Below are 72089 nucleotides of genomic sequence, written 5' to 3'. Positions count from 1 at the left end.
CCCTTTAAAAGACCCGTCACACTCGTCTTCTTATCGTAAAAATATTTGACGGGTTTGGCGGATTTTATCTGGACTTAATATAATTATTTTAGCCACACTTTCTCCCAAGGATCCCAAATACTTGCGGCGTTTTCAAAATGTGGCCTAACTAAAGAAAAATAACACCTCTCTATTGCTTTCTCATTACATTTCCCCATCGCCAGTTTAATGAAGCCGAGTTTCTTTAAAGCGGATCCGCATATTGACCTGACATGTGGTCCCCATGAAACGCGAGGTGTCATAACTTTCCCTAAGTATTTAACTTTATCGGCCGCAGTCAGCACTGAACCCTCTCTTTCATAATTAATGTCCTGCTCATCACTTTCTTAGTTGCATATTTTCAAAACTCCACATTTGTCTTTGTTAAGTACAAATCCCCATTCATTGCACCCATCCAATATTGTGTCCGATAATTTATCGTGCGGCATTTTATCAGAATTTCTTGAATTCCAGAAGTATTGCATCAACTTCTGTGATATATAATCTCCCGATCTAAGTAAATCGTGAATAAATAGGCCCAATTGTGTTTCGCAATATACGATCTTCCTAAATCAATGCTGGTTGTGGCTTAGTATCTTCGTAGTATCGAGAAATCTGAAAATGTTACTGACAATAATGTGTTCTAATATTTTACATGAGATTGATATTAAAGATAAAGGTCGGTAATTGCTGGGATTCTCATATTCGCCGCCTTTATAGATGGGCGTTATATGGGCTAGCTTCCAGTCGTGAGGTACTGAGCCTTCTTCCGTCGATTTTAGAAAAACACTTTCTAAAAACGGGGCAATATCTTCAGCTAATTTCTTTAATATTTTAGCAGGTATTCTTTCCGAACCTGGTGCTTTGTTGGCTTTGATACTATGGAGCTGATGTTTTATTCCTCTCTTCGTTAGCGTAGCGTCACTCATGTGTTCCCAGGGTGGTTGTGGAAGCTCGTTTGGTGCGTTTGTATCTTAATTGTAGACGCTCTGGAAACACTTGTTCAAAAAACTTACCTTTTTCACACTTTCTGTAAACAGTTCATCATCTGAAAACTAACTTTCGTGTCTATTTCACTAATATTTTCAGTGCTTTAATAGTTGCATTTCATGACGCATTTCAATTATCCTAAAAATTAACAGGATCGCCAGTATATTTTACCCTAGTGTAAATAGCCCCAGTAAGCATGCCCACCTATTTCAAACTTGAAACATTGACAGATAATAATTTTAATCGGACATAAAAAGCATTCACCCTACTTTCGAGAGGAGAGTAAGAAGCAATTCACCTTACGCTTTTTAACCACGCGCCAAAAATTCGGAGGCATGAATCCGTCGCACTCCTGCCAAGGCAGTACGTATGAGCAGGCGAGGAAGGACTACTTCCCATCTCCAACTCATCTCGCGCCCAAAAAATGCTCCCATGTCAAGTAGAAATATGGCACCAGCTTTGATCCTGGGAGATAACCCCTCGCGGAGTTGACAAAACTTCTGACACGTCACCCAAGAGGCAGGCCTAGGTGGCCTTGGAAGAAGAAACCGCAGGTGAAATTAAAATAAGGCGCTATCGGAATACAGCGAGTGAGCTCACGTGCTAAGGCAAAAATTGTGTATGAAAATTCGGAAACTTAATTTGGCACCAGATAAGTCTTTTAAAAAAATAGCGTATTCAAGAGAGATTATGTGATACAAGGTATCCTACAATCGGAGGAATGGAACGAAAAAGAGATGCGATTTTCTTGGGTTTTAAAAAGGTCTTTAATAAAGTCCCACTTGCCAAATTGGCATGCAAGTTGCGAGGGTACAAAATTAGCGATAATTTACGTACAAAATGGGTTTAGAACTTCCTTATAAACCGCAAGCAAAAAGTAGTTATAGATGGATCAAGTTCGAATTAAAAGTATATACTTGTATATACGAGTACAAGTGACGTCCGGCGTCCCTCAGAGTAGCGCCATAAACCTTTTGCTCTTTCTTATTTACATTAATGATATCACCTCAAAAGACTGTTTGCCGACGACACTTTAATCTGGAGGAAAATAGAAAGAGACACAGATAATCAAATGCTAAACATTGACTTGAACAACATTGAAAAATGGTATACAGAATGGGGAATAAACGTTATAAACCACGCAAAATACTCGATTGTCACCATCGCATCGGATCTCATATTGGGAAAGCACATACGCGCTATTTGCGGAGACGCCTTAAATAAGCTGGCATTCGTCAAACACATAGTTGGAAAATATGGCGATGGGAAAGTGAATGAAGCAAGCTATTTTCCTCTTGTAAGATCCCACATATAGAATACGGCGAGTTAATGGCATCAATTTAATTCCAGATTCTTGAAACATTCGTACGAAAGAACACAAAAACTCAAATATTTGCTACAAGATCCGAGATGGGAACCTTTAGAAATAAGAAAACTCAAGAGCAATTTTAAATTTATTGCAAAGATGACCAACCTGTGGGTTTTTTATCCCATATAAAAAATATAATTCAGCCCCCCGACTACATCGGTAGGACATATCAATTGTCACAAAATGGGAGAGTTAGACTACTGGACGGATAATTAATAATTGGCGACTACGTTACATGAGCCTTTACTTATTGTTGTTTTAAAATATCGAATACCGCAAACGAAACAATATGAGCTGCAAAAAGACAAAGGACAAGAGTGATTGAGGACGAGATGATTAAAAAGATAGACTAGAGAAGAATATTGAAGAATGCAAAAACAGAGTTTGATGGAAAGAAGGAAACTGAGTTAAATTATAAACCGGAGAAGGAAACTAATTGAGCGAAAAAATCCTGGTGAAAGATGCAGTGCGAGGTTGAAGAAAGTTTACAAATAAGGATGAAATTGGTCCAAGTGGGACATTGGCATACGGGAAGGTGCAAGGATTTTTCAGGAGGTAAGAAGAGTAAATTGGTGCAAAAAAATCAAAGATAACCAAAGGAAATAAATTATAATACCAGAGATGATTCAAAATTGATGGGAGGATTATAAGGAGTAAACTATATGCTGAAGATATTAGGCCCGCAAACCTAGATATAGAAAGAGAATGTGACTTAAATGAAGAGAGCTTAGATTCAGACGTACCCGACGATGAGATAGAAAGGGTATTAAGGGAATTGAAATCAAATAAGGCCATCAGGGTAGACAACATCACAGCGGAACTACTTGTCGTAAAGATTCGGGAAAATTTGGGAGGAAGAGTTTTATGGACTGATGGGTAGCATCTATGAGGAAGGAATCTGGCTGTAAGACTTTGTAAGACAATTGTTAGTCCCCATTCCGAGAAAGGTAAAGGCTGCATCATGTGAGGACTACAGAACAATAAGTTTGATTTCACATGAAGCTAAAGTGGTTCTCAGGATCATTAGCAAAAGAATGGAGAACGGGGCAAATAATTACTTAGGAGATGATCAGTTTAGATTTAGGAAGGGGAGAGGAGTGCTAGATGCCATGGAAGTAATGAGCTCACTAGCAGAGAGGAACATACAATACAAACAGGATGTATGTCGAAAATTTTGATTAGGAAGAGTTCATTAGAGCGGATGGTGAAGCATTAATGAATGTTCTGAAGAAAATAGGAGTAGATTGGAGTGATGGGAAACATCCACAACCTGTTAACGTCTCAGGCGCGAGTTGCGGATGGAGAGTCGAAATTAGCACTGTTCTATATCTACATAATACCCCGCAAGAGCGTGTGGCGGGGGTGTTAGGTCACTAGCCATATATATACAATCATCAAATCTACATCTTCACAGATATTTGTTCGACCATGCAAACGAAATGAAAACCGCAGGGAAATTCAGTCTAGAAAACACCAATGATAGAGGAGAACGGCTGCTTTAATTCTGCGTTCAACACAACATGGTCATCACGAAACCACTATTTGAACTAGCGTCGAGAATAAGGAACCCTTGGGAACCACTGGGAAAAATTGTAAAGTATCAGAATGATTATATCATCATTGAAAAACGGCTCAGGAATGAAATAAATTCCAGCCACAGTTACCCAGGTCCAGGTGCTGACAGTGATAATAAATTAGTCATTGTAAAGTGCAACCTAAAGGTCAGGAAAATTAGAAGAGTTGTTAAGAATAAATAGCCACTGGAAAAACTGAAGGAGGAAGTTTGGATGGAAGCAAAATGAAATATCTGGGAAATGGGAAGGAAAAGTTAAGTGGACTGAAAAGAAATAGGGAATAGTAGAATTGGCGGCAAAAGCCGTGGGTGGGATGAAATTTGAAGCTCGGAAACCTCGGATGACAGAGAACATTTAAAAACTAATTGAGAAGAGAAATAGGCTAAGAGCAAAGAGGAAAATGGAGGAATACAGGAGATTAAAGAATTATATAACAGACAAATGTAAAGAATAATAGGAAAGGTGGACAAAACTATGGGTGAAGGAAATAGAAGAGCATATCCAACCAGGAAAACAAGATCTAGACTATTGGAAAATCAAAGCTCTACTTCATCAACCAAGAAAAAGGTCAAAAGTGATAAATAACAAAGAAGGAAGGTTTTTAGTAGATCATGAATTCATGCAGGATATATGCCATGGCGAAGATATAGCTACATGTAAGAGGAAATAGTATTGAAAGTTGAGGACAAGGAGGAACAGAAATTAGACCCCCGACCACGAAGAGGGAAAATCAAGCATGCCCTTCAATACCCAAATACTGGAAAAGCGACGGGTGTGGACAATGTACTGGTTGAGGTATTAAAAAACCTTGGAAATAAAATGAAAGGAAGACTCTTTATAATAGTACATGAATGTTATAAAAATGGGGATATACATGAAGACTTGGTGGAAAACAAAGCTACTATGATGCTAAAATGCAATTTAATGCATGAATTACAGAACAATTGCTATTCTGTTACATGCTCCCATGGTTTTTTTACATGTAGTAGGGAACAGAATTAAAAATAAAGTGGAGAAAAATGTTGAATAAGATCAATTTGGCTTCAGGGAAAGTTAAGGAAGGAGAGACGCTATACTGGCACTCCGCCTAGAGAGAGGGCTAGAAATGAACAGGAAAGTTTTCCTTACCTTCATTGATTTGGAAGTAGCCGTCGATACTGTAGATTGGAAGCTTATATTTGAAACAATTAGGAGAAAAGGAATAGACTACAAAGGCAAGGTAGTGTATATTTCAGCTTTTCTAGAACCGAAGCACTTTTTTAGAAGTTTGGGGATGCGAGATAGAAACTAAGATTAGAAAAGGAGTAAGACAAGAACTTCCACTTTCGCCATATCTATTTAATTTATATATTGAATAGGATATGGAAACGATGAAGGGGAAGGCAAATGGTATAAAGATAAATGGAAGAAAGATACGCTGCATTAGGTTTGCAGATGATATTGTGGCCCAAACAGAACCAGCCAAAGATTTGAATAGATTGCTCAAAACCCTGTCCACGGCGTTAAAAAAATGGAAACTGAAAATTAATGCGAATAAAACTAAAGCTATGATAATTTCTAGAAACAGAACAGGATTATAAATTTAATGATAGGGGAATCAATGATAAGCCAAGTAGAAGAGCTCTGATACCTTGGGAGTGTAATTACTAGAGACAACGGATGGACTTCTGCAGTGAAAAACAAAGCCTTGGCGAAGAAGGCATATGGAAATAAAAAGGATCGTTTAGGAAACAAACACATGGAAATAGAAATTAGAAACCCCTTTGCAAAATATTTTAATTGGAGTATATTATTATATGGATGTGAAACTTGGGCATTGGGAAAGAGGGGAAAGGCTCGGTTGGTAACTATGTAAACGTGGATTTGGAGAAGGATAATAAAGACAAGATGGACTGAAAAGAAAAGCAACATAGAAGTATTTAGAGAAATTAAAGAGGATAGGAATCGATTAAAAGGGATGGAGAAAAGGAAAATCAAATTTGTTGGAAATGTTCTCAGACATATAAACCCCCTGGAAAATATGATGGAGGGGAAAATAATAGGAAAAAATGGATGAGAAAAAAATGATAGATGATATAAAAAGTATGATGGGAGTGCTAACGAACAAGGAACTGAAATTAATGGCAATGGAGAGAGACTAATGGCTGCAACGACAAGGCTCCACCTTAAGAAGATGATGACATACAAAGTTAGGACGTACACCTCGAAAGACAACACTTACTTGCAAAAATATGCAGAAGCAGGACAATATTCCAATCATGCGGGAACAATATTCTATAACGGGTCTATTTAAAATGAATGCAGGATATCGACAAAATACATACACTATCAATACTAGTTATCCCTTTCACACCTGCGATCATATTTATTTTGATCTCTAATCGCACGAGGTTAAAATAACTTTTTCAATTTTTCCGATCTACTATCGTAGTCGTAGTAGTAGCAGTTATCAGGGGAGGCGACCGACAGCTGAAGTCATTTGCACCGTTAGGAATTAATTGGGAAGGAGGAAGGGTGGATGAAAACCCGGCGTCGACATTAGCCCACTCTTAACGAAAGGCGCCAAGGGGTCCACAGTTTAATGTCCCTTCCGACGGACTGCGTACTCACTCAAAGTGCTCTCCACCAAGCATCTCAAGTAGGGATTAGTTTACAACTGAAAACGTTACCGTCCCCAGGATTCGAAATGTCTCTAACATTCTTGGCTAAGTGACCTGCCTTAAATTTACGCATTTAATTTAAGGTGTATTTAAGCCTACGGTCAGCTAGTGACCCCCTTCGTAATCCTTCCAATAGTTTCGTGACACTGCTATCTTGTTCATAACAACTTTTCACCAACCTAGCTGCTCCAAGTAGCACTCGATCTAGTTCCAAAATTAAGTTTACCTCGTGAGGATCCCATTCACTCGCAGCATATTCTAGGTGGCGTCTAACTAACGTGAACATAGCTCCTTGACCCTTTCATTACAATTACCAGGTATTTTCCTTATAAATCCTAACTTTTTATCTACTATTTCGCGATTGTTTTGCCCCAAGGTATGTCCTTAGTTGTCGTGACTCCAAATTATTTTACCGATTCTACGTTGTTTATTTTGGTTCCCTGCATAGTGTGTTTTCGGGTGGAATACCTTCCTCCAAATATTCATCGAATCACGTTTTTCATAGAAGATTTCATCAGAGTCTGGGGATTATTTATAACTGGCATCTTTAGGTTAGCATTTCGCTCCAAGAGAAGAATTAACAAAACTCGGTGTAGTCTTTTGGATGCGATCGGGTAGCGACTCCAATGATTTTGGCGAGCAATAATTCCAAACGCTATGATAGCAAGAGGAAGAAGGGTAAGGCAGTGTTGTCCATTATCACCTACGCTGTATATTTAGAGGAAATGATCAAAGAGACATGGGAGTCACTGGAGATAGGAATGAAAGTTGGCGGGGAATTGATAAAATCAGTTAGGTTGGCTGCAATTCAAGCTTTAGTTTGCCAGTCAGCCAAGGGCTGTAAGTATTGGTGAGTGAATTGAAAATCCATTGCAATAGATATTGGATGAGAATTGATATAAATAAAACAAAGGTTATGCGATTTTCCATAGAGAGAAACACCAAGTAAAAAGTTAAAATAGGAAGGCAAAAACTAGAGCAGGTGGAACAGTTTACGCATCTCAGAAGTGTTTTGGGCCAAAGTGGTAAAAGTAGTAGGGATGTAAGGGGAAGAATTGCGTTAGGCAAACAGGTTTTCACCAGGAAGAGGGAGTGCATGACAGAGACGTTGAGTAAGGATGTTAAGAAAAGACTCGTTAGAACGTTGATATGGAGCGTGGTTATGCACGGAGCGGAAACATGGTTGCTGAAGGAGGATGGACGTAGTAAGGAGGCTTTTGAAATGTGTGTGTGTGTAGAAGGATAGAGAAGGTGAAGTGGTCAGAAGAAAAACAAATGAGGAAGTGCTAGGTATGGAGGGGAAGCAGAGGGGATTGCTAGGAGAAATCATAGGGGGACAGGAAAAATGGATGAAAAGCTTAATGATCGGCAGTGGGATGTTGACGTTTGTGATAGAGGGGATAATGTTAGGCAAACGAGGGAGGAGCAGGAATAGGAGAGGATATGTTGGAAGCAATGGAGGGAGGAAGGAAATACACAGAGATGAAAAGGTACTCTTTCTAGAGTAAGATGTTGGGTTGTGTATTGTTAGGAAGTATTTATTTGTGAGGAATGTCCATCCAAAGCCTACCTTAACCGGTAGATTACCAAATAAATAAATATGATGTGTGTGTGTGTGTGTATATATATATATATATATATATATATATATATATATATATATATATATATATATATATATATATATATATGTGTGTGTGTCCCTCCCCGGACTACAACCTTGACGTGGTGGAAGGGCTTGTGCGTTCCGATGACCCCTAGAGCTGTGCTGGCGGGAGTAATAATTATTGCTCCTGGTAGGGTCACCCATGCCAGATAGGTCGAAGGTTAGGAGCCAGATGAAAGGTAGTCCACGCAACGTCTGTTCCTCAGTGAGGCGGCTGCAATGGCGTCTGACCCCAGTGGGGCGGCCAGTAAGTGATGGTGTCACGTTAAAAACACTATTGAGGAAGGCAACGGGAAACCACCTCAATTATCATTCCCTAGAAAAATATGATGGACAATAGAGATATTTTGAGTCCTGGCAACCACGAGGCTCGGCCCAATCGGCCGTGTGTCGTGCCCGGCAGCGGGGGAGGCAAGGCTTCCGCGGTCGTCATCCCACGAAACCCTTGCAAGGGAAAACCAGCAGCAGCAGGACAGAAGACGCAGGAGAAGAAGACAAAATTAGTTAGAATAGGAACGTGAAATGTTAGGACAATGATGAGGACAGGGAATTGGAGAATGTTAAGCGAGAGATGGGAAGGGGAAATATAGATATTTTAGGTCTATGCGAGGTGAGATGGAAAGATAGCGGGGATTACTGGAGTGATAAGTATAGAATAATATACAGCGGCGGGGACGAGAGCCAACGAGGGGTTGCCATTGTATTAAATGAAGAGGTAGGGAGAAGCGTAGTCAACATAGAGCAGGTAACGGATAGAATACTACTAGTGGAGATAAAAGCAGAACCGACGAACTTAGTTATTATTCAGGTATACATGCCACCGAGCAACCATAAGGAAGAAGAGGTCGATAGGGTATACGATCAGTTAGGGGACATGATCGCGTGTGTTCCTCCAGGGAAACATTTGATAGTGATGGGGGATTGGAATGCGACGGTAGGCGAAGGAAGAGATGGTGATGAGGTGGGGGACTACGGTTTAGGCACGAGGAATGACCGCGGGGAGAAAGCAGTTGAGTTCTGCAGAAGACAGGGGTTAGTCATCACCAACACTTGGTTTAGACACCACAAAAGACGCAGGTATACATGGAAAATGCCAGGTGACTCAGGAAGATATCAGCTAGATTATATCCTGGTTAGACACAGGTTTAGGAATAGTGTGATAAATTCCCACAGCTTCCCGGGAGCGGATGCGGACTCAGACCACAATTTAGTTGTTATGAAATGTAGCGTACGTTTCAAAAAGATAAGGCAGGGGCGGCGAGTTAGAAAATGGAATGTAGAAGCGTTAAATGGGTTGAAAAGGAAGGAATATAAACAGGCGGTAGAGAAAATCATGGAGGATGGTAAAGGGCTTAGTACTATCGAAGAAAAATGGGAAATGATCAAGAAGGGGTTATCTAAAGCCGCAAAAGACACTATTGGAACCGTTATAGCTAAAAGGACTAGGAAACCATGGATCACGGATGAGATGATTACAAAGATGGATGAGCGGAGAAAATGGAAGAATATGAATACAGAATTAGGCAAAATGAAGTACAAAGAATTGAACAATAAATTGAGGCGGGCAACAAATAAAGCAAAAGAAGCATGGTGGAAGACGCAGTGCGAGGATATGGAAAGTCTGCAGAGGAAGGGTGAAATCGGTGCGCTGTACAGCAAAGTTAAATCGTTATCGGGAAGTAAGAAAGGAAGAGCTATGCTAACAGTTAGAGATAAGGCGGGTAAGGTAATAGTTGACGCAGGAAAGATCCAAGAGAGATGGAAGGAGTATATAGAAGAACTGTATGGTAAAGAACTCAGACCAACAAAGTTAGACATTGAAAAAGAAAATGACGTAGAGGAGGACAGCTTAGGTCCAAGCATACTAGACCATGAGATAGAAAGGGCATTAAGGGAGATGAAACTAAATAAGGCCGTGGGGGTAGATAACATTCCCGTGGAACTTTTAAAATGCTTAGGAAAATGTGGGAGGAAGAGGCTATATGGGCTGATCCGTAGTATTTATGAGGAGGGAATCTGGCCGGAAGACTTTGTGAGATCAGTTTTAGTTCCTATTCCGAAAAAGGTAAAGGCTACGTCATGTGAGGACTCTAGGACAACAAGTTTAATATCCCACGCAGCTGAAGTTGTTCTCAGGATCATAAACAAAAGGATAGAGAGTAAGGCAAATGATTACTTAGGGGATGATCAGTTTGGGTTTAGGAAGGGGAGAGGTACGCGTGATGCCATTGCAGTAATGAGATTATTAATCGAGAGGAATATAGAACACAACCAGGAGGTATTTGCCTGTTTCGTAGATTTCGAAAAAGCGTTTGATAGGGTGAATTGGGAAAAACTAATGAGTATATTGCAGAAAATAGGAATAGATTGGAGGGACAGGAGGCTATTCCGCAACCTGTACATGTCTCAGACTGCTCAGGTGCGGGTGGGAAACGGGGAGTCAGGATGGGCAGTGTTAGGAAGGGGTGTAAGGCAGGGTTGCCCATTATCACCGTTGCTGTTCAACCTGTATGCAGAGGAAATGATCAAAGAGGCATGGGAAGAACTCGAGGTAGGAATGAAAGTGGGCGGGGAATTCGTAAAATCAGTTAGGTTTGTTGATGACCAAGCTTTAGTTTGTCAGTCAGCCAAGGGGCTGCAAGCATTGCTGAGTGAATTGGAAATTCAGTGCGACAGGTATGGGATGAGAATCAATATTAATAAAACAAAGGTTATGCGATTTTCTAGAAAGAAAAAGGCTAAGCTTAACATTAAAGTAGGAGGGCAAAAACTAGAGCAGGTAGAACAGTTTACGTATCTCGGTAGTGTTTTGGACCAACACGGTCAAAGTAGTAGGGACGTAAGGAGAAGAATTGCGCTAGGCAAAGAGGCTTTCACAAGGAGGAGGGAGTTGATGACAGGGACTTTGAGTAAGGATGTTAAGAAAAGACTCGTAAAAACTTTGATATGGAGCGTAGCTATGTACGGTGCGGAAACGTGGTCATTGAAGCAGGAGGATAGACGTAGACTGGAGGCTTTTGAAATGTGGGTGTGGAGAAGAATGGAGAAGGTGAAATGGACAGAGAAGAAAACAAATGAGGAAGTACTTGGTATGGTGGGCGAAGAGAGGGGTTTGTTGGGAGCAGTCCTATGGAGGCAGGAAAAGTGGATGAAGGGGGTGTTGACCGGCAGTGGGATGTTGAAGACTGTGATAGAGGGTAGAATGTTGGGCAAAAGAGGAAAGGGAAGGAACAGGATAGGGATGTTGGACGGGATGAAGGGAGGAAGAAGGTACGCAGAGATGAAGAGGGGCCTGATGTAGAGTAGGATGATGGATTTTGTGTTTTGTAGGAGTAATAAAATATTTGTTTAGTAGTTCTGTCCATCCAAAAACCTACCTTAACCGGTAGATTACCTTAAAAAAAAATATATATATAATGAGTCACTTTATTTGTGTCAATATGTACATATACGACGTATGTGTGTGTATATACATGTATATATCATAGAATGTTTTAAAACGCATTTCTGATTGGCTACAGGAAAACAGGTGATGACACAAATAAGTCGAAAACGATAGAGAAGTAAATGTGCGCGGCAAAAGGAGGATGCATCCGGGATCCGAACCCAGGAACTTTCACCTTGGACCTTTTCCACGATCTCTCATTTTACCCTGTACCAAATGCGTTTTCTAGTCCCTAAGTGGTTCTCAGTATTATTTGAATACATGTCGCGCGTCGCCATGCTTCTTCACATTCCCTTGTTAACAAAGTACTACAACCACCACAAAAAACTCATCATTCTAGAGACAAGGCAAAAATGATGTTTTCTCCGCATTTACGTAGATTGCCTTAATTTTGAGATTCAACTACCTTTAACTCGATTCTCCAATTTATTTATAGTCACCTTTGCGATATCCAGAATATTGCCGGTATGATTTTGTTTGCCATTGTATGAAGTTTCTAGTTACTAATAATTCATCATTTCAAGAGAAATCCCTGGAGGCCTTAGTGTGAAATCTTGAGACGCGATAGGAAGTAAGTGGCGAGGCAAGGACTGACAGGCGTCACGCCCCCGCCTTCACGCGGTGCCCGTTTTCCTCCCCCCCCCCTTGTCCCACCGGCGGCAACGCGATAGCGCCAACCGCCCCCGATACTGCCCGCTTGCCCCCTCTGTGTTTGCGCTTCGGATTGTTTGCCCGCGGAGAGATAGGCAAGGGCCTTCAAAGGAACCCTTTCTTCTCCTTCGCCGGCCCTGTCCACTACCACCCACTGGGCGAGGGCCGCACCCGCTGATTCCATGGTTGTGTGCTCGGAGATCCTCACATTTTCTCGCAGCCATCACTTCCATTCGTTTCTCGAAGCTGAATTTATGTCCATTCCCGCACATATTTGAAGGAGCACATTGGTGGGTATTGGTGATCGCTCAGAAGTCATCGAGGGCTTCGAGGTGAAGCGCGAAGTAATGGTCGAATTGACTGACTCCGGAAGACCAATGTCGAATTCGGTTTTTCACGTTAATAAGGAGCTACTAAGGAAAATTAATCTTCTCAAAAACGGTAGTAAATAAATGAATCATTTGAAACTGCATAAGCATGTAGAAAACAAATTTTCGACTACGAGCCACGCATCCCGGCAGCATCCAAGAAGATGAGCTGGGGAAATGGGTGCTGCAGCAGACTGTTGAAGAAATGGATGTGCAGAATGGAAAAACAAAAGTACCTCGGATGAAGAACGGATGAATATGAGAGTCGGTGAATAGATTGGAGGGAAGAGAGGGAATGCCAAGATATGCGATGACCTAGTAGATAGATGCTGGATTTTAGTCGACCAATAGGGGTGAATTGCAGTGCAGCGAGAAGCGGGCAGGAGCGACGTGAGAACGAGGAGTTCAAGTGTTTCCGTTTGCACTCAACTGTTTCATTCCAGATGACTTTATGATTTTAGATGCAAAGTCTCTTCCTCGAGAGAGGTGGCTTGACCGCCGAAAATTCGAAAACGTGTGAGTTTCTTTTTTGTGTGTTTCTATGTTTTTGTTTTTGTTCGCTTGTTTTAACTTGATATACATAATTATTCACATCCATGAGACTTTCACATAACACGTATCCCTTACCCTGTGCTGGTTATGGTTTACCAGGAAGATCTGTTAACCGAAAAATCACATAGCTTGGGTAGGGCTGAAGGTGCTCAGAGCCTTTCCCCGGGAATCGAACCTAGGCCCTCCAGTCAGTAGTCCAACGTTCTGCCCCATGGAGACTATCCCGACCCACATTATATATATATATATATATATGTATGTATTTCATGAGATTACATATAAACTATGAGATTAGAAAATTCCTATGATCGTTATGTTGTCGTTAGTGAAAAGTTCGTGGGCTCTGGGTAAGTTCTCGTAAAGCCTGCCCCCGGAGGGATCAGGGCTTGATCCCCGTCAGGCGAACTCAACTCTCGGGTCAGCGTCCCAAGGCCTCTCGTCCTGGACGAGAGACGATCCCCGGGGCACGGCGGGTTGGGGCCGGGTGTAGGTGGAGGCCCCTTTATCGCACCATCCCCGGGGCAAACAAGGAGCATCGGGAGAGAAGACATTGCGACAACACAGCTGTCTCCACACGAAGCCGCACTAACATTTCGAGTGAAATGGGGACAGGTGTTTGGACGCTCCGGTTCACCTGAGCATCGTATATGTTCCCATCGATTGATCCAAAATTTTCAAAGTTTATCGGCAATAGGGCGTGGTAGTCGAGTAGTTGCGTGGCGCTGTGATACTGACTCTTTGGGGGAGCGCCATCGGCCATGTGATTTTGTTTCGGGTGACATCATCTTCCCGGAAAGCGGAAGGACACAGGGCGATGGAGTTCGCCCCGTGTCGTTCCGCTCCGCATCCCCCGCCCCACCGCATCGTTTCGCATTATTAGCTTACATTTGTATATATATATATATATATATATATATATATATATATATATATATATATATATATATATACACACACACACACACACAACACCCCGCGAGCTGCAGCAAGGTTGAGAGTGTGGCATGAGTTGTCATGCCACATCCAAAGCATGCAGGATTATTATTTTATTATTAAACTTCATCATATGGTATCTCATATACATAAAAACTCGTGTGCATATCTGTCTGTAGACATCATGCAATAATCGTTGTGCTTAACTAATTTATTAAATATAATTATTTATGTTTTTACAACACAGCGATAGTTGGTCTAAATCGTCAGGGAGTAGCAGTAAGTTAGCTTCTCTGCAAATCGCTCTGTCGTCAGAAAATAATCTCAGATTGCTGCTTAAACTTCTGGTAGCATGCGGGGGAGGCAGACCATCTGGTTCGCGCATCCGCATGGTGGACGGAGGGGCGATGAGAACGCCCTTTTTCTCTTCGCAGTGGACACACTCCCCTCGCCCGCATCCTCCTTCCCAAAAGAAAAGCGTTTGCCATTGGACTGCATTGTCATTGTCTGCGAAACTCAAACGGACCACTGAACTCGATTATTTGAACGAAAAAGAGGAAATTCTGACTGAAGCGACAGAATGTTACTTGCGTCTTACACCTCGATGGGAAAAGGCTGAGAAGTGACACGCTCTTGATCGAAAGATTTCAGGCGTTCGATATGCTTGTTTCTGCCGTCGAGTGGTGACCAGTATCGTAGCAATCGTGACTTTAGGCTGAATTTCGTTTTTCTGGAAGCAAGTAAGTTTCAGCCAATCATATACTCCGGCATTGCCATCGGTCTCCAAGCTTGGTACTAGATTTTATTAGAAATCGCGTCAACGAAGAAATAACTTATGTGTTAAAGAGCTCAGTATTAACGCAATTCAAATGTACGAAGAATGCTGTAAATGTAGGCATGATGTGGAACTCGACTGCTAATGGGGGAACCGGGATCGGATCCCGGACCTGAGTGCTTTGAAGGCGAAACTGCTTCCGAAAAGTCATGCGGTGACGAACTGTTTGATATACAGGGCGACATCATCGAGGGACACGAGGGGGGCTACTAGGGAGGAGGGGCTGCTACTACCTCACCCCCACCCTCTGCCATTGACCAACGCATCCACCGGGCGTGGAATCCCGCGGCGCGATCGGTGAGAGCGGAGGTCAAACTGATGTCGTGGTCACAACCTGCAGACGACTGCATGTTGGCAGTCGTCATGGAAACAAAGCGACTGCACTAATAGCATCCCTAATGCAACAACTGCGTCACGATAGGTTATCATTTTCACATGCAATAACAAGACTCGATTTTCTTTTAAAGATTGAAAATATGAAATTGTTAGGATTGCCACGAGGGAATTCCAAAGTCGATATTGGCGACGGAGACGTCGCCTTCCAATTTTCATCTGATCATAAGAAATGTATTTCCAAGTTGAAGTAATGAGGCTAGAGTGTTCGGCATAAAAAAGTTATAATATAGTAATATAGATCAGAAAATTTGTTCTGCGCACATTTTCTAAGGTATATTATAACGGATAAAATAGTTAATACTTTATTAAATTCCATATACTAGTATGTTGCCTGTTTTGATAACTGCGAGCGCTTGCCGGAAATGACTCGACAAATTCAGAATTGATAATGATACTAATGGTCATTTTTAGTGTCTCTGCCTACACTTCGGTGGTAATAACGTCTCCGGGGATTCGGGGCACCTGCCCCATTCGGAGGGTAGAGGCGCCGGCGCTTGACGCCGGGTGAGGGAGATACTTGATACCGAGGCCCGAATACATTTTTCAGGGAGGCATACCCCCTGGTATTCGGAAGGAGGATGGGGGTGCTTCCTTCCTCGGCGTTCGTCCCGCCCCACGCCTCCTCTCCTCGCATTGCTACACCATCGTCTGGTGCGTGCACCCCAAATGCCCTTCACTTCCAACCATGCCTCTCACCCCTCCAGCTAGGCGCTTCCAAGGGTCACGATGAGAGCAGTGAAAAATACCTTTTTTGCTGGCCGTGAAGATTTTCGCGTGAACGATGGGAATGAGTCGGCACGTACAGTACGCGATATTCATTAAACTTCAACATTGTGCATTAACCGAATTAGAATAAGTGCTATTCATGTATCAATCAAGTAATTACCCGGAAAAATTAGAACTGTGATGAAATGTGATGCGAGCCGTTTCACCAGAGAAAGCTTCATCTCAAGTGGTTTGGAAAACATGAAAACCAAAGAGAAAATCGTAAATCCACAAGTTTGGCAGCCTTGGCTCGTACATTATCAGTGACCGTCGAAAATGACATTAACATGGGATACTGATCGCCTACCCACCCATGCCAATGACTTAGGAAATAAAAGTTCACCTTTCATTAATGCCGTATTTTGTTGGCGGGCAATGATGGCCGAGTGCAATTGTCAGGAGTGACATCGGATCTATCGTGGGGTTAATACGTTGAGAACCTCTTGGCAGCTGATGGATGAATGAATTAGCGGCGGTCGAGTGGGTAGAATTTCGAGAGAACGATGGGAATGAAGTACGTATTACTTGGCGTTGCTGTTGTCTTTCGGTCAGTCGGGTGTTTGGAATCCTTTGAGAAAAGGACCGATGAGAAATACGTACTCTGTGTTACTCATGAGGCGCACGAGGGCGCTTCCAAAGGGTCGGCGGGAGCGGTCACCGAATCCGCCGCCGGCCCTGGCGTCGCCCTTCGCTGCGATCCCCCTTCCACCCGCCATCTCAATCCTTATCCTCGCAGACGCGCGGCGATAAGCGCCGGAGACAGCCGACCGACCCGCACGCCTCGCCAACCGCCCCCTCCACCCTCCGAAATAAGGCCCCCCTCCCAGTGAGCACCACGACGAACTAGGAAAGCCTCAATTGGTTGTCGTTTCTCAGCCCCTAAACCAATGAAAAAGAACTGGGGAAAAATACCTTCCCTTGCCACCGTTTTGGAAGAATAACTTTCAGGAAGCTGTGTAGTACGTACGTATTATCCACACCTACATCCGCAGACATATGTACTTAGGGTGAGCACACATTTTCTAGATTCCAAATCCCAACTTTTCCTTGAGTCTCCGGACTAAAATGGCGTGACAACTTCCCGATTGTTCCCCCAAGTATTATGTGACACTTGGTTTGACCCATAATCCCTCACGGCGGTGCTGGTGACAACACCTGACTACCCTATAGTCGCAAAGTATAATCGACTGATTCCAACCTATTATCAAAGAGTGACATCCCCCGACCTTAAGATGCTTGGGTTAATTGTCAATGGCTGTGTTCTAGTTAACCAAACTAGGGTTTCTTAATCAATTATGCACATTTGAAAGATTTGTTTTACTAGGAAGGTTTTTTAAGGTTTCTACTTAAACCTTAAGGATATACTGTTAAATATCTATGTATTTGATAAATAACAGTTTTGGCTTTCTGGGTATTGAAATAGATAATAAATTATCTTCGGGTATTCTTATTGTCAAGTTACGTTATGAATTAATCGCCATTTGCTTTCTCGTCAGAGCAATCAGGCTTACTGCTAGTAATGATATCCTAACAGCTGTGTATGCTGATTATTTCTATGCAAATGTGATGTACGTACGGTGTCATTTTCAGGGGTTTCTCACCAAAAGCCAGTACGATATTGTATGTCGGGGCCGGGGTGGGTATTTTATAGGTGGATAGGATTAATTTGAAGATTTCTGATAGGTTAGCGGGGTGTTTAAATGGAACGGAGGAGCGTTTGGGAAAAAGGTTACAGGGTTCGTCCGGAAAATAAGTGTACTGAGCTCAGGAAAAAACATTTATTACACTTTTACATATATTAAGCTAATATTCCTCAAAATAGGACCCTTGTGAGTCGATACACTTGTTCCAGCGGCGTTCCCATTCCTGGAACGCTCCCGCGAAGGCATCATCGGGAACCTCTCGAAGACTCGTCGTCGACCTCTTCTCTGCCCTCCACGAACATCTTGTGCCACCGAAAGATCATGTTTCTGGACATGGCTGACTCCCCGTAAGCCTGGTTAATCATACCGACAGTTTCGGTAGACGATTTCCCAAGCTTCACCGCAAATTTGATGGAATAACGCTGCTCCAAAAACTTCGGCATCGCGTTCCGTGACGTGGGTCGAGCGTGGAGGTTCGCGTTAACAGAGCTCCTCACTACACCACAGCTCAGAGCCGACTGCCTTTTTCAGCGTCGCTTGCCAACATACCCCCCTCCAATCGCAGCCCGTCAGAGCGGTGCTGGGCGCGCCTGGAGCGGCGCGCCCAGCCCAGGAGTCAGTACACTTATTTTCCGGACGAACCCTGTAGTTGTGGAATTGTAGCTCTTGAGGAAGGGGAGGAGGTATTTTAGAATGGATCTCAGAGACTCCATGCCATGGAAGTGTGAGGTACACACTGACGGGGGTGTGCGTATGTGGTGAGGAAGGTTTGGGAGTATACGCATGTTTGTGGAATCTTTCTTTAGGTGGTGTTTGGGATATCCTCGTTCGAAGAGGGTATACGTAGTGTAGGTTTGAGAGGGATTTAGGAAAGGAGCCGGAATGATTGTAGATTCTGTGTCTGCGTATGAAAAGGGAGTAAGGGGTGGAGCTTTTGGTATGAAAAGGGTGACAGCTATTAAAGTGGAAGTATTGTTTTCTGTGGGTTGGTTTTATATGTATAAAGTGTGGAATTACATGTCTATTAGTGATATGTTGGCATCTAGGAAGTTGAATAGAATAGTTTGAGGCGTCACTTTGTGGAAACGATTCATATCGGTAAAGAAAATACTTTGTTCTTCTACATATATTTTATTATTCATGACGTAGGTTTCGACTTATAAAGTCATCATCAGGTGAAGTACAGAGGACACACAGCTTCATATACTAGACAGAGAAGAAGAGGGGGGAGGTGTTGGTGAAGTGGGAGGAGGAGGAAGAGAAGGGAAACTGTTGTGTGTGTATGCGGGGGGGAGGAGAGGGCCGTTGGGTATGGCCTCAGGGTGGGAGAGGGGGAGAGGGCGGTTGGGTCCAACCGCAATCTCCCCCTCTTCACCTGATGATGACTTTGTAAGTCGAAATCTAGGTCGTGAATAATAAAATATGCGTGGAAGAACAAAGTATTTTCTTTTCCAACCTAGGAAGTTGTTGTGGGAGAAGGAAATCGTAGAGATAAAGGAAACAGAGGATGAAACATTGAGGTCGGAGATGAGTGTTTTCAGGCGTTCACTACCATGTGGTCAGAGAAGGAAAATGCTACCAATATAAATATGTATCTCAGCCACAACAGGGGTTTCAGGTTATGTTTGACGAGGAATTATTTTTCTGCGAGACCAAACTAGAGGTTTGGATAGCAAGGGCTGAACCTACTTGGCATTGCACCACCCTTAATTTGTATGTAGAAAATACTGTAAAAGGAATTACGGGTGAGGATGAATTAGAAAGGCTAAGGAGAAATTCAGTGCTGGGTACGTGTGGCTTATGGCGTTGGTAGTAACGGAGGGATCTTCTGAGTCGAGAATGGAGGTATTGAGGGTAGTGGCATCAATGGTTGCCGTGTAAATATCGGCATGTGGAGAGAGGGAGGGGTCGTGTTTGGGATTTAGGGACTTGAGTAAGTAGGATTGAATATTTTGGAAATGACAAGGTTAATAAAAATGTCTGCTGGATGTTACCACGGTAGGGGATTTGGGCTCCTGGGATGAGACCGGCAAAAATCTTCGTAGGGGATTGTGAATGGGTTTGCATGCGTGAGAAAGGGTTGGGAAAACCAAAATATTTTCCACCGAAGATTCTGGCCGAAATGTAGTGCATCCGCAATGATCGTCACGCGACGGTAAAAAAGTTCTTGAATATTAAATGTTAAAAGACCTTCGACCGGAGGATCGTTTCTCGAGGTGAAGGGAAGGTCAATCTGCGGCGGGGTTTGGAAGCTGCGGAGGCAGATCCCACCCCGTTCCAAAACTTAGCAGGTGCTATCGGGTGACAGCAACATCGTATGCAAAGCCCCCAAAACCAAGGGCGCTGCCAAGGAAAATCCGAATGGGAAGGGATGGAATCATAGATGCATATTGTTCTAATGTAAAGCAGCTGTAAAGGCGTCTGACCCCAGGGATGAGTTTGCGTGACGGTGTCACGTTAAAAACACTATTGAGGAAGGCAACTGGAGATCACCTTATTTATTATACCATAAACCGATGATGGGCGTATGGAGGGAATAAAATTATTACAGTCGATTAATCCATAGTTATCCTACATACGGTAGCGTTCACTTGGGTATTCTCTCAAAGATTGATGCCAACCACAGATGAGGCTGCAACCCATCGGCAGCACGAAAGATCGGTAATTTTTATTTCCATAGTATCCATTTTCCGATTATTAAATCATTGAAACAAATAGTTTCTTCGCAGCCACATTAGTTGGAAAAGAGCTCATCCGAGCATCTCCTGTTTCATGGCATGTTCGACGGATGCATTTTCCTTTAAAATATAAAATGTTCGTTACCATTTCTGATTCTTTGTTTCAACAATTGTCACTTTTGTTTGTTGCTTTTTTCAATCTTGTGCCTTGGGGATTTGAAATAGTGAGCAATCATGGCTTAAGGGCGGATTCCGTGGCGTCTATTTACAGAATGCAGTTTCTGTAATTTCAGTCGAAACTTTGTGAAGTAAAAATCTATTACCATTAACTGTTTGCTGTTACCAAATGTTTGCATTATACTCATACTTTCAGGTTAGGTGGGAGAAGAAGGATGAGAGAGGGAGTTCCATTATCACTAGTACTTTATGGCGTAAATATGAAGGGAATTATTAAAGAGACGTTGAAAGAACTGAGATGGGAAGGAAAATCGGTGAACAATAAATGTCATTAGGTTTGTGGATGAACAAGCTCTCGTTAGTCAGCCAGCCAAGAGGTAGCAAGCATTGATGAGTGAATTGGAAATTCAGTGAAATAGATATGGGATGAAAATAAACGTAAATAAAGTAAGGTTATACGATTTTGCGATAAGAGAAAGACTACGTTAAACTTTAAAATAAGAGGGCAAAAACAGAGCAGGTGTAATAGTTAACCCATCTCGGAAGTGCTTCGGACCAAAGTGGTCAAAGTAGTAGGGACCTAAGGAGAAGAATTGCGCTAGGCAAAGAAGCTTTCAAAAGAAGGAAGGGGTTGATGACAGTTACACTGAGTCAGAATGTTAAGAAAAGAATCATTAAAACATTGATATGGAGCTTAGTTATGCACGGAGTGGAAACATGGTCATTGGAGCAGGATGACAGACGTGGATTGAAGACTTTTGAAATATGTGTGTGGAGAAGTATGGAGAAGGTGAAGTGGCAGAAAGGAAAACAATTGAGGAAGTGCTAGGTATGGTGGAGGAGGAGAGGGGATTGCTGGGAGAAACCGCAAGGGGACAGGAAAGATAGATGAAAAGTATTTTGGTCGGCAGTGGGATGTTGAAGACTGTGATAGAATGGAGAATGGTGGGCAAATGAGGAAGGGGCAGGTATAACTTCCCGTTGATGTCTTGTTGCCGTGGCAAATTTATGTACTTATTACTCATTTCATCGTTACGAGATCCAAGCAAAATATTTTACTCCGAACTCTCTCCCTCTCTACTTGTATGCTTCTTGTAATTGAGCAGAATTCTTGCGGGAATTCCTTGCGCGCAAAATGGCGAAACTCCGTGGTAGTGCTTTCAAAGCTATTTGGGACACGTGACGCTCGACTACTGCCTCCCAAACCCCTGTGTCACTGTTACTTAAAGGATAAACTGGCTTATTTAAATATGTATCTTCCTTTGTAGCTGATTTTCATGACTCATGTAATTAGTGCATATTATTGGTACTTAAATACCCACGTGGATACATTCTACTTCTTGTCTTAAATGCCAAAAGAGCTACAGGATCGATAAGGTCTTACTTTCTTAAAATATTACTATGGCTTCCGCTTAGCTGAGTTGAAAAAGTATTAAGGAATGACCATCAAACTTATTGCCCATCTTTGCTTTAATCCCTGACCTCATTGAAGCTCTTGAATTTCATATTGTGACCTATTCGACAAGTTCAAATTATCATGAGAAAGTATCACATGATTGAACTTAATTCGGTCCAAGCGCCCGCAACGGTGAGTTGGGTAAAATATTTTCTGCTGACAGCTCGTGCGACGCCTTTGTTTGACGTGAAGCGTCGTCGGAGACCGTTGGTGGGATATGTGCCCGCCAATCGGGAGGGGGGGAGACCCCTCTCGTGGCGTGTGCTCCTGCTGCAGCTGCTGCATCTCCTCCGCCCCCCCGGACCCCCCACCTGCGACCGGTGCAGGGCCGCCATCACCTTGCCCCAACACCCCCTTACCATTCCATCGGCAGCCATTCAATCCACACTCAACCATCTCCTGTTAGACTCGTCGTCATCACTTTGGGTCTCTCATTTAATCCAATTTCAATTTAATGGCTATATTTATTGTTGTTATTTATTAATAAGAATCATAGTTTACTCGTAGAGGAAGATATTTGATGGCCATAAGAACTATGTATTATCAACCTTTTAGCCCTCCTATTACGATAATACGCACCCTAAACCTTCTATACAACCATAAGCCATTCTTCAATTCTCTCCTCACACTTCCTGCCTATTTCCATTCCGTCCAACATGCCTGAGCTCTTTGCCTCCCCTGTCACCTAAAAGACCAAATGATAGCACTAATCCGGTAGCTAAATCTTCAAAGTATCGACTAGGTTCATACGTATTTGCTGCATCACCAGCTGAATATGATGTACGCGTAGATAGGTGAAAGGATAGGAGTCAGAAGAAAAGTAGTCCACGCAGTGTCTGTTCCCCAGTGGGACGGCCATTGAGTGATGTTGTCACGTTAAAAAACACTACTGAGGAAGGCACCGGGAAATCACGTCAATTATTATTCCCATGATTTTTAGGAGGGATATTATAGAGAAAATGAGTCCTGGTAACTACGGGACTTGGCCCAATCGGCCGTGTATCGTGCCCGGCATGTGAGAGGCAGGTCGTTACCTAAAGAAATCCAAGCAAAGTGAAAGGAACATAGCAGCATAGAAGCACTGAATTAATTATAATGGGACGTGGAATCTAAGGACAATGTTGAGGGCAGGTGAATTAGAGAATATAAAGCGAGATGTGAAAAGAGGAAGTATAGAAATTTTAGGTCTATGCGAGGTGAGGTGGAAGGATAGCAAGGATTACTGGAGTGATAGTTATAAAGTAATATACAGCGGAGGGGACGAGAACCATCGAGGGTTTGCCATAATATTGAATGAAAAGATAGGCAGAAGTGTAGTCAACATAGAATAAGCAACTGATAGAATATTACTGGTAGAGGTAAAAGCAGAATCGTCGAACCTGGCCATTTTCCAGACGCCCATTATACACGCCACCAAGCAATTATGAGGAGGTAGAAATCGATAGGATATACGATGGATTAGAGGATATAATAGGATATATTCCTGCAGGGGAGCATTTGATGGTGATGAGAGATTGGGATGCAACGGTAGGTGAGGGAAGAGATGGTGGTGAGGTGGGGATATGCGGTTTAGGAACAAGGAATGACCGTGGGGTGAAAGCAATCGAGCATTGCAGTGCAGGGGCGTTAATCAATACCATCACTTGTTTTAGATACTAGAAAAAGCGTAGGGATGCCCGCGGATTCAGGAAGATATCAGGTGGACTAAATTATGGTTAGGCACATATTTGGTAGCGCTATTGATTCGAAGAATTAACAGGAACGGTATCTACGATCGTATGAATATTATAGGAAAGATCAACCGCAGCCTTACTCTTAATTCTAAGAGTTTCCTGAGAGTTGTAGTGTACACAGACCCTGATTTAGTAATAATGAATAAAATAAAATGCGTCCGACTCAAAAAGATAGAACAGGAATGATGGTTTAGGAAATGGAATACGGAAGCATTGAAAAAAACAACAAGGAGTATCAGTAGCCTTTAAATAATATTATTAGTGAGAGTAAGGAGCTAGGTATTATAGAGGAAAAACGAGAACATAACGAAAACCACAAAATAAACTATAGGAATAGTAAACAGGAAACGAACAAGGAAACAATGGATTACGGATGAGATGATTAGGAAGTTAGAAAAGAGAAGGAAATGGAAGAATTCAAATACAGAGTTAGAAAAAATGAAGTATAAATGGTTAAATGGTGATCTTAGGCGGGAAACAAATAGGACCGAAGAATAGTGGCGGAAGACGCCGTGCAATGATATGGAAATTTTACAAAGGAAGGGTAAAATCGGTGTGCTCTACAGGAAGGTGAAAGCATTCTCAGGAAAATCCGTGCAAACAATCAAAGGCAACTAAAAATCATTAATATAACAGGGAAGATTCAAGAGATATGGCAGGGATATGCACAAGAAATGCACAGTAAAGAAATTATGTCAGGAAATTATGAGAATAGTTAAAGCCTGTGCTTGCTTACTCAATGGCGAAATAGAAAGAACATTAAGGGAATGGAAATCCAATATTTCCCATGCAATTGGATAGCATTTCGGAGGAATTACTTAGAGTTTAAGAAAAATATGTCGGAGGTCAAGTTTTTATGGGATTATGCATTTATGAGGGACGAATCTGTCCGGAAGCCTTGTTCATATCAGTGTTAGTTCCTGGTCCAAAACATTGAAACGTATTATAGGACTGCAGAACAATAAATCTGATTTCTCACGCGGCTAAAAAGGTTCTCAGGATCATAAACAAAAGGATGGAGAGCAGAGCAAATGATTACTTAGTAAATGATAAGTTTGGGTTTAGGAAGGGAAGACGCTTGCGTAACGCCATTGTAGTGATGAAATCACTAATCGAGAGGAAAATGAGTATTTTCCTGTTTCGTAGATTTCGAAAAGGCTTTTGATAGAGTGAATTGGGAAAAACTTATGAATATATCGCAGAAAATTGGATTATTTTCAAGGGAAAGGAAACTGATCCCTGATCTGACATGTCTTAGACTACTCAGGTGCGGCTGAGGGACGGAGATTCCGGATGGGCAGTGTTTGGAAGAGGAGTAAGACAAGGTTATCCATTATCACCTGCTCTATTCAATTCATATGTGAAGAAAACAGTAAAGGAGGCATAGGGAATTACTGGAAGAGGGTTATTAAACTATTTTAGGTATCCGGATGATCAATATGTATGGGTTCATAATAAATGCAACCAAAACAAAGGTTATGCGGTTTTTGAGAAAGAGATAGGTTAAGTAAAATATTAGAATAGGGGTTTATAAATTAGAGCAGGTAGAACACTTTCTTATCTCTGAAGTGTTTTGGGTCAAGCTGGTCAGATTAATAGAGACATTATATGAAGAATTTCGTTTGGCAAAGAAGCGTTCACAAGGATGAGGGAATTTATGACAGGGAAGTTGAGTAAGGATATTAAGAAAAGGCTTGTTGGAACTTTGATTTGGAGTGATCTTTTTAATGGGCTGGAAACATGGATACTGAAGCAAGGTCGTAGATTTGAGGATTTTAAAATGTGGGTTTGGAGAAGGATGGACAAGGTAAAATGGATCGAAAGGAAAACAAACGAAGTTCTGGGCATGATGGGGGAGAAAAGAAGATTGCTGGGAGAAATCGTAAAAAGGCTGGAAAAGCATATTGATCAGCTGTGAGATATTGACGACTGCGATAGAGGAGCAAATGTTGGGTAAACGAGGAAAGGGAAGGAACAGAATAGGAATGTTGAAACTTAAAGAAGTTAGCAATAAAAAATAAAAGAAGATCATATTTTTCGAGAGTAAAAGTGGGAGGGAGGATTAAACTAGCAGGCAAAGCTGTATTGTCACCAACAAGTCCGTAAAAAATGTCATGCTCATATGAATGTTAAACCAGTCGCTGCCAATATAAGTGGTACTTTTCTCAATAAAAAAATCTGCATAATGAAAACGATCATGGTTGTAATATTCTCGCACACCTTGGCGCTGGTATTTAGGGTAGGGACTTAGAAATTAGCGGATAAGTTATAATTTTTGTTGTAGTTCTCTCAGAAAATTCGATTAAAAATATCGGCAACTTATAAAGAAAATCTCAGAATAAATATTCAATTATGTGACTTATTAAAAAACCGATTTTTGGAATGTATCGCTGGAAAATAACAAATACTACGATATGTCGCTACACATTACCAATACCTACTCTAAGACCAGGATCAGTGCCCAGGAACGCGTCGTGGTGTCTCGCTACTCGTACTGCACCTGATTTGGAGGCGGGGAATACTCCTCACCAAGTGGAGACTTCAACGGGTGTCCGCACCACATACAATACATGTATATGCGCCAGAACCACTCCTCCTAAGATGGGTGGAATTCGCATGGCGAGAGGGAAGGCAGGCGGGAGGGGAGGATCCGTCGCCACTCCCTCCCTATCTTCGAGGCGGGCTCCTCTGAAGCAGGCGGGCTCCTCTCGACTCGCACCACGCCCCACCCACCTGCTCCATCACTTCAAAACATCAATGGGCGTTAGGGTTAAAATACGCAATAGCTATTAAAAGAAAAACCAGCAATACTGATACATTTTTAATTAAATGATTAACAAAACCAAAGTCCATTGTTATTTATGTACAGTGTCTTTCGCATTCAGCGGTTTCACTTTCCATCTGAATGCATTTCAACGCAGGAAGTGTGCGTCGCTCGCGTTGATCCCTGAATTTCATTTCTACCAACCAACGCCCATACTGGCAGTAGCACTCAGCTGGAGATGTATTGATACATCATGTGTTTTGCACTTAAGCGAGATGTATCAGACCTTTCATCTAGCCGCAAGGTTGGGTTTTAATAGGGAAAAATAAAAAAGAATAAAAGAGAAGATGGTATTTAAAGGAAATACGTAGGTCTGTACACAAGAGTGTTCGGCTACGTATCGTGCCCAGGGAATCATCCTTGCGGAAGTAAACCACCATTTTCAGTTGACATGAGAAGGGGCCGATTGAAAAAGGACATATGCCGTCGTTTAGCCAATGCTACATCTTCTAGTAACAAAAATGGATCATTGGAAGCACTGGCGGGAAGAAAAACACCGTCCCGGTGGGTGAATCCCACCTTTACCGGTCGTTTCTCAAGATAATTACAATGGCACATAGAGAAAAACATAGCAAAAGTTTGCGTGTTGTTTATAAGAAATAGAACTTAAAATTTAGGTTGTGAAATACATGGATTCACCTATATCTAGCAAGATATATGAAGCCGACAGGCAACGGCCAAGTTAAAAATTAATTTAAAACTATACGGAAAAATGTAAAATTGGATGAGTATACTGAAAGTAAAATGACGTAGGGTTAACACAAAAAGGGATGCAAAGATGAAGGAGAAATATATAATTGGAGGAAGGTATATAGAGAGGGGGTCCGTTAATCACTCGATGCAACAGGGCGAGTGTGAAGACGGACGGTGCCCGTGTAATCGTCCGACATGTGGACGGGGGCGAGACATACAGGATGGATGTAGAAGACGATTACTTCCGCATATCAAAGCAATAAACCAATATGAGAAAACGTTGTCCCTTATATAGAAATTGAAAGTAAGACGTGCCCAATATGACAAATGTTGAAAATAAATGGACCAATTAAATGACCAGAAAGGTTTCCACGCCACACAATCACACTGGCTCTTTGTTGAAAATAGCTCTTTAAGGGATGCAACTTGTGACCTAACGTAGGAGTCGTGTGGGTTGTTGATACCGTCGGGGGTGATGGAGCTTCATGACTGAATAGGAAGGAACAGTTCATTCATTCAAGGTATTTTGTCCATACTAAAAATAGACGTTCTACGGTCCACTACGGATGCCTTCAAGCTATCTGAAAAACCTAATCTCCATTCGTTCCGCTTGTCCGTTTATCCAGCGTTTTACCCATTATCCTGACGTCTAACACCCCTGTACTTCTCAACATATCCCCCCATCGACTGTGTCTACCCTTTACGTATTTATCCCAGAAACCTCCTCTCCCTTCGCCCATCCCGCTCTCTTCAAAACCTTGGCGTTAGTCTTCTCCTCCCAACTCGTGTTCTCCATTCTTCTCCGCCAAACCCTCACGTCTGAAAAGATCCCTTAATCTACGCTCCTTCTCTTACTGCCTCAAAGACCAGGTCTCACATTCATAAAGTGCCATTCTCCATATTAAAGTCTTTACCAATCTTTTCTTCATATCTTTTCTCAGTAATCAATTCTCTTCTTTCCCGTCAATGCTGCTTTTGCTCTCACAATGGCCCTCCTAATGACCCTACTATCACCATGACCACTTTCCTCTAGAATACTGAACAAACACATGAACTGTTGCACCTGCTCGAGTTCATCCCCCCCGATGGCATTGCTTATTATAGCATTTTTACTTATCGGACATTTAATTATTTTAATTTTCATCAAGTTGAGCTTCATACAATCCATGCCTCTCGCATTGCTCTTGTAAAGCAGTCAACGATGACTACAATCCCAATGGCTGTCTGATCTACTATTGCTCGGCCATCTGAAAATCAGACTGACTTAATAATGTCGTCTCCCACTGTAAAAGCCACACAATCCCGTCCCACGAAGCCCTTAGCATTTGCTCAGCATTTATATTGAAAAATCTGACGATAACAGGCAACCCTGTCACTCTCCGCTCTATCTCTCACTCCCGTTTGCCATTTCCCATTTGGTTCATGTATTTCTTTCGAATAAATCAGCCATCCCTCAGGTCTTCTCCCTAAGTTCGCAGTATTCTCAATTGTCTTTGTTCTCACTACTCAGGCAAACGCCTTCTCAAAAACCACGAAGCACGCGGAGACATCCTGATGAGTTCATACTTTTTTTTGCATCAATGTTCTCCTCACTGCGATAACATCACATACACATTCTACTCCTCTTTATGAATCCAAACTGATCTTCGCCAAGCTTTTTGCTCTTTTATAGCTTTCTATTGATGATTTTTAGAATTCAATTTGCTGCATGTGAATTTAACATTAACGCCTTTTCATCCTCACACACAGCTGATTTACAATGTTTTGGGATCGGAATTAACGATTTAATGGCGATTTCACTTCAGGCAGTCAAGTAATTCCCGACCGCCGGGCAGAATCCCCTAGGTCAAGGGGTCGAACTCGTTGCGCATATGCCCTCTTGGGAAATCTCGATTGGGAAATACCGAAGCGCGCTCCACCATGTATACATACTATATCCTTACGCGAGGAGACAGCCCTGGACCCCCTTAATAGTGCTCTTTAGCTCTTCTTGTCGGGCCACGTGTTCATACTTAAGGCATCGGGACGCTCGTGTCATGCAACGTTCGGAAAACTCAAATAAACACTTGCCTAGCGATAAATCTGCCAGGCGATAAACGTCGAATGTATTCTGCAACAGAATTATACTCGTAAATATTATGACGGATGTTGAAAGTAACTTCGTGCACAACCACAATTCTGCATCTTACAGTTCCCTCCCATTGTTTACTGTGACCGTTTTAGAAGTAATTGTGTTAATTGGAATATTGGGTTTGAATTCAAAATAATGTGTAACAATTAGTCTTTATCATACCTTTATCAAAATAAGATTTAGCTTAAAAATAACCTTTGAAGATAACATAGTTTCGGCGAACTTCTAGTGCTTTACTTTGTCAGGAAGACGTCAAAATAATTATGTACATACTTTTAAACGCATTATGTAAAATTTTCAAAAGTTTCATCTGAATAATTCTTGAATATGTCATAATTCAGAATTTAAACATGGTAACTCGAGGATCTGCTCGATTGCGCCGCCAAAGCTCCGTCGAGTTCACATTGCCATTTGATGAAAAATGCTTGAAATTGAGAAAAATGCATAAACATGAAAATTCCAGCATTAACGCAATAAAAAGAAATACCAAGGGCGTAGGGAGAGGTGCGCTTGGCGAGCGGAGGATATTTTTTTACAAAGAAAAGGTCGATGAGCTACGTGTAGCATGGGTGACTCTCTTAGGAAAAAGAGTAATTACATAGATCTAGGGAGTCATCAGAACGCACAAACCTTTCCACCACGTTAAGGATGTACTCGTAGTCCATGGGGATGGTACGTGTGTGTGTATATACTATATGTATATATATATATATATACACACACGAGAATATATTCATATATATGTGTTTGTGTTATTCACATCCATGAGACTTTCACTCAAGTTTTAAATATAAATATATAAATAAATACATATATGTATATAAAATAAACAAGTAGATATATATTTGTGTATGCATGCATTCTTCTCCTGTTCACTCTATAAACAATCACCCCTAGTACACGCTGCTTTATTCATCCTAACCACCTCCCCAATGTTTAGTTATAATTTTTTTACACCTAAGTGTATCTGTATATGCGTGTGATTTTGGCATATACATTACATATATCTGTGTGTGTGTGCGTGCGTGTGGACCGCGGTACTCCGGGGGTAGAGCGTTGGACTACTGACTGGAGGGCCAGGGTTTGATTGCCGGGCAAGCCTCTTTCGGAACCCTCAGCTCCACCTAAGCTGTGTGATTTTTTGGGTACCAGATCCTCCTGGGAAATCGTAACCGGCGCAGGGAAAGGAACTGGCACCCCTGATTGCAATGATGTGTGAATTTCCCACGCCGTATACTCGTAGGGCATAGTACTAGGGAACTCCACCATCACCTACCAAGCCGATCTTTGGGTTGATTACTATGTTTATGGGTTTATATGTATATATATATATATATATATATATATATATACACACATTTTTTCATGGAATATATTCACAAAAGTGAATATAAGGCTAGTCACAAGCGTTGCGATGGCATATAAAACTTAGGAGTGCAAAATAAAAAACAGTTTTGGTTATTGAATAACTCAGTGGAACATCTGCCTTTTTACTTTGAACTAATAACAAAGTTTGACCATAGTTTTCTTTTTCAGCCTTACTGTCTTAGCATTAGGTATTAGTTTAAAGACCAAATTAGACTACAATAAGTCTAGCCCAACCCCCGAATGTAAACGAAAATGGCGAGAGAAATCACATTGGTGTAATGGTCAAACTAGCTTCTAAAACGAAATTAGTATATGAGATTTTAATTAAAAATTGAAATTACTTTAATAAATTTCTAAGCTATTTTAAATATATGAATTTCATATTAAATACGAGTATATGGGTCTAATTTTCATTCGTATATGTCAATAGTCACTTGTATTGCCCATGAGCCTTCCTTTGGCGAGTGAGTGTTCATATTGCAGTAGCTAATTGATATTACGAAACCAATGAATATGGCAATGCTTTCATAATTGTGGCTGTAAAATATATTACCGTAAATTATCGCCAGGATTGTTCAATCACTGGTATTGGTAATTCCTTAACATTTTCAAGGATTGCTTTGCAAACTTATGTGGAATGTTAAGGGTTCCTAACAGAATACACATTAAGGTTCTACAGAATATATTTCACCCTTACGTACAATACCGTTCGCCTCTGTTAAACGGGAGTTAATCGTATGAAAGTAGTTGATGTTTCGCTAGAATACTTTGTACTCCTGACATTCTACAACACAGTCTGTGCGGAATGTTGGTAGCTGGGACAACAAGCCGATGTATCCAGCGCAACACATTCTCCATACTCGTTACAGAAAAGCTCCAATGAAGGGCGATGGGGTGTCGGACCCCCACACTGCAGCCTCTACGGCCGGTGCCGCGCCTTGGCAGTATCTAACGCTTGCACCAGCGAGAGTGGTGGGGAAGGTGTCCTCCCGCCGCCTCGCCCCCACCCTACTTCCGAAGGGTACTCCTCTCTCAACCGGGGGGTGGACACCCCTCTAACCCCTGGTAACTCCCTGAGATTCACAATGGACCGGCCCACCTGCTGCCCCCTCCATCATCCATCCCCGCGCGCCTCAAAGGGGGGCGGCCACCCCCAGCTCACATAATGACACCTCGGAACCTCGTCCTCCCCCCGCACCCGGTGTGCGCGTGCCGGGGTGATCGGCGATCCAGGTGCACCTGGCGGGGCCGCATCCCACCCCCCGTAAACACACACACCCTGGAGGGGGCAAACCGTCGACAGCAGCCCCCCCCATGGGAGGGTGGGTGGTCGAACGCTCAGATTTGAAAGGAGATGAGGCAGTGCCCCACTCTCTTCATTGGCCCCCTCCCCTCCCTCCGTCACTCGGCATATCGAGAAACCGCCATTGCATTCGCTTTTCCCGCCTTCCGCCTCCCAGCGACTCTCTCTCTCTCCCCCTCCATTCTCTTCTTTTGTCTTCCTCTCTTCCCAATTCACTTTTTCCAATAATCATCCCCTACATCTTACACAGCAAGTCGCCGCGAGAGTGTCTGACAGGCGGCGTCGGTCACCAGAGTCGTTGGCAATTAATGGCATTCGGGAATAACGATTAGTGCGAGGGGAAAATGATTCCTCCTGTACTCTGGCTATTTTCCTCATTACTACTTCTTTTCATTCCGTACTGTCACTTATTCATACTAATGCAACGCAGTGGCAGGATTACTCCACCTTCTCTCATCTATATACATTTACGTTATACCCCAAGGGGGTGTGGCAGGGGGTGTTTGGTCACCAACCGTAAGGCAGAATAAAACCACATGCAAAGCCAGCAAATGTATGCCAATCTACACCTACAGGGGAGTATATATACCTGCAAAGTACATTTTAACTTACACACATGCAAATACATATACAAGCAACTAACATACATTTGCAGCTACGAATATAACATGTCTATGCAGCGTTTAAATTATTGAAAGGGAACTACATGTGAACAAAGAGTGAACGGTTTCCCTCGAGACGACCGGGGAGCGATATGCCGGGGGCGAGTTTTTGGAGGCGAGGAGTCGGGGGCTGGCGTGTGCCTCTTCTGACGGTGCGTGATGGAGGGGGGGGGGGAGGTTGGCCCGCGCTCCGGGGTTTCAATTTGCACTGTCTCATGCTGCTGCTCCACGCACGAAGTCCACGTGCCGCAGGCATCCTTTAAATATGGCTTTATCCTCTTTTCCCACGTCCATAGATAGTATTCGCCACTGCCCAGGAACCACCCCTTTTGCAACCACTCCTATTCCGATGACTGCGCGGTAGTTGAATACATACGTGAAGGAAGGTCACGGTGGCGTGTACCCCCCACTCTTCCGCTCTACCCCTCCACCCTTTTCCCCCTCAATACAAAGACGTAATTCCTAGTAAAGCGTGAACAATGTACAAATTCCAAGAAACTGCTGGAGATGCTGCGACAGTAACTTTTTACGGAGTCATCCGCTAAATGTGCATTACAATTCAACATTATCAGAGTGTAAAAATCATTCGCTTTGACCGGGATTCGAACCCGGATCCCTCGATGTCCGGCCAAGTGATTTAGCCTTTAAAGCTACCGAGGTGTCCTATTACACTCCAAAGTTTTGGAGGCTTTAAAGGAACGAGATTTTGTGACGAAATACCGTACATACAGTGTCACAGGCAATTATAGTCGTGCGCGAAGGGCCGCAGTACAGGAGGTTAAAGCCAACTTTAAACTATGGGGATCCGGGTTTGAATCCCGGTCAAAGCGAATGATTTTGACACTCTGAAATTGCTGCATTGTAATGTACAAGTTGGTCGAAAGTGAGGAAAATGGACTAAGTTTCAAGGTGTTCGATTGGCAGGGGTGTGAACTTTTCTTTTCTGTTCCACTGAAGCTTTTTCTCCGAAAATAATTCGAAATCCGAGTGTCATCTTTGACGAATGTGGCGCGTGCACTGGGGGCGGTGATGAGGGGTGTCCGATGGGGAATGGGTCCCCCCCCCCGCGAGATGAGGGAACGGGTCGGCATGGGCGGCCTCGGAGGAAATTCAGCCGGCCTTGACGTGGTGCTCCCAAGCCCGGAGGGCCTCCCATTGGGTGCTTCATACGCTTGCAAACTCGGCCATTTTGTAGTTTCTTAGAAAGTTGTGCATGTTTCCCGACTAGAAGCGTTTATGTTAAAGTGACGATTTGCAAATTAATGTTTTCCATTTTCGGAGGCAATCCTGCAGCGGCAAACACTGCTTACCAATTTTTCTCATTTCATATTACTCCCAAGTGTCTTTCTGAAAGGCCCGAAGAAACGACCATTCGCTATTCTCCCTCCCACATTTCAAGTGCCGCCGGCAATCCCTTTCCCTTAGCTTTTAGATTACGTTTCTAAAAGCCAAAACTGTGCACTGATCAAGATTCTTCACCGAACTTTTATTGGGGTGAGCCTGAAACAGTCGTAACATACTAATTTTCTTCGAAATAATCAGAACACGTGTATATTGAATTATTACAAATTTCGGGACCTATAACGCAAACATGGAATTTGCGATGAGAGCCCAATTCCTTTGAGCGGTTGGAAAGGGGTCGATTTCCGCAGAGCTATCAAAATCAGTTTTCAAGTCCCGCCGTGAATTTCAGGAAGTGGGAGAGGGGGGACAAAGGGTAAATGTAAATGTGATGAAAAAATGAAGGCATTCATAGACAAAGATGAATAAAATAAGTCTATTACAGATAAATTTGAGGAGGAACTTAATTTATGTGTCTAGGGAACACAGATTCTAGAGATTTTTGAGATACGGGTGTAGAGAGGAAAATTGAGCCTCCAGAAGGCGAGTTGAATGAGGGAAATCATGATTCATCAGATTAAATTTGGCAAATTATTTGAGAAAATAGGTTTATGAGGGGGATTATTTTATGTTGTTTAGGCCTTACGTTGAAAACAAGTGGAGTGATTGGGAACCTTTGAACGGTTGACCTAATTTCAGTATAGACCAGCTCCTAAATAGGTATAGGCTACGTATTTAGTGATAACTCGTATTGATCAAACAAAATGCTTCGCATTATTCTTAAAAATTAAATTTGGACTCGGATACAATGAATGTGCCCATAATAGAAAATATAAATCAACCGAATTAACGGCATATAGATGAAGCTAGCAAAACATTAGGATTTATTGGAAGTGTATTGGGTAGATATGAGATATGAGGAAAAATATAGCAGGCCTTTTAGAGGAATTAGGCTGGGAGCCTCTTGAGATGCGAAGAGACAAGCGAGATTTAGATGTTTAGCAATCTTCAGAACGCACGAGTATAAGTGTGGCACAAGTGGAATTACTACGGCAACACACTATTTGAGTAGGTTAAACCACAAAGATAAGATGAAGGGGATTCTACCAGATGGACTGCAGTACACATAGATACAAATAGTCCTTCTCTCCCCGGACAATGACAAATCATAATAGCAAGAAATCAAATCCATAATATAAATAGTAAAGATATTCGAAATTAAAGCGAGAACAAGATTAAGATGCGGGTCATTGACATAGATTCGGCGAAAGAGTTGCCGTCGTCTGGGAATCGGTGGCGCCCATGCGCGATATTTCTCGCGCATTCCGCGCAGAGCGTGGAGCAGTCGCCGCTACAACAGCTGGTGCACGCGGAATTTCGTCGGGCTAATTCAAAAGGGGGGGGGGGGTGGCACCCACGGGGGACACCATTGCGAGACGTCGCCAGGACCGCCTCTTTCTCTCTCCTTTGCTTTGCTTGGAGGGGTGGCGCGTGCCGTCTTCGGGGGCAGATGCCCCTCCGAAGACGGCACCTGGTCCCAGGCTCCCCTAGGGGGACCCTGGACGAGCACGAGTGCACGTGTGGGGGGCGTCAGGAGTCCCTCTCGACCCGGGGTGCGCGCCCCCTTTCTCGGAACGGATTTTGAGGGGTCGATGAGCGCCCCCGGTCGGCGGACATTCGAGATTTGCAGCAAGTGAGGCCTGGAGCGTGTGCGGGGGAGGGAGGTGGGGGCTAGAGGGGGGGCGGGATTCCCCCCTATTCTGTGTCCATCGTCCACTCGGATATGCCGCTGGCCATTGGCGTCCACGAAAGCTTCAAGTTATGGGGTGTTTGGTGGAATTTCATACTCTCCTGCATTTCAGTTGTTACCTCTTTATTATTTTATTATTAGAAGAAAAATTAAATCAAACACTAATAGTGTGTGAGCGTCATCATCAGGGGAAGTTGAGAAACATGGAAACCCTATAAGCTACGATAGCAGTGATATAATACTGCCAATGACATACAAAATCCCAAACAAACTTCCGCGGCGATTTGGCTGAGATTTTTAAGGGTTTATGGACCCTACGAGAAACCCTAAAAAATGCGGCTCATTCTTAAATATCATGGTTTCCGAGCTAAAATCGTTCAAACTTACCAACAATTGTTGCCGCTTGATTAAGATTGAAGGAACTTTTGAGAGATCTCGCCTCGGCCGCGTGGAATGATTTCCTCGATGTCGTCACCTTCGTTCGCCCCACGGCCACAAATTGCACATCGTCCGTTTCTTTCGATTAACGCGGGCATGGCAGAGTGACACTCGTCGAAGAGGTTTTGACTCTTCTGAAGAATACGTAAGTTCCTTCAATGATGTGGAAGGGCTTCGTGATGACCAACGCAATCATTTACAACGGCGGCAAGGGAAAGGCGCATGGCTAAGAGGAAGCCGGAACCCTCCCGGACCCCGGCCAAGGGGGACGAGAGACCCCCCTCCTAATCCCCCCCCCCGGAGGCAGCGGATTGCCAACAATATAACCGAGGGCCGCGACCCAGGGGAGAGGGGCAGGTGTGCCGGGCGATCGCTATGCTTCTGCAATGCCGACGCGGCGGAGATTGACTGAGGGTGCGTGCGAGGGTCGGAAGAGCCCCCCCCGTCTGGCCCCCACCCGAGGAGGGATCCCCGCGAAGAAGCATGGAGATATTACCCCACCCGTCGGGCCCGTGGCCCAACCACCCTTTCCTCGGCCAAAGGATGCAAGGGCCCACTCGGAGTTTAATGGCATTGCGGTGGTTGTCGACCTGTATCCTCACGGGTTAATTCAATCCAAGGGTTACTTTGCAGTACCTCTCCGACCCTCATCCGATCTCCCTTTCATTCGCTTCTTGCACCCATGTGCGCCGCGGCCCCTCTGCATCTAGTAGAAGACAAGTTTTGGTGACGGTACAACGATGGAAATAAGAACCACTTCGTCAGGTGCTGTTTTCACTTCTTAAAAATATATATTTTGGCAAAGGGGAGGAAAACAAATACTCCTAACGTGAAAGATACAATACTATACAACAATGCTATACAATGTCAAAAAGTGAAAAGTGTTATACAACGCTGGTGCGGCACATTGCAATTAGAATTAAACTTAAAAAAGTGCGTAGTCATAATTTTTTGGAAAAATAGCAATTCCCTCCCGAGCGCCAACCACATCGGGAACGCCAAACTAGAAAGTGTAGGCTCGATTAAATACCTAGGCGTTGCTCACACTCACGACCTCTCCTTGGTGAAACACCCACAGGGCATAGGTGCAGAAGCTTACAGAAAATTAGAATTTATCAGAAGATAATTGGGTAAATGGAATGAAAAGGTTAAATGTTGTCACTCGCTGGTTAGACCTCATTTAGAATACGCTGCTAGTATATTGGATTCTCATAAAGTTGGATTGATTGCCGAATTGGACCGCAAGCAGCGTAGATCAGATATATTTGTGAAAAGCTGTTATGATAAATTGAGTGGCGTATTGAAGTTATTAAAGGAGCTAGGCTGGGAATCACTCACGGAGCGAACGTTAAATGACAGATTAAATCTCTTGAAATAATTGGAATCATGTCTCTTTACCAATGATATTGAAAATGTAATAGCCACATCGTACTACGGTAGTCAAGATCATTTCAATAAAATTAGAGAGATTAAGTGTAGAACAGATAGATTTAAGATTTCATTTTTCCCGCGAACGATAAGGGATCAGAATAGGAGCATACATAGGAATAAAATCTACAAAAGTAAATTTATTATGATTTTACTCTCTTTTCCCTGATATTATATTCTAAATTATTTCCGGGGATCGAGATGGTGCGGGGGCTAACGTACTGGCTTCCCACCCTGAGGGCGCGGGTTCAAATCCCGGCGGTGTTGAATATTTTTCAGAGGTATCCCGATCCCTACTTGAGGTGCCTTGTGGAGGGCACATTGAGTGAGTACGCCGTCCGTCGGATGGGACGTTAAACGGCGGACCCCTTGGCGCCTTTCGTAAAGTTTAGGCTGATGCCGACGCCGGGTTTCTCTCCACGGTTCACCCTTTCCTATCCATCCCCTATGGCGCAAATGACCTGAGCTGTCGGTCGCCTCCCCTAAAAACTACTACTACTATAGGATAGTGCGACCTCGGCAGGGGTAAAAATATTCGGGTCAAAATTAGTCTGGTGTGCATGCACCCCCTGCCGCACAACATAGCGGTGGCTTGCAGTATACTACAAAATACAAAAATTAAAATACCGATACCACAAACAGTTTCAAAATTTAAAGTGTTAACCAAAGTTTTTCCATTAAAATGTAACAGGACATATTTGACTCAAATTTTCTCACAGAAACAATTGTGATAGCAATATATGTTTTAGCATAAAGTATAATTGTTTTAAAAATGTGGCTTTATAGAAAAAGGACAAAAATAATTTATGATGATGATTAAAAACCCATAAATAGTGTGATAAATACGCATTTTCGTTTCCTTACTTAAGGCAGCCGTCATTTGTTAAATTCCTTTTGTAATATTCCATTCTTTATTCTCAGAAACCAAAGTTTAATAGTTTATAAATGAGATCATAATCACATTAGTAGTTCATTTGGAACTGGTGCTATTAAAAATACTTACTGGAAATTACGAAATCGGCGTTGTTGTCATATAAAATGAGTAGAGTTCAGAATGGCTAGGAGGGGGTTGGGGAATAAAAGTTTAAATTAAAAACCGCGGTCTTTCTTCCACGCTTACTAAATTTAAAAATCGTGCAATTTATCCTCCGTTCATGTGAGAAGCCTATCCGTGAATATATTTTTACCTCTTATATACAGTAATTTGAACATTTGTAGGTCAAACGTGGAGGCTTGCATATCTTGCCTAACATTATAGCATGTCTCTCATGGTTTGTAATCATCATGGTGATTGCCGTATTGCCTGTTCCAAGTTCACTGGTAATTCAAAATGAAAAACCTGAATTAAAAATTTGCTTCTAAAAATCAATGATCTCGCCATATAACAGATTTGCAAAGGGTTTACAACACGTCACTTTTGAACGGATTCGATCAGCATTCGATTTGGGAAATAATTCAGGGATCTCCGATGGCATTTGATCTTGAACTGAGCCCGGCTCAGCCCCTGTTCCGCCTCTTTCCCTTTACAATTGACACCTCGAAAATAAAAGATGGTATACTAAGATGGCAACAAACATGTTGGAAATAATTCTCAACAAAAATGGAAATTAATTCACTGTTTCTGAAGCAAAATCAAACTTTAACCCCAGAATAAATAACTGAAGAATAAAATTTAATGATAATTTCAAACTCGTTAATTATTGCCATCTATACGCGGAGGTACAGATGGACCTGGAAATAAAAATCTACATTATGTATAATGTGCTAATTTCTGCAGGGTATTTGTAAACCATTTAGTTTGCAGATGATCAGGCTTTAGTTGAACAGTCATATAAGGGGTTGTATTAATGATCTGCCCATTTAGAAAATCAGTGTTATAAGTACGGCATGAAGGTAAATGTAAACAAAACAAAACTAATGAGGTTTTCGAGAAGGAGGAAGGCTAATTAAACGTCAATAACTGAACCTCTCATCTTGGGTAGGCCCAAAAGTCTTTCAGTTTCCCAGGTAAGGGAGACCGTTGTTGGGAGAGGTTCGAAGGAGGAAGGGAAGGTGTATAGAATATTGTGATTGGCAATTGGCTGAAGACTGCGATTCACCAGGTTTTGTCGGGCAAGTGAGGAAGGTGTAGGAGTAGGATAGTCATATTTTCTACAGAATCATGAGTTCAAGGCCGTATGAGGATTTGAAGAAGGGTTAACTGTATTGACGTTTGTCAGGGTATGTTTTGTTTGGAGAGACAAAGGAATTTATTGTTTTTTTGTCTGTGTCCGACCAAAACCTACCTTAAATGGTAAAATACCTATATTTTTCTGTATAGTACGGTACATTTCATCAGCAGACCTCTTCTCTGTATACAAATAAGGATCTTTATATACTTGTAAGTATAGTATAGTATACTTGTAAATATCTTTACTTGACGAATTTCTTTTTTTAGTACTGATATTGCTTTATCAATCTTGGTGTAATAGGTGTTTGTTGTCTAGTCCATCAAAGCTGACCTCAGCCCGGTAGATGACTATTTGTATCTTTAAATGCCAAATTCCGAATAATTTGGCCTGGAGCTACAGGGTCGTCCGCTATCAATTATAAAAACTCACCACCCTTAATATTCATTAACTATCCGAACGGGCAAGTATATACCGTCCAGGTTAGTGAAGTCTCACCTTTATCGGTAATTGTACATAAGAAACGCATGGCATTAAAAGAAAGAAACACGGCTGAAGTGTGGTTTGCGAGAAGGAGAAACTTAAAACTGGGAATATAAAACTGCGTGCTTATGACGAAAAACTAGCTCTGAAAACAGGATGCGGTGTAATGAATGTTCTTGTGCACGGTGCCGTGATTTCCCGGCCGCAGTGTGGCTGAGAGTGGGGCGACTCGCCTTTGGGCCAAGGCGCACCTGCCTGGCACGCGACCGCCCGCCTTTCCTCAACTTAGCCGCCCACCCTCGCCGTCTGTCCTCATGGGGTGGCCAAGTGAGTGAGGAAGGAAGGAATGGGGAACATGTGTTGCCGGGGAAGCCCCGCTCCAGCTCGCCAGGGTCACAGGATATCGAGACCGGAGATGCACTTCAAATGTCGAGGCGCGAAATCTGCGCTTCGCGGCGACTTGCCTCCGCCATTTTGGCAGTTTTCAAAGTCGAATCACGTCCTTCATTTCAGATCCGCGTACGTTTATCCCTAATCGAAGATCTGGCAAAGTTCTTCTCATATTAAAGGAGTAACCCTTGGTCGATGCGTGGTGCATAACTTTGGCTCGGTGCAGTCTTCGACGGAGGCAACTGTGGTGCACACCCGTGTGGGACCCTGCGTAGGAGAAAATCGAATTTATCCGATTTCATCGCAACCAATGGGAGGGGTTCAAATAGCCAGCCGCCGTGTTGGTGACCGCCTTACTCCTTGTCCCGAACCTTCGTTTGGAAATTCATCAGCACTGAATCCTTCACCAATCATAATAAGGAAAGACTTCACGTTCTTGCGTCCCGTACAACGCCTGTTGATTCGCCTAATTATTATCTTATCCATGATCCAGATATATCCGATTTCTTATTCACGTCGATACGATTTGTCTTTTTCACTTGTTTTTATTTGCCGGCATCTTGGCCACAAACATATTCCATGGTCTAAGTATACATATTGGCTTATTTGTTTGCACTCATTACGTGTTATTTATCACATCAGTTAATTATCTCATTAAAGATGCTTCGATCATGGCTCGGGACAGTCGTGAACCTAGGGAGTTGGATTGCAAGAAGTAACTTCACTTCAAGAGCAAGAGGCAACTTCACAAAAAGATTAAACCTATTAAAAACATTTAAAGATGGGTCCTTTTCCGATGATATCAAAAACATAATACAAACCCCAACGTATTACGGGAGGAGGGATCACGAATGTAAGATTAGAGAGATTGACTGGAAGACTGACAGATTTAAATGGTCATTTTTCCAAGAACAATAAGAGACCAGAATGCTTGTAATCGAAATCCCCAGGAGTCAGCTCGACATAATAAGTATTAAGCTACAAGGTAGCGACTGCGCATGGTTATACTAGTATATTTATTTATTTTTTTTGCAGTTTCCCCCAAACTTTCCCCATCCATTTGAAAACTCTAACCCCCTCATCCCTTAACCTTTCCTCCTGGTGCTGCACCACCTGCCACACACCTTTTTGGTGGCTCGCAGGGTATTGATGTAGAAGTACACCCCTATGCTTGCATTCAAAAAGCTACGTCTCCGTGCACCATCTCCTGGACTGCACCATCCCCCGGGACATGGAGTGGAAAGAACAAGAGATTCGTCGCTTAGAAACGGGTAGGCTGCTCGGCAATAGCTCCCCTCCTTCGCTGGCCATCAAAACCCTACGGGCCCTCGTCCTAGAGGAGAAGGGAAGGAAGTGGTACCACACAAGGCGGTTCGTGAGGTGAGGGAAAATTTGGCGATGTTGCACGCCATCTGTACAGCCACCTCCATAACTAATTCCCCCTAAGCTCTTCCTTCTATTTTCTCGTGAATAATGAATGGAAATATATCCGATTCAAACTTTCATGATTCGTGCTTGCCCAACTTCCAATAGAAAATATTGTCAGTGTCATCTCATAATCGCAAAGATCCGTCCATTAATTGTTATTACCTCGGAAAAATTAGTGTAGACGACTTGGTGCGCATAGAAGGGGTAGATTGTGTATTCCTCAAGTTATTTCTCATCCAATTAATTTGCCATATTTCTTAGCTGAAGTAAGTTGGCGAATTTGCTGTCTCCTCCCCCACAGCAGCAGATAGAAGAAATATGATTATTATTTTCCGATTGTGGGCAATCAATATGATGCCAGGAAATGAATTTTCTCTCGTGAATAGTAAATCGGAGGCTGCATTCGTCATAGTCATTGGTTGTTTGTTCATCATGCTCATCAGTTGTTGTTAAGGTCTGGTTTTTTTCAATCTATTCACGTCAGCCAATGAGAGTCACAGCCGCGCTGACACATCCGTGGCTGTAAGAGAACAGCGGCGTTTTCGAAGCCATCTCCACCTCCGGCCTGGCTGACCTGAGGGCGTCCGTAGTGGAGTGAGCGGAACGTCGCCGTCAACAGGATGACAAAGGGGAGGAACCCCGATAATTTGCCTCATTGAAATCACTGTCATATCTAATTAAAACTTCAAATATATTGAGTATCATGCATTGTGTTATCTTGCCATCCGTGGGACAGTAAACACCCCTTATTTCACTCTCGTAACTCTGTCGAATATCAAAACTTGCAAAATGTTGCTGCTCACAGTTCTTGTGTTATTTTCATTGGTTTCTGGTCTCTTTCAACTTGTTCCAATGGTTTTAGAACGCATGAGGCACTGAAAGTGTACCATGGTGTGTTGTCAGACGAAGGTGATAGGACGGTGAAAGGCAGTCTCTTGGGCGGAAAATATTTCACGGTCATTCCAAATTTGGATAGGAAATCCTGAAAGAACCAGAAAATGATACACTGCAGCGAAACCTAGGTCGTAATAAAAATACTCCCCGTGGAAAAGTAAAGTGTCTTCTTTCATCGTGAAAGATTTCCATCATGTTACGCCTGAAACTGTGTTCCTTTTTATTATTATTTCTTATCCACCCTGAGTTTAACCTTAAAGTTAATTTTAAAAAGTCTTGGGTCTATTGAAAATATTTTCTTAAACTTTCCTTTTAACCATCTCGTGATTTTCTTTTACGAACTTTTATAATGCACGCTCAGTGGACGCATAATTCGGTAGTAGTAGCAGTAGTTATAAGGGTAGGTGACCGACAGCAGAGGTCATTTGCGCCAGAAGGGATGGGAGGGTCGTCTGGTTGGGGCAGGATGTTTCAAGGGGAATGAATGAAGGGTGGAGAGAAACCTGGCGTCGGCATTAGTCTATTCTTATCCAAAGGCGCCAAGGGGTCCGCAGTTTAATGCCCCATCCGACGGACGGCGTATTCTCTCAAAGTGCTCTCCACAAAGCACCTCAAGTAGGGATCGGGATACCTCTGAAAAATCCAGTCATCACCGGGATTCGAACCCGGGTCCTCCTCCTACTTAGCCACTGCACCATCCCGGTTTCGTTCACCCGGACCTAAACCCAACTTCGTCGGCGATTAATTTGGATATGTTTCACACCCCTTGCAATGGAATAAACGAATGAAAGATCGCTGTTTCTATGTGGTGCATGTTGGATGTGGTGCGACTTGCGAATGTAAGTTGTAAGCCACTCATCAAACAACAAATACATTCGTGGTTTGATGATGGAAACCACTCATCAGTCCAAAATGTATTTGTGGCAGCACCATGCCGTTACTGATGGTGTCGTACACCCGCACTTTCGTTGTATCTCCAAACAAACGCAACCAACTGGCGTAATTACTTGCTTTTTCAATCGTCTACAGTTGACAAAAATACATTTTCACATTTTTCATATCTAAACTGCTGGAGCATCTTTTCCATCCATTAATTTTTAAAGTGGATTTTTCATTTTCATTATATAAAAAGTTTAACTAGAAGAAATTAGTGACTATTTTTTTTAAAGTAATGAGATCGATTCGCAAGGAAAATTCATTTATTTCTTCGTCATCACTCTAGCCTTATATCGGCTTAGATTGCCAATCATGGGTGTCAATTCTTCGAAGGTTGGGCCCATGGCGTGGTCACCAAATGTAATGTTTACTACGTGCATTATATCAATTACAATTGTGGTGTCACATTTCAGTTATGGTCCCTCTTTGAAGTGTTCCATTAGATAACCCGAGCTACGATGTGTCTTCCTTTTGGCACTTACCCCCTTGCTAATTCCCTTGGTCTATCCCATTCCATCAACCCCTTAAATGCGGGTTGCCTAAGGCTCATGGATGGGGGTCCCAAAAATAATCTGTCCAATATTTTGGGGCTATGGCGATGAACTTCCTCCAAAAATTTTATATCCAAACCCCATCCTTGGGCATCAGGGGCAAACCATGCGCTTATTTCCCTCGTGATGGAATCCTCGGACACTCCTCAAAAAATAAATTAAATCAAAGATATCATCCTTGAACTACAGGAAACCATAATGCATCCCTTCCGAGGACATACAAAGGATGCTGAAACGTTTTTATTGATTCAAAAAATGTTTTTTTGAAGTACTTATAAGGAAAGCAGTTTATGTTCACTAAAAAATTTATCTTGCTCAATCACGGGGCGGACAATGAGTTTAGAAAGCAATTTACATTTCTCTACACCTTTCGTGAAGAGGAATTCGTATGGACACGTTCCATTTTTTAAAATAATCTCTAATTGATCATATGGCGTATCCCCTATTATTATCGATTCCATGATAGTTTTCAATTAGTCGTTTGTTTGTAATACCTTCTAGGTCGATTGGAAGAATTTGGAAAATCCATGACCTTCGCCGTCCGGTTTCCTAATCTTCCATTGCTAATTCATAAATTACAAACGAGTTTTTGCTTTGTTTACACACTTGGAAATCAATGATTGCATTGACACTTTGCTCCACCCCAAATACGATCCTCGTTTCTTCCACACCCAGTCTCTGGGCTTCGTGATCGAAAGGTAGAAAGTATTCGTCCAGCAGATCGCAGCTTTGAACGGCTTCTTGAACAGCAATTCGAACATTCTCTACCCTATTTGCAAACGCTTGCCATTCCACTTCGTTTACAGTGATTATTGCTATGTCCCGGTTGGAGAAGACTGCGTGATTTATAAAGCAATATTGTTTGAATGAGTCGGAGAAATGCGAATACGCGACACCGTTTAGTGCATCTGGGGAGGCTACACCACTTTTCAAATATTCACTGATGAGTTTTTTGTTGTGCGCCAATAGCTGGAGGTCGCTGGTTAAGAGATCGATTTCATTCAATCCCTGTGTTATTCTCACGTAGGCCAACCCTCCTGTTAAATTCCGCAACTTCCACCCAATGCGAAGGAGTTTACTCTGGGAAGTGTCAAGGCAGTATAGATGGAAAAATATTCCGAAGGAGAAGGATATATGTATAAGATTTTGGATTGAGTCGGCTGGTGACTGCAACACTCCTTTTCCGAAGGACGTCTGGGCACCGACTGATTGCTGGGTGTAGTTTTGTTTCAATATACCCCCCTTACTTGGATTCGGCTTGGAGGTGCGTTTTTCCTTTTGTTGTTTCGGGAATGGCACTGAGGACTACTGCACCACTCCATCTCCGACGGAGAGAGCACTCCATCGGATGACAGCAAAGTGTCTAATGAATTTCACGATTTCTTTAGTCTATTTCTCCAGGTCTTAGTTTATGTCAATTCGCAGCGAGCTTGAGATTTAGGATGGCAGCGACGCTTCAATTGCTTACGCCCGAAATAGCGGGAAAACACCACGGCAATAATTTATCGTTGGGCAAGAAAATATCCGAGTGAGTTGAGCTAGTGTATGATTGGTGGATTTGAAAAATACATACTGGCAGCAGTACTTTCATAAATCAGATTTGAATTTTTGTAATCGTATAGAATTTGTTTTTTCTAAGGAAAATTAATTGAGAAAACAGCATATTTGCAATGAAAGGAGGAATGGCGCAAGAATCGAAGTATCCCGCATGTATAAGATCGATGACGTATACCGCAAGCCCGTAAATTCCAGGACAGTAGGAAGGATAAAAATTAATCTCATAGATACTAGATTCAACATATGTATTTGGTAATGTATCAGAAGCTAAGACACCTCGAAATAAAGTACGCGAGTATGAGATTATAACTGAGAATTGTTTCAATTTCATAAGTGTTCATGTATGCGTATTAATATATTTTACCCATTTAAAGAAATTTCTCTGTTTTTATTAATTACAATCTCAGAATCATGTTCAGCGTAGGCCATAACAGTGATTGCATAAGTCAGAGGGTTTTTGAATTAACCATGTAAACGCAAATTTCCCACGCGGCTAGGGAAAATATGATTCTCACTAACCGAAGCATCACGAGTAACAATCCAAGCTAAGACGAAGTGCCCATGTTTGAATTTTTTTAAAGTTATTTGGTTTCCTCCGTCATCATGATTCAATCCCAAGGCAGAGAACAGTTGACGGTATGCACGAGTTAAAAAAATTTGTGTCAAAATCCGCGACTATTGCTCCACAATAATATTCTTGATTATCTACAAAAATAGAGCAGTAATACAAGTTATAATGATGGAAACTAAATGGATTTTTGTTGCTTTTTCCGAGGTATGCATGTTCATCTATCATTACGGTGAGAATTAAATTTGGAATCCGACCTTGTATTAAATTATCATCATTATTGAACATCCAGCTATTTGCAGGGATCGTGAACGATTTCAGTTCCTCGCGTTTATCAGGCAGTATACTCGACATTTCTTGCGATAAAATCTTGGCATGTAATACTTTTGTATCATATAAAAACTGGACTCTTTACACGCTCCAATTTAACTTTTCGCCGCTGTTGAAAAATGTTACCGCTAATGCGGATTTAATCTCCAGATACACGAATTTAAAACAGTTTTGTATGCAAAAAACATTATATAGGTAGACTTCTTGATCAGAAAAGAAATGTAATAAATTAAAATTTAAAAAAGTATCGAGGGCAGTTATTGATTTATACACTACGGTGCGATTACCGAGAATACTAGCCTGAATGGGACTATGACTGAAACGGCCTAAATACGAAGGAATTAGTTGCTCCATTTTTGATGTAATCAATGCCAAAACGTCCGAAAGACTAATGTAATTTCTATATGGCCTCTTAATAATATGAAAATATGTCTTTTATGCCAGCTTCAATTTGCTTCTTTTTCGATTCACCAACTTGTCTTTTTATTATGGCATGAATTTGGTTACTTTTACATTATTCTTTTTTCGTCTTTTTGGTTTATTTTCAACAGACAGCTTTCTCTTCAAAATGTGTTGCTTGATATTTCTCTGAGTAGCAGCCAAACTCTTTGATTCCTTGCGAGGTTTCTCTGCAGCACCCAAACCGGCCCCGACCATTCTTTCCAATTTGTCTTCGGTTCTCCTTTTTAAATTATCTCCCACCTCACGTAGGCGGGTTTATAATTTTTTTCAAGTTTCGAACAAATATCGGAATCAAAAGTGCACCGAATCCCACTTTCACGGCTTCCCTGTCAACAGATTTCAAACCACTCCTGAAAAATGGTCTTACGCATCGCTAAAGTCCACTAAAAAAACTTCCTTTCGGTCTCTATTTACTGGCACGGTATATATAACCAATGCCTCCTCCTCTCTGGCGTGAAATATAATTTTTAACATACCGATCCACTTCGTTGGACATCTTGACGAATGCTAACAATTATCTTATGATTTTAATTTCTTTTAAAGTGTAATATCAAGTTACAGGTTCGATGCTATAAAAGAATGGAAATAGTTGACCCATTTTATCCGTAGGAAGTATCTCAATATTATCGTATTCTTTGTCCTCGATGGGTAAATAATACGGTTGTTAAAATATTTTGTGTCTAACTCCTCCCGTGTTGATGACTCTCAAACACCTACTTTATGTATCTCCTATAAACTACGGTTTTACCAGATCATTATATACAAAAATGATTCCAATATATTTCTCATCAATGCACTTTTTTATCCTAGTTGGTATTTCATGCTTTAATGTCATTAATACTATTACTATTTTCCTCAGAAATATAACTTTTGCTGATATTTGCGAATTATACATCACATTCTGATCGCTTATCAACAGGAATGGAATCGCGAATTTCGTTCATCAATGTATTCAATGTATACTTAGCTTTACTAAAATTAATTAAGTGATCGTCGAACGTTCGAACAGACACCCCTTCGTTGATTGATGCTTTCGCAGGTGGTAAAGATATATTACCAAACCAACAACCTACTCATTATTGCCGTCAAGGGATATTCCTCGTGGTAATTTTATTCGAAAATGGGCTATTGTGTTATCCGGATAATATTTGGTAGAACTATCACCAAGAGGTGTAATGTGTAGATCATTCATCATTGTTTATTAATTAATCTTCTCACTGTAGAAGCTAATATCCAACAGCTGAAGTTATCATCATATCCTCACCATTTAACGAAACAATTCAGTGTAACCTTTTCCAATATGATTAAGAATTATATCAGTTTTAAATTCTGGGTTTTCCGTCAATCAACTTCGAATCAATTCTACATAGAATCACACCTTAATTTCCTCACCATGCAACTCTTTTAACTTATACGTAGGTACGTTTATGCCTTGATAAATAGGTTTTACTTTGAATGCATGTACTTCAGTAGAAAAATTGGGAGTGCATCCCTTTGCGAATGGTAACCAATTCTCTCCAATTGACGTTTAGACACCGCAAATGCATTGTAGATGTTGACTTGTGAAAGAAATACGATATGCCAGTGCTGCTGTGCACGCGGTCGTTGTTACCTTTGAGAAGTTGAGGTAGTGAACTCACGTACTGGAATGTATCATATTTAGTGAAATAATAGTGCATCTTACTTTTCAATGTCCTTTTGAATCTTTCCACGATGGCAGCCTTAATATCCGGATTGTTAGAGGTGTAAAACTTTATCCATCAATCTGTGAGAAAATGTTTTAATTTTTTATTGACAAATTCAACCCCTTTATCTCTTTGAATTTTTTCCGGTTTCCGTTTGTTAATAATAAACCAAAAGCGTCTATTAAATCTTCAGCTTTCTTATTTTTTAATGATATAGAACACCCATATTTTGAGGAAAGGTCTATGACTATTAGGAGGTATTGATATTCATATTGTATTTCCTCAAATTCCTCACATCATTAAGGTCACATAGCCATGTTTCATCGATGTACAGGACATATCATAATGATTTCGAATAAATATTCTTCGGATTGGTTTGTGCAGAGTGTATGTATGCACCCTGTGAATCTAACAACTTCTGAAAGTTTTTTTAACTTTCTTCCTTAAGCTTGACACAATTAATTTCTAGTTGATAAGCTAGCCGGATGACTAGGGCTGAAATAAATTTTACTCGGGGATGTTCCATCCATTGAATATCTTCTTCTTCCTCTTTTTTTCTCGGAGCCAAATGAGAGCATAGATTCATTTTTTTGCTCGATTTCGGCTTCTTCCGCATGGTACCAGTGACGATGTCCGAATCATCATCTTTTTCCTTGGAGTCAAGGGAGAGTACGGCACCTTTAGCACTCTTTTTCGGCAAGGGAGGGGATGTTCTATACATATCTACGTTCACGTGTGGATTTCTTCTTTCGGGAAAGAGCATGAAAATGTCTTTCTTTCTTGTTTTTGGCTTATTGGCAGCAGCGCTTCTTTCATCTCCACATCGCCTCCGTGTATTCCTTTTTTATCCTCTTTCATCTCTACATCGTCTGATTTTATTTTTTCTTCTGTTTGAAACTGCTGTTCTAGATCGCTTAATAGTTCTTCCATTCTTCTCATTTCTTTTTCTCGACTTTTTTTCCATTGTTTTTCAATTTTTCCGTAATCATCCAAAAGTTTCTTTCCTTTGCTAGTTCAATCCTGTTGTTTTTCAACAGCGAAATCAAAAGTGTGTTCCGAATAACCGTCTGCCTTGATTGCCAGTAAAAGAACGGTTTCTTTTGTCTCGGGTTTTCTTAATACGAACTTAATATTATCTTATCATAGTATTGTCATTTTTGGGAATTTGGGAGGTATTTCCGCTCCACCACTCCTAACATTTCTTCAACTAAGATTGGCTTTTGGCTTTTTTCCTAATGCTTTTCCTATCATTAGCAATGTTAAATATTTGCTTTCCGAAAAATAAATTTTACCCTATATTATTAACTGAAAGAAATATATTTCTCCTTAGTGTTAGGCAGGCAATGGCTATCATTTTCGTCATAATCTAATTTTGGTACAATGAAATGAGAATCGTATCTATTGAGACTGTGGAGGAATGATGGAAGAAAATTTGGCATTTCAAATTGAAATTACACCTAGAATGTAATACATATGTAAATTTCCCCGTTAAATGACAATGCTCATTCACACAACCCATTCCTAATCCTTATCTGCAGACAGCACATTTGTTGCTGTTTTGAAAGCCTCTTCTTCTGAAGGGGTTAAATCGGTCATTGGTGTTATTTTCGTAGTAGTAGTAGTTTGAGGGGAGGCGCCCGAGAGCTCAAGGTCATTAGGGATGGATGGGACAGGAATAATGGAATGAAACCCGGCGTCGGCATTAGCCTACTTTAATCGAAAGACGCCAAGGGGTCCACAGTTTAACGTCCCATCCGACGGCCTTCGTACTCACTCAAAGTGCTCTCCACAAAAGCACCCCCAGTAGGGTTCGGGATATCACTGAAAAATATCGGACGTCTCGAACCCGGGCTCTCTCGGTGGGAAGCCAGTACGTCAGCCACCGCACCATCCCGATCCCCGTTATTTTCGTGTACATTTCGTTCACATACCCGCTAACTTTCTTAACATTTTGCATGAATACCTTTGCTGCATCTTTACATCTGTACAACATAGCCTCAAACACTAAACTGTTAATACATATGTATCTATAAAGAACAAAACGACATCAGTTCATGCTCTTGTATAAGACACATGTATGAATGTTCTTCATTTGGTAAACAATTTTGCATTTTAGGGAGAATTGTCTCGAAATCAGCTAAAACTATTGCGGGGACACTTGGAAATTTGAATTTTAACAATATATTTTCATTCGTTGGCTAGATTATTTTAGTAGGGTAGCTCAATAGGCAATCTAAGCGATGTACATTAAATCTCTCTTCAGTTGGGAAATGGAAAAAAAAACATCGCTTGCAAATGCATATATAGCGCTACAATATTTTGCAATCAGAGAATGAATAATTCCAAGAAACTGCGGGAGATGCCGCGACAGAAGCTTATAACTGAGTCATCCGCTAAGTGCCCATTACAGTGCAACAATTGCAAAGGGTAAAAATCATTCCACGTGATCCCGGTCAAGACGAATGATTTGTAAACTCTGGAATTGTTGCATTGTAACGAGAACGAATAAGCCTATTAAAGTTTTTAATCCAACAAAAATGTGAAGTATTTTTTTCTCTAACGATATGCAACAAATTTCCATGATCGGATTACTCCTGATCAACTACTTTTTGAGAATACACATGTTTTCCATTTAGACCGAAAATATTAATTAATGTATTATTTTTCTTTGCAAATTTGTGAACACCTGACACATTTACGGGATAACTGAAACGCCCCCAATTGTATCAAACTCTAAAATATTTTTTTATATATTTTACCACTTTTTTTGGATGCTTTTTAATACATTTAGACCAAATTGCACATTTAAAACAAAAGTTAGTATTCTTTATATTTACTACAGAACACGTAAGTTTAATCCTTTCAGGAAGGTTAATTAATGTGGATCCCCCTAAAGGTTGATACCCATTAATTCTTTGTTCTATTCCTAAAATTTTGGATAAAACCCATCATGAACCTTAAACCTGATGTTCTGATTTTTCTTCTAACAATGTAACGTAACAAATGCCTAGAATTTCATTAACATCATCATATTGAAATATCTTTTTGTCAACTGTCTTAAAGCATCAATCGTTTGATTTTTCACCTTTCACAAATTTACACTTCATTAACTCATTGATTTCTAATGGTGAATTTTGTGACTGCTATGCAATTTCATTAAAAACCAAAGGTTTGATATTACCTAAAAAAGTAACTATAACACTCAATTCTTCGAATCCATTTGCCCAATAGTATGTTTTCAATTGTTTTCGTACTGCTGATTGAATTTCAAGTATAGGTCGTACAGCGCTTTTTACCGATTTGTGATAAAAGACAACATCGATGAATTTAACAAACTTCATGCGATTCTCTATGTTGATAATAGGTACAACACACATCACATAGTACTTCCTCCGTTTTACCACACATTTACCAAAAGAAAATGTAGCAAATGCTCTTGAAGATCATGCATTTTACAGGCTAACTCCCTCCTCCCACTCCTACCAGAAACCCCACTCACTTTTTTCAAAAATTAATTAAATTGTAACACTAACCTGAATTTATCACGAAAACAGCATTCCACAGGAACTGATTTTTACTCTTCTTTCACAAAAACGCAATTATTCAGATAATATTTATTTTATTTTATTTTTTACATTTTCTTTGCATAATGTTTTTATTACACATTGGGATCCTGAAATTATGCAACAAGATCATTAAACACGAATAATATATTTAACAAATAGTCAGTAGCAGTAACAAAAAAAGTAAAAAGTAGTCAAACAAAATATATAGTGTGCACCTTAGTTTTCAACAGTTCACCTGGTCCCATCGCAGATCAAATTAAATGTTGCTAACTTTCATTGTACATTCTGATGTCAGATTCCATAAATATTGATTGATACCACTCAGGCAAAAAAATATTTCTGCTGATTCCTGCACCAGATATGTATGCATTCAAGGATGGTCCATACTTAATAATAATCAATCCTTCTTTTTGAGAAAAGGAGGAGGCATGGATTTGTTTAACTCTTTCAACTTAAAAATTAATTTTTCCATCTGAATAATAAAATTATTTCAATTAGAATATAATTTTAGCTATTCACAATCAACATCACAAGGAGCAATAATACTTACGGTTCTATCTTTGTAGAAGAGAAGACGAATGTAAGCTAGAGTACATGTTGTCGAGAATATATCCCTACTTCCCCTCTCAGTCAGAGTGGGTTGGTGGGGAGAGGTAAGAAAATGACTACGAGAAGGGCCCTGCATCATTATACATGCCATGCAAGAATATGCTAGAACCTTCGCAGATAAGTTTTTCATTGTAGAGGTAACCACAAGAGGCAGATAGAGGAAGAGGATGATCATGAGTGACTGGACCTTGCATCATATATGCCATGTGGGACATGAATATTTTAGAATGCTCGACTAAGAATTATGAATCAGTTGGATGGATATGAGGTTATATAATGCCGGATGCAGCGCAGAAATCCTTCAAGTCTCTCAGTATTTTCCTTTCGGTTCTACTACAATGACTTCCTCTAAGAAAAAAAGTTTAGGTTAATTCCAGTGAAATCTGTGATTTTACACACAAAGTTAAACAAGAATGCACATCAGTTAAATTAAGGATCGAAGGATGCTGCAGCACTTGATCTGAGAAATGCAAATGATTACTCCATATCATGAAGAGAGAGAGTCTTGCTATAAACAGATCTACAGATCGAACTTCCCAGAGGATGCTATGATAGAGAGGCCGAGAGGTTAGGATTAGCTTTAATGCATGGAATTGACACGAGAGCCGGTGTCATTGATGCTGATTACCAAGGAAATGTTGGAGTAGTCATCTTTGAAATAGTGGTTTTTAGGATTTTGCCATTAAATCAAGTGATCGTATTGCAATGAGTGGAAACAAAAGAGTAGGGAAAAGGAAATTGACATGCACTGTAGAAAAGCTAAAATTGAGGTGGGAAGGAGATTTGAAAAGTGGTTCGAAACATATAAGTATTATCTAAATTATCAAGTTGAGGAAATGCTGCATTAAGCATTATTAGAGTGAATAAAACTTTTGTATGACAAAGAAACGGAACTCTTTTTTCATTCCAATTTAAATTTTCACCACTGTCAATAAATTTTAATGTTCATCCAGCTTTAATCTCCTGATACACGAAATTAAAAAGATATTTACTAGGCACATAACATATAATAGGTCTTGTAATTTTCTTGATCAGAAAACAAAAGGAATAAATTAAACTTTAAAAAATACACTTAAAATGAAACAAAAATTGAGATAAAAATAAAAAAATGAATAAAATAAAAAATAATCAAATAAAAATTTAAAAGTAAATAAAATGGAATAATAAAAAAAATTAAAGTGAAACAGTAATAAATTCAAAGAGCACACATGCATGAAAGTGAAGCAAACCATGTGTTGGGACCAACAATGTGCAACTGCAGAGCAGGCATGATGCCACCCATTGATGAAGAGAAGGGGGAACCATGTGAAAGGTGCAGTATTGTTCGGCATAGGATCAATATATTGTGATTCTGTAGAGTATCGCATTGCTGTGTAAAGGTATTTTTCCATGCTAGAGGTATGTCTGATATAGATTCATGATAATACTACCAGATGTATCGAGGTAAGGTATATGTAGAATAAGGAAATAGGGAATATTTAGCAAACCTAAAGCAGCTCTAGAGCAGGAATAATTGAAAAAATAAACTGAAGCATGTACAAAATATTCCTGTGACCAGTGGTCGCCTGCAGATCAGACATAAGTGTGGAAATCAGCAGAACACATTCAAAAGAAAGCTTCAAAATAAATATATAGGCCAACTATAGAATGCATTAACTGGATAATAGATACATTATAACTGGGAACTGAAGTAAATGAGTGATGTACATATAGACAAGTGTATCGAATTAGACTGGAGATGGGCCATTTTGAGAGAGTGAAAGGAGGAATGAATACCAATAGGATCAATGAGGAAAGTAATATATATCAAGAGAAGTAATGAAAGATATAAGAAGAGATGGATTGATGACATAATAGAAGATATAAGACATATGACAGTAAAATTATAGAAGAGAATAGCAAGTAATGACAGAGAATGGATGCAGATGTAGCTATGTACTGAGAAATTTTCCAAAATACTAAAAAATTAGCTGAATAAAATAGTAAGTTTAACCGGGAAGGTTACCTCTTATGGAATGTTTTAGACCAAAATAAAATCAACTAATTTTATTAATGTAAAACAACAAACTTCATGCATTTTTTTATTTCAAATAATCAACCTAAAATATTCTAATAACACACCATTGCTGATTAGTTAGTTTTTTAAATTTTTTGCTCACAAAAATTAGTAAGAACATTGATAGAAGATTGTTATTTAGTTATTTGAGGTAGCTCATGTGCGAAATCTATTTGTAGAATAAAAAGATGATTGAAAATCCATAGAGATCAAATTCCCTCTTTCAAAAACAAGGGGTATATCAGGCTTACCAAGGGGTTCTACACCAATATATTCCTTCTGCCATTGTTGGGTGATTCTTCCACGTAGACAAGGTAGCTGTGGGCAGGGAGAAGCTTGGGTTACAAAGGACCCTTACGGTTCACTTTTACTTCAGTAGTACCATTGTGTTTGTCCAGTCTTGGTCACCTGTGAAAGAGGTTAATGACAACATTAAAGAGAGGATAAAGATTCTCCTCTTAATTTCAGTATTAAAGGATATTTTCTACAGTTCAAACAGAAATGTTTGTACAAAAATACCATGGCATTTTTCTATTACATCAATTACATTAGGGACTGGTGTTAATTAGCAAGATGTTTAACATTAATTCATAAAACCATTAACACAGTAATCAACCCAAAAGTCGGTTTGGTAGGTGATGGTAGAGTTCAGCGAGTACTAAGCCCGAAGGCATCTGAAATTCATACATCAGGGCACAGGGCCAGTTCCTTTTCCTGTGCCGGTTATTGTTTCCCAGGAAGATCTGGTACCCAAAAAATTACATAGCTTGGTGCCCAGAGGGGATTGCCGGGGAATTGAACCCAGGCCCTCTGGTCAGTAGTGCAACGCTCTACCTCTGGACTACCGTGAACCATTATTAACTCATGCTAATTAAATTTTAATTCATGGTTTTAGTGTATTTTCATTTACCTCACCAACCATTCTCAAAATAAACAGATGAAATAAATAGACCATGAGAATGCCCTATTATTGAAAGATTCTTAGGGCAAAAGGATAATTAATAACAGATTGTAGTTCTGATTCTCTTTTCTAAAATTAAACTCCCATTGATTAAAAAAAATTATTTTAACCAGAATCACTCCTCTCTTATGAGAAGGTGCCTTTTTAAAAAAACTACAGTGCTTGATTACAAAGCTAATTTAAAGTGGTGCAATGCAGCAATAAGAAAATTCATAAGGTCTCATTTCTACATTAAATATTGTACAGAGTATATATTCCTACAATACAAAGGGAGTAGTCATTATAGTGGAGCTTATATCCCACTCCCTAACTCAGCCACAAACCACGAGCTCATTAAACCAATTTCTTCTTTCAGCTCTTCTGTTCATCATATTTATCCCATTTTTATTGTTTCATATGGTCAAATCTACTTTGCCAAAATAATATGGTGGGAGGCTAGAAATATTTACCATCAATGCTGGTATCAGTATGATAAGGAACTTGATCTCAAATCCAGACCAGAAAATTAAAATTAACTGAGCTGAGAAAAATGGATCAATTTGAAAGGATAGATCTGCCAAACAGAACGAGAAATCTCCCTTAAGGTATAATGATTGTTTCAAATTTTAAATTAATTTCTTTTGACAAATCAATGAAAGCACTTGTGATTAATTTTGGCCTTAGCAATAACTAATTCAAAACAACCTTGGGAAGAGGGATAGCAGGGTTTAAAAAGTATAAGGGTATATTTGGGTAGTAAGTCTGCAACCTCTGATTTGCAAATGATTATTATGACTTGAGTACTAGTAATGATCATTAGGTTTGACAAACTATTAGTTTGAAACTATGGGATGTAATCGGACTACATGGAATGATTTGAATATGAAATTGCCTATTTCAGCAAATTTTCCAGGGGAAGGACTCGAGCGGCATGAAGGATTAGGCATGCTAATAATGCAATGCTGAAATGTGTTCGTTTAAATCCACTTGTCCCCCCAATGGAGTCCTGCCGCAGTACTCAGACTCCAATTGTGTGGCCTTCAAACTATCAACTCTTGAGTCTCTCTTTGAAACATTTCTACGGTCTCCAGCTAAGTCGAGAGACTGAGAGGGTTGGGGTGTCACTCACAACTAGAACAGCTGCAAGACAGCTATATTTTTTGGTCACTGAAAATAAAATATTCAAAACAATAAACAATTTTCAGAGAGTGAAAATAACACACCTTGGTCGGGATCCGGGTCAAGGCGAATGATTTTTACCCTCTGAAATAGTTGCATTGTTATGCATATTAGCGGATGACTCCGTCACAAGTTACAAATGGGCATCTTCCGCAGTTTCTTGGAATTTATAAATATTCAGGCTGATGAAAGCGATTAGATTTAATTTTATGCAATATCAGTCAATGTAACCCAAATTAAACTGCTCAGTAAATCATTATCCAAACTGACATTACAAGAGCCAATGCCGACTTTTTAAAAGCTATTTGCAAGATAGATGTTCGTCAACCTCGAGATATCTCTAAATGCTGACAGCGACGGATGGTTCATCACTGTGAGACAAAAATTTCAATCCTGATGACCTCAATCCTTGTACAGAATTACATATACAATTCAACATTGACATGGTAAGAGACGATCCAGCGTCGTTGCTTTCATTCCTAAAAGCTCTTTAGAGAGTATTTTGCTCCGTAAATTCACGGAATAGTTCATCAACAAAATCTGCCATTATTTCGAGCAAGCTATAATAAATACAACGGCACGTGACCGTGGACAAGAAATAACATTACTCTTGTTTTATCCGAGCAACTTATTTAAACTCAATTCTGTTCCTCAGTTGTTATTTTGAGCTACGAAAAAGAGAAATGAAATGCGATTACTACCCATCCCCTGATCATTCATTGCGGTGGTAGTTGTTATTAAGTTGTAGTAGTTCCATTGTAAAAAATCGCCCTCATCGCGCGTGTTTCCGAAAAAAATAAAGTGGAAGACCTCAACACGGGAGTAGACACTACATGAAATCTACGTTAATTTACCGCCAAGGAAATTTCGCGTAAGATGATCGGACGGTAATTTGAAAAAGTAGGTAGATCACCACAGTATTGCTATCAAGTGGTTCGTTCTTAAAGATATCAGGTTAATAAAATCTGTGGAACTTGTTAGACTTACATATTTGGTTTTACTACCGAGATATAATATACATCGTCATGCGATATCAATATGTGAAGGTAATTGTTGATGAACTTTGATGATGTTCGTCTTTTCAAAGGGTACCGGTTCAATGGTTCCCATTATGTGTGGGGATGTTAATTCATCTGGTGGAATAGCACGCATTTCGGGTGATGTTCCTTACTCCGAATTCTTCCACAAATATATGGCTAATAATATCCCATGCATATTTGAGGAAAGTGTCACGAAATCGTGGCTGTCTCGAAAACTGTGGGTGAAAGATGAACTGCCCAATTTTGAGTATCTTCGAGAAAACTTCGGTGAGTTCCATTGTTCACAGTTGGATCAATTTAAAAAGTATTTAGTATAGTAAGCATAAACACAGTTATCAATCCTAAGGTCGGTTTGGTTGGTGATGATAGAGTTCACCCAGCACTAAGCCCGACAGCGTATGGAATTCACACATTAGGGTTGGGGGGCCAGTTCCTTTCCCTGTGCCGGCGATGGTTTCCCAGGAAGATCTGGTACCCGAAAAATCACTCTGGGTCAAGCTGGTTCTAGCTGCAGGTACTCAATGTGGGTAGCGGTAGGCCAGGGGTAGAGGGGCCCAGGTTCGATTCCCGCGCAAGCCTCTCTGGGCACCTTCAGCTCCACCCAAGCTATGTGATTTTTCGGGTACCAGATCTTTCTGGGGAACCATAAAAGGGTGAAATCTACTGTCACCTACCAAACCGACCTTCGAATTGATTACTGTGTTTGTGGTTTTTTTTATAGTAAAAATGTTGGCTGGTGGTCAGAAGTTCAAATTGAGTGTCGCCCATAGATTCATGTGTTTAAACCCTACCAAACATCTCCAGCTCAAACGAAAACCACGATTCTTATGGTGTATACATATATGCATGGCCTTTCCCAAATACTAAGTAAAATAAATCGGGGAAAACTTTAGTGCAGATCAATGTACAAATTCCTAAAACGCTTCAAAACAGCACCCTTGTTCATCAACACACCGATGTCAGTGCCTCTGCCATGCGTTCGGTACGCTTCCTGGAAGGTGTTGACAGGAATCTCGTCCAGGCACCTCGTCACGGTCTCTTTGACACAATCCAGCAGTCCAAAATGGTACTCAAAAAGGGTTTTACTTGGGTTCAAAGGCTCATGTCTACTACAACTACTCTAAAAAAATTTGGGTCATTTTCACTGTGGTGTGAGAGGTCCAAAGCAAGATTGTCACACTAGCAGTCTTCCGACAGCACCTTGGGGACCATCTTGGCACACCTTTCTCATGGCTAAATCTTCTGTAATAATGCAATGCTCTGTGGTTTTCTGAATGTTGCACTCTGCTAACATTCTGACGCTGTGGAGTCGATCAAAGTGTCTCACTTTTTCCACATTTTCACCACACTGTTTTTTATGGATGTCCAGGGCATTCCTTGTCATCAACTTCCTCGTTGCCCTCACAGAACATTCTTTGTAAGCAGAAAACCATCATTTGGGACATTTCACTATCTCCATAAGCTTGTTTAACCATTGTAATGGTTTCCGAACCTAATTTCCCAAGTTTAACGCAAAATTTTATTGCATATCATTGTATGGAATTGAATCCCATGGAAAGTGGCACTATGAATTTGTAATGCAACCCTCTAGGAGCGATCTGCAGCCTAACGACCCCCAGACAACTGACGTGGTTTGTGTTGCTCTCCCAACACCCCTCACCAATTTTTTCTGTCACAAATCGTCCCACTCCAGTCATCTGCTTCACCAGGAGAAATCGTTTTACTTACTTTTTAGAACAGACCCTGTGATAATGTGATTCCTATTTTTTCAGATATTGTTCTTTCATAGTTTTTGAGATTTGTTCAAAAATGAGTTGAACAATTTTTAATGGTGTTTAATTCAGGCACAAGTAAAGTTAGAGTGTTGGGCGAGGCATCATTAGAAACTTCTTGAAATTGGTTATGTAATATGATATGCAATGTGACAGACTTGTATGACATTAAATGTGCAAGTTATTCCAAAAAATCATTTTTAGAAATTTCAAAAAGTAGTTCTTTTGTAAATTTAAACAAAATTAATTTTGTTTGCATGAACTTTTTAAACCACTCCTGAAAATATCAAAATGGGATCTCAATAGCATCGTATAAAATTCAATTTCAAAACAGATGTATGAAATAAATTAAGCATTCATACCATTCCGAGTCACTGTTAGTTGGAGGCTTATTAAAGTAAATAACATGAGGTGTTTACGTAGAGAAGTTCGAAATTCCACTGATTGGGAGTTTTCTGGTGGTATTTTCTGCCTCTGTCTTGGAAGTGTGCAAACTTATTCTTGCTGCTGTTAATGGAACTTCTGTGATGATGTTGTCACCCTGGTGCGAAGAATGTCCGGTGTTGCAGGGAATAATAGACCTGGGCAATGAGGATGGAGGAGAGTCTCTTGGATTTCCAGATCATCTTCGAATTAGTTGAGAAGACATGCCAGACACCCAAAGGCACCCTATTGGCACCTCATGAAATGAGGGATTTCAATGAAGTCTTGTTTTTCATCTCAATTTGTTATTTCTGACTGCCTTGAAGATGCTCAGAAGGAATGCTGTAGTGATCACTTTATTCTTATTCTTAGGGATGCGGGAGGGCAATATGGTGCATTCGACAGTTTAGGCAGATAGCTTCCAGCCTTTCAAGTTCATTTCCTCATCTTTGTGCTGTATACAATCTGCTAATAACTGATGTTGACCTCACTCCACTCAGATGATCATACATGGGTGTCATGATTTGCTCAGTATAAAAAGAAGAAGACTTCTCTTGTAGCTAGTGTCTACCTAATGTCATCAATCCTATCTCATGATCTTTTACCTTGGGGGGTTGTGATACAATGCCACCTGACTCTGACACCAGTCTTCCTTATGTAAACACAGGTTCAAGATATTGTCTGTTCCTGTACTGTGGTCTGCAATCATCAGAAGTGTAGTAAAACTTTGGTGGAAATGTTTTTGTGCAATGATTTGTGAAGTCAGGCATTCATATAGGAAACAGTGAGTGGCAGCATTGTCATGAATGAGATGCTGAAAAAGTCACTACATAACTGGAGAGCTACAACTTACTGCTGACATCACTCCTTGAGAGGGTAGGGAATGGAGGAAATATTATTCAAATCCATACTAAAAAGAAAGACTCGTACTTTTCCACAGATTTTATTATACAGTACAACGCGTTTCACCGACTTGCGGCATCATCAGGTACAAATTTGCAAAACAGACAGAGCAAGAATATATACCCTCAGGACAGAGTGGGGGCGGGGAGGATGTTAAATACTTCCACGAAGTGAAGCCTGAAACAATAGAATATATTATTCAAATCATATCCCTTGTCAGCATCTTGCAAGATGAAGTAGTTCTCAGTTAAATCACAAAACATAACTTACAAAAATACATAAGCATAAGCACTCTGTGAACTTATCTTATTTTAGTTCCTTGTTCAGATGACTAATTAAGAAATGATGATAGCTACTTTGCAGTAAAATAATGTCTTAGTTTTGGGAAAGATTTAAGAAAATACATCATTAAGCTCATGTGTGGTTTAGTGACATCTTCCAAATTGGTGCTCCTATGAGTTAGAATCCACTGACTGAATGTTAAATTCTAATTACTGATTACTTCTAAATGTTCACCCAGCATATCTTTCAAAATATGTTCATGAGCAGCTTGAACAGTCACCAAAAAGAGGGAATGAAGGAGTGGTGGGAAGTAACCAAATCCCAAAAGGCTCACTGTTTCTTTCTAACTGGCGCTCAATAAACTGATTATTAGTTGCCCAAAGCATCATACTTGGGGCATTTCTTAGATAGCTACTTCACCTCTTTATGTTTCCACTCCTCATAATAATATGAAAGATGCAAAAATAAGTCTTGAATTTGTGTCAAGGGATGCTTGTATGAGAATATAGTTAGTGGTGGGAAGGGCACAAGATTTGCACCAGAGTCCCCAAAAGATTAGTCTCATGGTGCAGGTAAAAGAATGAAAAAGCTTAAGAGACCAAAAATCATAATTCTGAGCTAATATTTCATCAGCATGGAAATTTTCCAAACTCCTTAATGTAATGATGAAAATCTTCCACATAAAGGAAATGAGAAAATTGAATGTATTAGACCTCATATTGAAAGAGGTTTTGTGTTAGGGCTTAAAGATGCCAATCTAAAAACTTTTCTCATTCCTGTTGCAACGCATTATGGACTCTATTGCCAATAAATAAAAGCTGCATTTTTCCTGGCACAATGATCACAAGTGTTGTTGAAGAACATTTAATTTCCTTCAGTTTGAAGGATTTCAGATGGAACTTCATAGAGTCACATACCAATGCTCAGACACAACACAGCATAAGTCTAGGGAAGGAAGTTAGTGGCAGCATACCTTGATTTTGCTATGTCAAACAGTATTGCAATTTATCTTGTCATTTTTCATTATTAATTAGACATGGGATGGATTTTGTATTGGGCAATATTTATTATTAAACCTTTTTCTAGTGAAACAAAAGTCTTGTTTTTCCTTCTCTTGGATTGCATCTTACTTCTTATTCACATGCCCTGACCTCATTTCAGACTCTCTTTTTGTCCACCAGCATGTTACAGTACTATATATCATCACCAAATCATTTTCTTTATTTAACATATTTAAGTACTTTCTCTATCTGTTCATGTTCTACATCTACTATGATTCATTACACTTATAGTTTTTATTTCACTTGGTTTCAAAGTAGCAATAGAAATTCCAAAGAAACTGTGGGAGATGCTGCAACAGTAACAGCTTAAGTGTTTAAAAGTTGGCTTTAACCTTGTGGACTGTGGTGCGTCGCGCACAACTACGAATGCCTGTGACATTGTATGTACGGTATCTCGTCACAACGTCTTGCTCCTTTAAAGCCTCCAAAATTTCAGAGTTTAAGAGGATGCCTCGATAGCTCAACTGGCTAAAGCACTTGACTGGACATTGAGGGATCCGGATTCGAACCTGGTCAAGGCGAATGATTTTTACACTCTGAAATTGTTGCATGGAACATAGAAATTGTCCAAATTTATTTAATTTTTAAAGGAATACTGGAGAAATATATGTAAACACATACACAGTCATGTAAATGAGAGGAAAGAAACAAAATGGAACACACAATGCAATAACAGCATATAGACCGAGCAAACTATTACAATGAGACAATTGTAATCAAAGTGTAAAAATCATTTGCCTTGGTCAGGATTCGAACCCAGATCCCTCGATATCTGGCTTGGTCGAGTGCTTTAGCCAGTTAAGCTACCAAGGTGCTCTCAGTACTAGTCACTAGTCTAGTCACCCAAACATCAAGAGATCCAGGTTAGAATCATTGATTTTTATACTTTGAAATTGTGGCAGTGTAATGCACAATAGCAGACGATTCAGTCAAAAGTTACTGTCACAGCATCTCCCGCAGTTTATTTGTAGATCGTACTATATTATATTAATCTTTGAAATTTGCAACAATTACAACTTTTCAAGAATATCAGGAATGATGTAGTGTGCTTTTCCGAACAAATTCTTTAAATCTTGGTGTTTTAAATTATTCATGAAGCTCGGGAGTGATGATCGATTTTATGTTGGAAGGAATTTTATTTCATATCATTGGAGTTTTATGGTGAGAGCCTTTCCACCCTAGGGATAAGGAGCGGTGATTTTTAAGAATATTGCCACCATTGCAAGTATGGCAGAAATGCATTCAATGGTGGGAACCAATTGAGGGTTAGTGTGATGAATAAGGCACAGTTTAGAATTTACTAGAGGCACTCAAATGAAAACCGAACACCCTCCATAACACACAGTCCACTGAAAGCTAGAAGCTTTTAGCTCTAGCTCTGCTCTTTACATATCGATACTGCCCTCATTATGTAGGAGAACTGCATAGTGACAACTCAAAGGTGCATGCAGTTGTTGGTATGTCCTTGTTGGTGCACGGATGGCTTGCTGTGGTGGGTGTTGGGTTTTCATTTGACTGCCCCTCATTTAATGAGGGAAGTGGAAGTATAGCATGTCTTTGAAATAAAGGTCTTCCAGGGGAATAGGATGTGAGCCTTAACATAGCCATGAGGGCCCTTTTTTAGAGTGCAGATTCCTTTTCTGTTAGGTGATCATTCTTCCATTCCTGAGGGCATTATGCCATCCAAGAAATAAGACTGAATTTTTATATAGGTTAAGAGTTTCAGGGTGTCTAAGGAAACAATCAACACTGGCTTCATGATGTGTATTCATTTCTCCCGCAGGAGCATTAATTGCAGTAGATGGATGAACAAATGCAGCATCCCTTTAAAATTAGGACATCACTTAAGGTTTCACATTCTCTCCTGCCTGTCAACCTCTCCACTTGCCTCTCCATTGAAAAGACAAGTGGAGAGGTTGCATTGCATTCCCCCATGTTTGGATTTAGGAGGGATGATTAGTTACTCCTGATTAGCATCTGTGTCTCGATTTTATTCTCTGCCTTAAATACATGTGCATTATTATGCATTAGATAATTTGATGAAACATTTAAATTGTTATATATTCTAAAAGTAATGCAGGCTTTTAATATTGCTATAAAAATTATTTTCTAGGTGAAACGATAGCTCCTGTGGCTAACTGCAATGAAAACTATTTTGGATCCCAGAAAAAAACAGACATGTCAATTAGTGATTTTTTACGCTATTGGGAAGAATTTATTTCCAAAAACTATCCTGCAGATATGCCTGTTTTATATTTGAAGGTACATGCCCATGTAACTTAGCAGTTCCCCAATTTGATAATGATAAAACCATTCTTTTAGTCGCAAGTGATCACTTCTGCTTTCCTTTGTCAAAAATTTTGTAATTTTTCACTTACTTTATATATATATATATATATATATATATATATATATATATATATATATATATATATATATATATATATATATATATATATATATATATACTTTACTATCAAATATTTCCTCAATATACTATAAATCATAAAAAGTGTCTAATTATTATAAAATGCTTCTTTTGGCTGGTAAAATATTTTGCTGATAGGTATTCTTATGCATTTAAAATTTGTTGTTTGTTGTGGCAGTGTGGTAGGCTATTGGGCCTAGCATTTGGCTCCTCATTTAAGAATCATAGGTTCTAGTCTAGGTGGTACTCTTTAGTACCGTTACCCAAACCTCATGTGGTTTTTTGGATGCCGGAACCTTCTGGAAATTATTCACAGAACAACGGGAAAGAACAGGCCCTCCCTGATCTTGAATGCCAGCCAGCCAGAGCTAGGTGTGCAGAAATCAAACTATCAAACTTGGAGTTGAGTTGAAGATACGTAGTGATTTTTATGGTTTTCTCTTATGGAAGGAGCTTTGGCAGGCTTATATTTTTTACAATTGGTTTAAATTTTTGGTAATGCTCATGACATTAGGTATGTGTGAGGTGAATTTCTAGCTTTCATCATTTACCGTCAGCTCAAACTGTAGATCTTTATGCATAAAATTATTTCACAATATTTTATCGCTCTATTGAATTTTTATCAATCAAGGATATTTATATTTTGAAGAATGATTTTTCTTTTCCTCAAAATCTAGGATTGGCATATGAAGCGAAACTACCAAGGCTCAAATTACTACCAAGTGCCTTCATACTTTACCTCTGATTGGTTAAATGAATTTTGGACCCAGCGAGGTGATGTTTGTGATGACTATCGCTTTGTTTACATGGGTCCGCAAGGTTCATGGTAAGGTGCTTGGTGATCTTTGAGTATCCTGTAGCTAGTGTTTTGGTTGGGCTGGGAGCTCTTATCTTTCTTCATTTAATATTAGGACTCCAAAACATGAAGATGTGTTCTCATCGTATAGCTGGTCTGCTAACATAGTTGGGAAAAAACGCTGGGTGTTTTACCCTCCCGCACAATATAAAAATGCTGAAGTATCATGTGAGCAGTGTTTGATGGGCAGGTTGGATTCTATGAGAGCAGAGAAAGAACAATCCATAGAAGTGATTCAGGAGGCCGGAGAAATCATATTTGTACCTTCAGGATGGAAGCATGAGGTGTGGAATTTGGTTAGTATGTTTTCTTTATGCTCTGTGACATTAGTGCCTCCTCCATGTTATAACTTAACCATATAGTGATTAACCAGATATGTATATGACTGCTCATAAAGGCCATGGCACAGCCTTGGTATCCATACAATATAACATTTGAGAGACCTTCAAATCTGACTTGCTTGCACCTAGTTTTGTAAAATTTATCTTTGCTGCTCCATGTGTCCGAGAGTAGTTCTTTTCCTCCTCGGGGATTAGTATGTGCAGGGCATGTCTTCCAGTTTCTATATACATCTATTTTATATGTGCAGTGGAACCTTGCACAAGGAGCATAAGTTGTTCCAGAATCTTTTTCATGAAGTGAAGCACTTGATACACAAAACAATTTTTCCCATATAAATTAGTGTAAAATACGACAATGCTTTCCATGTTGAAAAAAATTGAGTGGCAATTGAGTGGATAAATGCCACTTTTTTGATTGAAAAGAATTGAGTAGTAGTTTTAGGAGAGGCGACCGACGGATAAGGTCATTTGTGCCATTAGGGATGGCTGGGAATGGAGGAAGGGTGGCTCTCCAAAAAGCACCTCAAGTAGGGATTGGGTTACCACTGAAAAAGATCTGCTGTCAGTCAACTCCCCGTAATAACTACTACTACTTATTATTTAATACATTAAATTTGGACTTGGACAAGCATAACAATTTATATCACATATAGAGGCTATGAAGGTAGTAAGAGGTACTATCATTACCTTTGAAATTTTATGGTGGATTTTACAGTGAAAAACTTGGTTCACTGTTTTGAGACAGTTAAAGGATTTTCATTCTGACACCCATCAATGTGATTGTGTGAATGCTGGAGGTGATGTCTGAAAAATGAAGAGCTTGAGTTCACTCTCTACTCTGTGCATGGAATTCAACCCTAATTATGTCTTGTGTCAGTTGTTCATCACTTTTTATTGATAATTGTCAAGTTGATGTCAGTTGGGAAATAAAAGCACTTCAACATTGAAATGAAAGGGGATTACTGTAATTTGATGTCTCATCTATATTGATTTTGTTCGTTGGGTAATAATTCTTGGGGAAAATTCATCCGCTTAATTGTTTTTCTCCAGAAGGACACGATTTCCATCAATCACAACTGGGCAAATGGTTGCAATCTTGAATCTTGGGTATGGCCTTCACTAAGTACTGCACTGACTGCAGTGGAGGCAGAGCTAAAAGATTGCCTCGAGGATGGAATGGAATGCTGGGAGGAGCAGTGCCAATTACTTCTCCATGCCACTCACGGGATGGACTTTATGGAGTTTTATTCCCTCCTGTCCACAATAGGTGCACCCAGAGTTCATTTCCTTCAGTGTCACACCAGGTATTTGGATGTCAGGGCATCAGATCAGATGCAATCAGAGTCTGATGGTGTGGATGCCAGTAATATGGACATCTCTAGGCCTTGTTTGGTAACCGAGGTAATAAGCTTTCTCTGGTTTGGAATGGTAAAATTGAAAGGCTAAGTCAACAAGAGGTCTCACTACTGTCAATGAATAATAATATTTCTCTTTGCTTGAACAGCAGTGGCCATCAATGGAGGCCATAGGACAATTGCCAAGAGAAATCATAGAGCTGGAGTTTCCTGATGAGAAAAATACTGAAACTGTGAGTTCCAGTGGTGTGGTGGAGGGAATGAGATTCATGCCATTTTCTGAATATGGCCATTCCTTGGGTGTATTGCATATTGTGTTTGATTTGTTGTGCATTCGCCGTGTCATGCAAAACCTACTTTCACACCCATCTGTTCCAAAACTTGAATTTTTCCAAAAGAAAATGGCCTCTCAGCCCCATCTGGCATTCATGTACAGGCTACAGATGCTTCTCCAACATACTGGTGCTTCTGGTGACTTTAAAGTAAGTAATATAGTATGTAAATGATTGAGTAGGTCAATCTATGTGATAAAACATTATCTTAGGTCTTAGCTTAAAATATTCATAATATCTTTCCTTTTCTATCTTGTTATACCATCTCTTTATATAGTTTAGTCTCCACAATATGCAGATAGAAAAAAATCACGTATCGTGAAAAGACATATGTTGAATGCTTTTGAAGCTAGTCTACTTATAGTTTTAATAAGTAGCTGAAAGTGAAAAAGGTGTTTGCACTTTTGTTTGATGAAATTATCCTTAATGAGGTCCTGGAATGGATAAAATGGCAGTTGTTACATGCTACTCACAGTAAACTAGGGCTGCTTAGCATAACAGGACATATATTGAAGGGATTATTTTGACATTGATTGATGGCTTTTTAGTTAGCTTTCCACATTATCTTTGTTTCCTGAATTTTTCTGCTCAGAAAGGACCTTATTTCCTTTCACCTGTGATAAAGAGTGGTGGGTGTAGGAAATGGGGAACATATCTTCAAAGCCTTTTTCTGTTAGAGCACTGCTGATTCATAAGTATTGCTTCCAAGATTGAAAACCTAAAAGTTTTTGATTCAAAATCTCTTCTTTCTCACCGGACATGTGCTTATTTGTTATGATATGAATTGAATTTCTGTTGGTATTTGCACCTAAATCTGTGTTGGCATGTCTATTATTATTCAGTATTTAGCAAATCAATTAGCACAGTTAATTCTGAAATGAGTATAATAGAATTTATTTTTTATCCCTTATTTAGGTATTGCAGAGATTTGTGTGACCAATGCTTTCTTATTGGTGATTAAATGAAACTAATTTTTAAAGAAGAACCACATTGAAGAGCTTCACATGTAATGCAAGGACAGCAGGTATTGAATGTTGACGTAAAATGAAGACAGTTCATCATTTGTGATGGAAAGCATTTTTGACAGTGAGAATACATTTGACAGAGTTTCAGTGGTCCAGCACTGAAACACACCTGAAAGGGCTGTGTGTATTCAGTGCAATTATACATCATGTCAAGTTCATTGGAAATGCTATTGCTAATCTAGTCATTAAATTAAAAGCCTTTTGAAGGTCTGACAATATTTGTGTGACAGGTATTTTTTGTGTTAGGGTTGAAATATGTGACATACTTACTGCCATGTGATATATCTGTGTAAGAGAATCATGCAATGTGTATTTTTGTTGTACAAATAGTTCCATAAATTATTTCTTGGATTGTCCTATTAAGGGGGTTCTTATTGATGAAAGATATTATTTTGCAACTATTACTTTGCTCTTTCATGATACCACTAGCTGTGTAACCTGAATTTTCCCATATTATAGAGTTAATATTTAAGTGTGTTGCGGTTGCATCTCTTCCATAACCTCTGCTGCGTTGATTTACTGACTGCACTCTTCTTTGGTGCTCCAAGCTAGGCTCTTAGTCCATTCCCAATGCCCCAGTCTTCTCTTTCATTTTAAATATCACTTATTGTGGATTCTTTTCAATTTTGAAATATGTTTTGTTTAGGAAAAAGATCTTTCGAAATTCACATCTACAATTTTTTTTAGATTTATGCAAGGTCATAAAAATATCAATTGCTTGCAAATTTTCGAATGGGATTCTTCTACTGAGTAGTAGTGTCCATAATGAAAAAACAGCTTAAATTTTCAGTAAATATAAAATAATGCAAGTTTCATGAAAACCATGCCGCTGTTCATGCGTGATGTAGTAGCTTATGGACATAATTCAACCCTACATCCCCAGTAACATAGACATTAGCATAATTTGTAGCCCTCCCCCCCTTGGATGATATACATCTCTTTAATGGACCCCTTCGCAGATTGGAGTGATAACAGCTTTTTGTTTTTAATGGAAAATCTTTAAAATATGAATTTTGATATGTGATACTGGAGGCCAGTCATTTTTATCTATTAAAATAAGATTGAGGTATATGCACTATGTAATTATGATCAGTGAAACAGTTTTGTTATCTCTTACCTAGGTACCTAAAGACAATATTTAAGTAAAAAAAAAGTCCTTGCCATCGAGGTCATTTAAATAAAATATTTGTTCAAGATGCAGCCGTTTTCAAATGTGTTACTTTAAAAAATGTGGTGTCATATCCTGGAATCTTTGTAAGTTATGTGCAATCCTTCACCCTTGCATTGAGTTAAGAAAGTTCTGAAATGGTGATCTGTTGCTGATGGCTCAAAAAATGTTTTTTTTCATGGGTACGAGATTTTTAGAGTAAATAATAAATTGGTTTCCAGGTCAACAAAGGCTGTTACTAACCATCTACCAAATTTCATTGAAATAAACTAGGGTGGAGTAGTGAGAATGAGGTAAATGAAGTGAGTGAATTGACTCTAAAAGACCTCCACACCAACATTCAGGATTAAATTTCTTTAAGAGTCAAATCTGAAAATTTTTGAAATATATGTTCCGTGAAACAAAAACAACAGTCCATAAAAAAATCCAAACACCCAGCTCTAAAAAATGTACTTATGGCTAATTTAGAGAGCAATCTAAAAAAAATATTGCTATAATCAGGCAACTGGATGTAGATTAGTACAGGTAGAAACCTGGTAAAGACTACTCGGGTCTTCCACCCAGGAAAAACCCAAGTGGCCTTTTTGACAGCAATACGCTGGGAAAGCACTAGGTCATACTTAAGAAACCTGGTGCTAGACTATTATTGACAGAAACATGGAAATTGAACTTTTTGGTGAAGGTATCATGTTTTTTGTCATTTAGTCTGAACAGATTTGTCATCCTACTGCCTGATTCATTCTTGACTACTGTATTTGCCACTGCTGTACCTGTGCATACGATGCTTATCATCATAGGATGCTTTTGTAGGTATTTTATCATTCCCTGTTCCAAGTGCACCATCAGAGAGGACTGTTTAACCAAAACTGATCAAATAACTAAGTCCAAACCAAATCTAGGTATTTGTGCAGAATGAAGGTTTATTCAATCAGTTGGAATAATTTTTCAATGTTCATGTGATAGATAAGATTCTAATAACCCATCTCATGCTCACTTTGTCTAATGCCAACTTATTTTGTGCTTGTAAATTGACAATGTTGTTATGAGATGTTCATATATTTTATTAACATTGCCCATGTATTTATTGAAGAATTTATGCATAGGTAATGTTACCACCACTGTGCATTTCCTCACAAAGTTCCAAATAACCAAGGGATGTATATACAACGGTCATCCACAATTAAATCGCATGGGGAAAACAGCAGTGAGACAAAAATCACAGTCAAATAATTTGAATTTGAAAAATTATAAAAGTAAAGGAAAAAAATTCTTTGAGTACTCCATACATATTCTTGTACAATTAAAATGTCAAAGGACTTTGTATCAGCAAAAATATCTCAGTTTAGCTAAACTTAAGTTACCATTTATCCTCGTTAAGTGAATTTTTGCCAAAAATATATCTGTAATTTATATGCAGAGGGAAGAATTTTAGGCTAAAGAGGAAGAAGCAGAAA

General features: G+C 40.3%; 1 protein-coding gene across 2 annotated transcripts; it reads left to right on the top strand.

Annotated features, from left to right (window-relative positions):
• The first annotated feature begins 58353 nt into the window (after positions 1-58353).
• On the top strand, positions 58354-69939 carry JMJD4 (jumonji domain containing 4). Of its 2 annotated transcripts, none has more exons than XM_071592046.1 (8): positions 58354-58549; positions 58737-58956; positions 65244-65392; positions 66236-66384; positions 66470-66710; positions 67806-68156; positions 68260-68592; positions 69358-69939. In XM_071592046.1, the coding sequence occupies exons 2-8, from the start codon at positions 58749-58751 to the stop codon at positions 69376-69378; spliced, it is 1452 nt and encodes a 483-aa protein (XP_071448147.1). In that variant the 5' UTR covers positions 58354-58549; positions 58737-58748; the 3' UTR covers positions 69379-69939. The 2 variants fall into 2 exon arrangements, with proteins under 2 accessions (XP_071448147.1, XP_071448148.1); XM_071592047.1 differs by having other exon boundaries at positions 58354-58603.
• Positions 69940-72089: the final 2150 nt, after the last annotated feature.

The sequence above is a fragment of the Hetaerina americana genome, unplaced genomic scaffold (assembly GCF_022747635.1).
Source record: "Hetaerina americana unplaced genomic scaffold, ioHetAmer1.1.p SCAF_5, whole genome shotgun sequence".
Lineage (NCBI taxonomy): Eukaryota > Metazoa > Arthropoda > Insecta > Odonata > Calopterygidae > Hetaerina > Hetaerina americana.
Note: the sequence above shows the minus strand (reverse complement) of the source record. Positions and strands in the feature narration are given on the sequence as shown.

Excerpts from the sequence above, each read along its gene's own strand:
- JMJD4 (XM_071592046.1), top strand. The coding sequence starts at position 58,749 with ATGGTTCCCATTATGTGTGGGGATGTTAATTCATCTGGTGGAATAGCA. Across the intron at positions 68,157-68,259 it reads GGCCTTGTTTGGTAACCGAG|CAGTGGCCATCAATGGAGGC; the intron begins GTAATAAGCTTT and ends TTGCTTGAACAG. Across the intron at positions 68,593-69,357 it reads GTGCTTCTGGTGACTTTAAA|GTATTGCAGAGATTTGTGTG; the intron begins GTAAGTAATATA and ends TCCCTTATTTAG.